The sequence below is a fragment of the Anomaloglossus baeobatrachus genome, chromosome 3 (assembly GCF_048569485.1).
Source record: "Anomaloglossus baeobatrachus isolate aAnoBae1 chromosome 3, aAnoBae1.hap1, whole genome shotgun sequence".
Lineage (NCBI taxonomy): Eukaryota > Metazoa > Chordata > Amphibia > Anura > Aromobatidae > Anomaloglossus > Anomaloglossus baeobatrachus.
In genome coordinates this window covers 23570057-23631004 of record NC_134355.1, presented here as the reverse complement: position 1 = coordinate 23631004, position 60948 = coordinate 23570057, and the positions used below count along the sequence as shown (strand labels likewise).

General features: G+C 49.8%; 1 protein-coding gene across 1 annotated transcript; it reads right to left on the bottom strand.

Annotated features, from left to right (window-relative positions):
• Positions 1 to 1931: 1931 nt before the first annotated feature.
• LOC142294884 (carbohydrate sulfotransferase 11-like) lies at positions 1932 to 33683 on the bottom strand. Its single transcript, XM_075337946.1, has 2 exons — positions 33534 to 33683; positions 1932 to 2728 (listed from the first exon to the last, which is right to left on the bottom strand). Exons 1-2 carry the CDS (start codon positions 33643 to 33645, stop codon positions 1932 to 1934), a joined length of 909 nt encoding a protein of 302 aa, XP_075194061.1. The 5' UTR covers positions 33646 to 33683.
• Between the last annotated feature and the right edge of the window lie 27265 nt (positions 33684 to 60948).

Genomic DNA, 60948 nt, shown 5'->3' with positions numbered 1-60948 from the left:
TTGTCAGTGCTGACGCCAACCTATCGTGAGTGCCAGTGGTGCCTCTGTATCAGCAATGGACTGAAGAAGGGCAGATTGTGCACTGACACTGACTGTCCAATCTTGAGTGACAGCTCGAGCATTACATCATGGCATTACATCTAGGCTTGACAAAGAACGCAGGCAGCGTTCGAAACGCGTAGCCTTATGCCACATATGGGCTCCCTATTTTTGTCATTGTGTCATTTATCACGTCCTAAATAAAATTGCAGCAGTTTTACTATTATTCTGGAAGCTGGATATTTTTTCTTCTTTTTCATTACATCATGGCTGCATCTATCTGCAGTCACCACAAGGGGGAGCTCACTGCATATGGATTTATTAGTGCATTCACCATTGCACCAGAAACCATTGTTTTATTGCAACAATGTATCCGTAATATTCAAAAAGTGATGCAATTTTGCAAATAGTATAGATTAGGAATTATTTTTACCGATTTGTGTATACAGCTCCTATACACACCCATGTGTTTCAGTGGTTACAGACTAAAAACCAATTACAAACTGTGTGTAGTCCGATACTGAAGCCAAATGTTACTCAGGCACCTCTGTAACTAATCTATACACTAGCAGAGGAGATAAGGGACCACAGCGACACATAGGTCTGCACAAAAGCTGTGTACACAAGACGAGAGAGGTTTTATTAAAAAACAGAAAAATTCCTATTTGCAAGATGCAGTCATTTTTCATTTGAGACACAATGGAGCAATAAAAATGGGTTGCAAAAGTAAACGCACCCCTAGTGATATCAATAAGTATTAAAGAACGCATGTGTGACGAACTACCACTACGTGTTACCAGAAGCAACTAATGAAAGGTAAGTCAAACAAACCGGAGGTCAGGAGCCAGGAGGTAACATATGGAACACAGGGATGAAGCAAAGCCGAAATCAGCGCACAAGCCGGAGGTCAGAAGCCAGGAAGTCATATAAAGGTACATAGGGGGGAAGTGGAGGTGAGGTCAGGGTACAAGTCGGAGGTCAGAAGCCAGGAAGTCACGTAAGGTATACTGGGCAAAAGCGGACCTGAGGTTAGGGTACAAGTCGGAGGTCAGAAGCAAGGAAGTCACGTAAGGTATACTGGGCAAAAGCGGACCTGAGGTTAGGGTACAAGTCGGAGGTCAGAAGCAAGGAAGTCACGTAAGGTATACTGGGGAAAAGCGGACCTGAGGTTAGGGTACAAGTCGGAGGTCAGAAGCAAGGAAGTCACGTAAGGTACACTGGGGAAAAGCGGAGCAAAGGTCGGGGTAAAAGACGGAGGTCAGGAGCCGTGGAAACAACGTCAGAGTCAAGGACACGGAAGGAGAGGGGGTAACAAAAGGTCCAGGGTAGGAGGACAAGATCAAATCAAAAACGGGAGCCAGAGCACTTACTGAAGGCAGAAACTACGACTGGCGGCGTTTCGGGTGAGGTGGCTCCCTAATGAAGCAGAACAAGGCCCCTCCCAACACCAGCACAGGAACTGAGGACGGAAAATCATCCGTCCACCAACGCAAAATACAAAACAGAACACCGACTTTGATGGAGAGCAGAGTACCACGGATCAGAACCATGACACCATGGTTGTCTTCTTTGGATGTCAATGGACAATTTTTGTTGGTTGAGTTAGAAATTACTTGTGAAAGTCTAAAAGGTAATTAAAGCGGTTATCCAGGATTAGAAAAATATGGTTGCTTTCATTCAGAAACAGCGCCACCCCTGACCATGGGTTGTGCCTGGTATTGCAGTATACGTCAATGAGGCTGAGTTGCAATACCAGACACAACTCATGGTCAGAGGTGGTGCGGTTTTTTAAATAAAGCCGAGTTTTTCAAATCCCTTTTAAAGAAAATAAATGGTTAAAATTTAACATAAAATTTAATCTGAAAAAAAAAAAAAAATAATCCAGATTACGATCAGGACACATTTTTGGCCAATGTCCTTTTTCCAAGTAAGCTGTTGTGCAATGGGAAAGCGGCAAAGTCCCAAGAGAAGAGACGAGAAAGCTGCAGAGACTGCTGCCTGCCGAGCCGACGGAACAAGTTATTGGAGAGCCACCGTGAAGTCACCCTGATCTGCCGATCTATGGACGGCGGTGGCTCCACCAGATCTGGTAAACCGATTCTTCTGAGTAGATGAGGGAGTTCGGCACGAAGGAAGTCGACCATCACTATGTAGTCATAATGGACAAAACACGGGTAACACAAAGTGATGACGGAGCTGGATGAGACACCGCCCTCTCCGGTCTCCATCAGGAGAATGTCCTCAATGAACTCTTCGAAGGAGATCTCCCCGGCGTTGCCCTGCATGTACATAGACACCAACCTTTCAAATGGATCCCCAACAAACAGAACCTTGGAGTAAGTCCGCAGCACTTGGGTGAACATTGTCGGGTTGAACTTGGACAAGTCATCAGGAACGGAGTCATCCACAGGTAGAGGGTTCCTTAGTGTAACATCAGATCTTCTTTCCATGGCTTGTACCAGCTCTTCCCACCCATCAATGGTCACATCTGCTGGTTTACAGTAAAGCGTCATGAGCTTGTGGCTCAAGGTCATACTGGACAGAAGATGTTCTGCGGAGCCCGATGTGTTCATGCTGCGCAATTGTGGAAATCTGTTACAGAAATGTTTCAGTTGCTTTTTCCGAAGTTGTTGGACGTGAAGGAAGGAGTCTAAGGTGATGGACGTCCTCCTCGGTTCTTCTCTGGTTCCTGATGAAAGCGAAGAGGATAAAACCCAGTAATAATAAAGGATTTTTTCAGTGTTTGGGTTAATTTACTTTCACTTACAGATTAGTAATGGGGAGGATTTCATAGATGTCTCCATTACTAATGTAGGGCTTAGTGGCACCGCACCAGGACAATCGAGAAGAGCCAGGTAAAGTTCCGGGACTGTCGCAACTATTGGATGTGACAATCTTGGCCGGTTGCAGTTTGCTATTTTTAGGCTGGGGGCGGCCCAAAAACCATGGGTTTCCCCAGCCTGAGAATACCAGCCCCCAGCTATCAGCTTTATCTTGGCTAGGTATCAAAATTGGGGGGGGGGGGGGGGGGGGGGATACCGCACGCTTGTCTTTTAAATCATTTATTGACATGACTAAAATAAAAAACAAAAAAAAACAGCCACATGCAGTTCCTCCTATTTTGATGCACAGTTGGTGGCTGCAGCCTGTAGCCATGGCTTTATCTGTGCTGGGTATCATAATATGGGGGGACCACACTCCAATTTTTTTTTTTACTTATTTATATTTACTGTACGCTATAGAAACGCAGACCGGGTTTGTGATTGGAAGCTTCAGACAGGCAGCACACGGGCTGGGGGCGCTGTCTGACTGCAACCAATCACAGACGCCGGTGGGCAGGGAAAGCCGTGCATATGCAATGATGGTAAATGAACGGCCCCGGAAGTGAATGAGAGGCCGCGGGAGCAGTGTCACAGACATGCCACAGCCTGGGTAAGTATAGTGTACCTGCTCCTATCTCTTCTACCACCATTTTTAATCACCAGATTCTGGTCCCCTTAGACTTATATGGGGACCGGCGTCCGGCCAGATAACCAGGATCAATTACGAACCAGAACCGAATTTTTTTTTACGGGATCAAACCATACATATATCTGAAAATACTACCAAGAAAAACTATGACTCGTTCTGCATCTAGCTATGTCAGATGTGGCGATATCACCGAGCGGAGTGCAGTGACGTTACCGGAGTACAGTGATGTTACAGAGCTGACTGCAGTGATGTCACCAGAGTGCAGTGATGTTACAGAGCTGACAGCAGTAATGTCACCAGAGTGCAGTGATGTTATAGAGCTGACTGTTGTGATGTCACCAGAGTGCAGTGATGTTACAGAGCGGAGTGCAGGGATGTCACCAGAGTGCAGTGATGTTACAGAGCTGACTGCAGTGACGTTACCGGAGTACAGTGATGTTACAGAGCTGACTGTTGTGATGTCACCAGAGTGCAGTGATGTTACAGAGCTGACAGCAGTGATGTCACCTGAGTGCAGTGATGTTACAGAGCTGACAGCAGTGATGTCACCAGAGTGCAGTGATGTTACAGAGCTGACTGCAGTGATGTCACCAGAGTGCAGTGATGTTACAGAGCTGACTGCAGTGATGTCACCAGAGTGCAGTGATGTACAGAGCTGACTGCAGTGATGTCACCAGAGTGCAGTGATGTTACAGAGCGGAGTGCAGTGATGTCACCAGAGTGCAGTGATGTTACAGGGCTGACTGCAGTGATGTCACCAGAGTGCAGTGATGTTACAGAGCTGACTGCAGTGATGTCACCGGAGTGCAGTGATGTTACAGAGCTGACTGCAGTGATGTCACCAGAGTGCAGTGATGTTACAGAGCTGACTGCAGTGATGTCACCAGAGTGCAGTGATGTTACAGAGCTGACTGCAGTGCTGTCACCAGAGTGCAGTGATGTTACAGAGCTGACTGCAGTGATGTCACCAGAGTGCAGTGATGTTACAGAGCTGACTGCAGTGATGTCACCGGAGTGCAGTGATGTTACAGAGCTGACTGCAGTGATGTCACCAGAGTGCAGTGATGTTACAGAGCTGACTGCAGTGATGTCACCGGAGTGCAGTGATGTTCAGAGCTGACTGCAGTGATGTCACCAGAGTGCAGTGATGTTACAGAGCTGACGGCAGTGATGTCACTGGAGTGCAGTGATATTACAGAGCTGACTGCAGTGATGTCACCTGAGTGCAGTGATGTTACAGAGCTGACTGCAGTGATGTCACCGGAGTGCAGTGATGTTACAGAGCTGACTGCAGTGATGTCACCAGAGTGCAGTGATGTTACAGAGCTGACTGCAGTGATGTCACCTGAGTGCAGTGATGTTGCAGAGCTGACTGCAGTGATGTCACCAGAGTGCAGTGATGTTACAGAGCTGACTACAGTGATGTCATTGGAGTGCATAGATGTTACAGAGCGGAGTGCAGGGATGTCACCAGAGTGCAGTGATGTTACAGAGCTGACTGCAGTGATGTCACCAGAGTGCAGTGATGTTACAGAGCTGAGTGCAGTGATGTCACCGGAGTGCAGTGATGTTACAGAGCTGACTGCAGTGATGTCACCAGAGTGCAGTGATGTTACAGAGCTGACTGCAGTGATGTCACCTGAGTGCAGTGATATTACAGAGCTGACTGCAGTGATGTCACCAGAGTGCAGTGATGTTACAGAGCTGACTACAGTGATGTCATTGGAGTGCATAGATGTTACAGAGCGGAGTGCAGGGATGTCACCAGAGTGCAGTGATGTTACAGAGCTGACTGCAGTGATGTCACCAGAGTGCAGTGATGTTACAGAGCTGACTGTGGTGATGTCACCAGAGTGCAGTGATGTTCAGAGCTGACTGTAGTGATGTCACCAGAGTGCAGTGATGTTCAGAGCTGACAGCAGTGATGTCACCAGAGTGCAGTGATGTTCAGAGCTGACTGCAATGATGTCACCAGAGTGCAGTGATGTTCAGAGCTGACTGCAATGATGTCACCAGAGTGCAGTGATGTTCAGAGCTGACTGTAGTGATGTCACCAGAGTGCAGTGATGTTCAGAGCTGACTGCAGTGATGTCACCAGAGTGCAGTGATGTTACAGAGCTGACTGTAGTGATGTCACCAGAGTGCAGTGATGTTACAGAGCTGACTGCAGTGATGTCACCGGAGTGCAGTGATGTTACATAGCTGACAGCAGTGATGTCACCAGAGTGCAGTGATGTTACAGAGCTGACTGTAGTGATGTCACCAGAGTACAGTGATGTTACAGAGCTGACTGCAGTGATGTCACGAGAGTGCAGTGATGTTACAGAGCTGACTGCAGTGATGTCACCAGAGTGCAGTGATGTTACAGAGCTGACTGTAGTGATGTCACCGGAGTGCAGTGATGTTACACAGCTGACAGCAGTGATGTCACCAGAGTGCAGTGATATTACAGAGCTGACTGCAGTGATGTCACCGGAGTGCAGTGATGTTACAGAGCTGACTGCAGTGATGCCACCAGAGTGCAGTGATGTTACAGAGCTGACTGCAGTGATGTCACCAGAGTGCAGTGATGTTACAGAGCCGAGTGCAGTGATGTCATTGGAGTGCAGTGATGTTACAGAGTGGAGTGCAGTGAGGTCACCAGAGTGCAGTGATGTTACAGAGCTGACAGCAGTGATGTCACCAGAGTGCAGTGATGTTACAGAGCTGACTGCAGTGATGTCAGAGTGCAGTGATGTTACAGAGCTGACTGCAGTGATGTTACAGAGCTGACTGCAGTGATGTCACCAGAGTGCAGTGATGTTACAGAGCTGACTGCAGTGATGTCACCGGAGTGCAGTGATGTTACAGAGCTGACTGCAGTGATGTCACCGGAGTGCAGTGATGTTACAGAGCTGACTGCAGTGATGTCACCGGAGTGCAGTGATGTTACCAGAGTGCAGTGATGTTACAGAGCTGACTGCAGTGATGTCACCTGAGTGCAGTGATGTTACAGAGCTGACTGCAGTGATGTCACCAGAGTGCAGTGATGTTACAGAGCGGAGTGCAGGGATGTCACCAGAGTGCAGTGATGTTACAGAGCTGACTGCAGTGATGTCACCTGAGTGCAGTGATGTTACAGAGCTGACTGCAGTGATGTCACCAGAGTGCAGTGATGTTACAGAGCTGACTACAGTGATGTCATTGGAGTGCATAGATGTTACAGAGCGGAGTGCAGGGATGTCACCAGAGTGCAGTGATGTTACAGAGCTGACTGCAGTGATGTCACCAGAGTGCAGTGATGTTACAGAGCTGACTGTGGTGATGTCACCAGAGTGCAGTGATGTTCAGAGCTGACTGCAATGATGTCACCAGAGTGCAGTGATGTTCAGAGCTGACTGCAATGATGTCACCAGAGTGCAGTGATGTTCAGAGCTGACTGTAGTGATGTCACCAGAGTGCAGTGATGTTCAGAGCTGACTACAGTGATGTCACCAGAGTGCAGTGATGTTACAGAGCTGACTGTAGTGATGTCACCAGAGTGCAGTGATGTTACAGAGCTGACTGCAGTGATGTCACCGGAGTGCAGTGATGTTACATAGCTGACAGCAGTGATGTCACCAGAGTGCAGTGATGTTACAGAGCTGACTGTAGTGATGTCACCAGAGTACAGTGATGTTACAGAGCTGACTGCAGTGATGTCACCAGAGTGCAGTGATGTTACAGAGCTGACTGCAGTGATGTCACCAGAGTGCAGTGATGTTACAGAGCTGACTCTAGTGATGTCACCGGAGTGCAGTGATGTTACACAGCTGACAGCAGTGATGTCACCAGAGTGCAGTGATGTTACAGAGCTGACTGCAGTGATGTCACCGGAGTGCAGTGATGTTACAGAGCTGACTGCAGTGATGTCACCAGAGTGCAGTGATGTTACAGAGCTGACTACAGTGATGTCATTGGAGTGCATAGATGTTACAGAGCGGAGTGCAGGGATGTCACCAGAGTGCAGTGATGTTACAGAGCTGACTGCAGTGATGTCACCAGAGTGCAGTGATGTTACAGAGCTGACTGCAGTGATGTCACCAGAGTGCAGTGATGTTACAGAGCTGACTACAGTGATGTCATTGGAGTGCATAGATGTTACAGAGCGGAGTGCAGGGATGTCACCAGAGTGCAGTGATGTTACAGAGCTGACTGCAGTGATGTCACCAGAGTGCAGTGATGTTACAGAGCTGAGTGCAGTGATGTCACCGGAGTGCAGTGATGTTACAGAGCTGACTGCAGTGATGTCACCAGAGTGCAGTGATGTTACAGAGCTGACTGCAGTGATGTCACCTGAGTGCAGTGATATTACAGAGCTGACTGCAGTGATGTCACCAGAGTGCAGTGATGTTACAGAGCTGACTACAGTGATGTCATTGGAGTGCATAGATGTTACAGAGCGGAGTGCAGGGATGTCACCAGAGTGCAGTGATGTTACAGAGCTGACTGCAGTGATGTCACCAGAGTGCAGTGATGTTACAGAGCTGACTGTGGTGATGTCACCAGAGTGCAGTGATGTTCAGAGCTGACTGTAGTGATGTCACCAGAGTGCAGTGATGTTCAGAGCTGACAGCAGTGATGTCACCAGAGTGCAGTGATGTTCAGAGCTGACTGCAATGATGTCACCAGAGTGCAGTGATGTTCAGAGCTGACTGCAATGATGTCACCAGAGTGCAGTGATGTTCAGAGCTGACTGTAGTGATGTCACCAGAGTGCAGTGATGTTCAGAGCTGACTGCAGTGATGTCACCAGAGTGCAGTGATGTTACAGAGCTGACTGTAGTGATGTCACCAGAGTGCAGTGATGTTACAGAGCTGACTGCAGTGATGTCACCGGAGTGCAGTGATGTTACATAGCTGACAGCAGTGATGTCACCAGAGTGCAGTGATGTTACAGAGCTGACTGTAGTGATGTCACCAGAGTACAGTGATGTTACAGAGCTGACTGCAGTGATGTCACGAGAGTGCAGTGATGTTACAGAGCTGACTGCAGTGATGTCACCAGAGTGCAGTGATGTTACAGAGCTGACTGTAGTGATGTCACCGGAGTGCAGTGATGTTACACAGCTGACAGCAGTGATGTCACCAGAGTGCAGTGATATTACAGAGCTGACTGCAGTGATGTCACCGGAGTGCAGTGATGTTACAGAGCTGACTGCAGTGATGCCACCAGAGTGCAGTGATGTTACAGAGCTGACTGCAGTGATGTCACCAGAGTGCAGTGATGTTACAGAGCCGAGTGCAGTGATGTCATTGGAGTGCAGTGATGTTACAGAGTGGAGTGCAGTGAGGTCACCAGAGTGCAGTGATGTTACAGAGCTGACAGCAGTGATGTCACCAGAGTGCAGTGATGTTACAGAGCTGACTGCAGTGATGTCACCAGAGTGCAGTGATGTTACAGAGCTGACTGCAGTGATGTTACAGAGCTGACTGCAGTGATGTCACCAGAGTGCAGTGATGTTACAGAGCTGACTGCAGTGATGTCACCGGAGTGCAGTGATGTTACAGAGCTGACTGCAGTGATGTCACCGGAGTGCAGTGATGTTACAGAGCTGACTGCAGTGATGTCACCGGAGTGCAGTGATGTTACCAGAGTGCAGTGATGTTACAGAGCTGACTGCAGTGATGTCACCTGAGTGCAGTGATGTTACAGAGCTGACTGCAGTGATGTCACCAGAGTGCAGTGATGTTACAGAGCGGAGTGCAGGGATGTCACCAGAGTGCAGTGATGTTACAGAGCTGACTGCAGTGATGTCACCTGAGTGCAGTGATGTTACAGAGCTGACTGCAGTGATGTCACCAGAGTGCAGTGATGTTACAGAGCTGACTACAGTGATGTCATTGGAGTGCATAGATGTTACAGAGCGGAGTGCAGGGATGTCACCAGAGTGCAGTGATGTTACAGAGCTGACTGCAGTGATGTCACCAGAGTGCAGTGATGTTACAGAGCTGACTGTGGTGATGTCACCAGAGTGCAGTGATGTTCAGAGCTGACAGCAGTGATGTCACCAGAGTGCAGTGATGTTCAGAGCTGACTGCAATGATGTCACCAGAGTGCAGTGATGTTCAGAGCTGACTGCAATGATGTCACCAGAGTGCAGTGATGTTCAGAGCTGACTGTAGTGATGTCACCAGAGTGCAGTGATGTTCAGAGCTGACTACAGTGATGTCACCAGAGTGCAGTGATGTTACAGAGCTGACTGTAGTGATGTCACCAGAGTGCAGTGATGTTACAGAGCTGACTGCAGTGATGTCACCGGAGTGCAGTGATGTTACATAGCTGACAGCAGTGATGTCACCAGAGTGCAGTGATGTTACAGAGCTGACTGTAGTGATGTCACCAGAGTACAGTGATGTTACAGAGCTGACTGCAGTGATGTCACCAGAGTGCAGTGATGTTACAGAGCTGACTGCAGTGATGTCACCAGAGTGCAGTGATGTTACAGAGCTGACTCTAGTGATGTCACCGGAGTGCAGTGATGTTACACAGCTGACAGCAGTGATGTCACCAGAGTGCAGTGATGTTACAGAGCTGACTGCAGTGATGTCACCGGAGTGCAGTGATGTTACAGAGCTGACTGCAGTGATGTCACCAGAGTGCAGTGATGTTACAGAGCTGACTACAGTGATGTCATTGGAGTGCATAGATGTTACAGAGCGGAGTGCAGGGATGTCACCAGAGTGCAGTGATGTTACAGAGCTGACTGCAGTGATGTCACCAGAGTGCAGTGATGTTACAGAGCTGACTGCAGTGATGTCACCAGAGTGCAGTGATGTTACAGAGCTGACTACAGTGATGTCATTGGAGTGCATAGATGTTACAGAGCGGAGTGCAGGGATGTCACCAGAGTGCAGTGATGTTACAGAGCTGACTGCAGTGATGTCACCAGAGTGCAGTGATGTTACAGAGCTGACTGCAGTGATGTCACCAGAGTGCAGTGATGCTACAGAGCTGACTGCAGTGATGTCACCGGAGTGCAGTGATGTTACAGAGCTGACTGCAGTGATGTCACCGGAGTGCAGTGATGTTACCAGAGTGCAGTGATGTTACAGAGCTGACTGCAGTGATGTCACCTGAGTGCAGTGATGTTACAGAGCTGACTACAGTGATGTCACCAGAGTGCAGTGATGTTACAGAGCGGAGTGCAGGGATGTCACCAGAGTGCAGTGATGTTACAGAGCTGACTGCAGTGATGTCACCTGAGTGCAGTGATGTTACAGAGCTGACTGCAGTGATGTCACCAGAGTGTAGTGATGTTACAGAGCGGAATGCAGGGATGTCACCAGAGTGCAGTGATGTTACAGAGCTGACTGCAGTGATGTCACCAGAGTGCAGTGATATTACAGAGCTGACTGCAGTGATGTCACCGAACTGCAGTGATGTTACACAGCTGACAGCAGTGATGTCACCAGAGTGCAGTGATGTTACAGAGCTGACTGCAGTGATGTCACCGAAGTGCAGTGATGTTACACAGCTGACAGCAGTGATGTCACCAGAGTGCAGTGATGTTACAGAGCTGACTGTAGTGATGTCACCAGAGTGCAGTGATGTTACAGAGCTGACTGCAGTGATGTCACCGGAGTGCAGTGATGTTATAGAGCTGACTGCAGTGACGTCACCAGAGTGCAGTGATGTTACAGAGCTGACTATAGTGATGTCACCAGAGTGCAGTGATGTTACAGAGCTGACTGCAGTGATGTCACCGGAGTGCAGTGATGTTACACAGCTGACAGCAGTGATGTCACCAGAGTGCAGTGATGTTACAGAGCTGACTGCAGTGATGTCACCGGAGTGCAGTGATGTTACAGAGCTGACTGCAGTGATGTCACCAGAGTGCAGTGGTGTTACAGAGCTGACTACAGTGATGTCATTGGAGTGCATAGATGTTACAGAGCGGAGTGCATGGATGTCACCAGAGTGCAGTGATGTTACAGAGCTGACTGCAGTGATGTCACCAGAGTGCAGTGATGTTACAGAGCTGACTGCAGTGATGTCACCAGAGTGCAGTGATGCTACAGAGCTGACTGCAGTGATGTCACCGGAGTGCAGTGATGTTACAGAGCTGACTGCAGTGATGTCACCGGAGTGCAGTGATGTTACCAGAGTGCAGTGATGTTACAGAGCTGACTGCAGTGATGTCACCTGAGTGCAGTGATGTTACAGAGCTGACTACAGTGATGTCACCAGAGTGCAGTGATGTTACAGAGCTGACTGCAGTGATGTCACCAGAGTGCAGTGATGTTACAGAGCTGACTGCAGTGATGTCACCTGAGTGCAGTGATGTTACAGAGCTGACTGCAGTGATGTCACCAGAGTGTAGTGATGTTACAGAGCGGAATGCAGGGATGTCACCAGAGTGCAGTGATGTTACAGAGCTGACTGCAGTGATGTCACCGGAGTGCAGTGATGTTATAGAGCTGACTGCAGTGACGTCACCAGAGTGCAGTGATGTTACAGAGCTGACTGTAGTGATGTCACCAGAGTGCAGTTATGTTACAGAGCTGACTGCAGTGATGTCACCGGAGTGCAGTGATGTTATAGAGCTGACTGCAGTGATGTCACCGGAGTGCAGTGATGTTCAGAGCTGACTGCAGTGATGTCACCAGAGTGCAGTGATGTTACAGAGCTGACTGTAGTGATGTCACCAGAGTGCAGTGATGTTACAGAGCTGACTGCAGTGATGTCACCGGAGTGCAGTGATGTTACATAGCTGACAGCAGTGATGTCACCAGAGTGCAGTGATGTTACAGAGCTGACTGTAGTGATGTCACCAGAGTACAGTGATGTTACAGAGCTGACTGCAGTGATGTCACCAGAGTGCAGTGATGTTACAGAGCTGACTGCAGTGATGTCACCAGAGTGCAGTGATGTTACAGAGCTGACTCTAGTGATGTCACCGGAGTGCAGTGATGTTACACAGCTGACAGCAGTGATGTCACCAGAGTGCAGTGATGTTACAGAGCTGACTGCAGTGATGTCACCGGAGTGCAGTGATGTTACAGAGCTGACTGCAGTGATGTCACCAGAGTGCAGTGATGTTACAGAGCTGACTACAGTGATGTCATTGGAGTGCATAGATGTTACAGAGTGGAGTGCAGGGATGTCACCAGAGTGCAGTGATGTTACAGAGCTGACTGCAGTGATGTCACCAGAGTGCAGTGATGTTACAGAGCTGACTGCAGTGATGTCACCAGAGTGCAGTGATGTTACAGAGCTGACTACAGTGATGTCATTGGAGTGCATAGATGTTACAGAGCGGAGTGCAGGGATGTCACCAGAGTGCAGTGATGTTACAGAGCTGACTGCAGTGATGTCACCAGAGTGCAGTGATGTTACAGAGCTGACTGCAGTGATGTCACCAGAGTGCAGTGATGCTACAGAGCTGACTGCAGTGATGTCACCGGAGTGCAGTGATGTTACAGAGCTGACTGCAGTGATGTCACCGGAGTGCAGTGATGTTACCAGAGTGCAGTGATGTTACAGAGCTGACTGCAGTGATGTCACCTGAGTGCAGTGATGTTACAGAGCTGACTACAGTGATGTCACCAGAGTGCAGTGATGTTACAGAGCGGAGTGCAGGGATGTCACCAGAGTGCAGTGATGTTACAGAGCTGACTGCAGTGATGTCACCTGAGTGCAGTGATGTTACAGAGCTGACTGCAGTGATGTCACCAGAGTGTAGTGATGTTACAGAGCGGAATGCAGGGATGTCACCAGAGTGCAGTGATGTTACAGAGCTGACTGCAGTGATGTCACCAGAGTGCAGTGATATTACAGAGCTGACTGCAGTGATGTCACCGAACTGCAGTGATGTTACACAGCTGACAGCAGTGATGTCACCAGAGTGCAGTGATGTTACAGAGCTGACTGCAGTGATGTCACCGAAGTGCAGTGATGTTACACAGCTGACAGCAGTGATGTCACCAGAGTGCAGTGATGTTACAGAGCTGACTGTAGTGATGTCACCAGAGTGCAGTGATGTTACAGAGCTGACTGCAGTGATGTCACCGGAGTGCAGTGATGTTATAGAGCTGACTGCAGTGACATCACCAGAGTGCAGTGATGTTACAGAGCTGACTGTAGTGATGTCACCAGAGTGCAGTGATGTTACAGAGCTGACTGCAGTGATGTCACCGGAGTGCAGTGATGTTACACAGCTGACAGCAGTGATGTCACCAGAGTGCAGTGATGTTACAGAGCTGACTGCAGTGATGTCACCGGAGTGCAGTGATGTTACAGAGCTGACTTCAGTGATGACACCAGAGTGCAGTGATGTTACAGAGCTGACTACAGTGATGTCATTGGAGTGCATAGATGTTACAGAGCGGAGTGCAGGGATGTCACCAGAGTGCAGTGATGTTACAGAGCTGACTGCAGTGATGTCACCAGAGTGCAGTGATGTTACAGAGCTGACTGCAGTGATGTCACCAGAGTGCAGTGATGTTACAGAGCTGACTACAGTGATGTCATTGGAGTGCATAGATGTTACAGAGCGGAGTGCAGGGATGTCACCAGAGTGCAGTGATGTTACAGAGCTGACTGCAGTGATGTCACCAGAGTGCAGTGATGTTACAGAGCTGACTGCAGTGATGTCACCAGAGTGCAGTGATGCTACAGAGCTGACTGCAGTGATGTCACCGGAGTGCAGTGATGTTACAGAGCTGACTGTAGTGATGTCACCGGAGTGCAGTGATGTTACCAGAGTGCAGTGATGTTACAGAGCTGACTGCAGTGATGTCACCTGAGTGCAGTGATGTTACAGAGCTGACTACAGTGATGTCACCAGAGTGCAGTGATGTTACAGAGCGGAGTGCAGGGATGTCACCAGAGTGCAGTGATGTTACAGAGCTGACTGCAGTGATGTCACCTGAGTGCAGTGATGTTACAGAGCTGACTGCAGTGATGTCACCAGAGTGTAGTGATGTTACAGAGCGGAATGCAGGGATGTCACCAGAGTGCAGTGATGTTACAGAGCTGACTGCAGTGATGTCACCAGAGTGCAGTGATATTACAGAGCTGACTGCAGTGATGTCACCGAACTGCAGTGATGTTACACAGCTGACAGCAGTGATGTCACCAGAGTGCAGTGATGTTAGAGCTGACTGCAGTGATGTCACCGAAGTGCAGTGATGTTACACAGCTGACAGCAGTGATGTCACCAGAGTGCAGTGATGTTACAGAGCTGACTGTAGTGATGTCACCAGAGTGCAGTGATGTTACAGAGCTGACTGCAGTGATGTCACCGGAGTGCAGTGATGTTATAGAGCTGACTGCAGTGACGTCACCAGAGTGCAGTGATGTTACAGAGCTGACTGTAGTGATGTCACCAGAGTGCAGTGATGTTACAGAGCTGACTGCAGTGATGTCACCGGAGTGCAGTGATGTTATAGAGCTGACTGCAGTGATGTCACCGGAGTGCAGTGATGTTCAGAGCTGACTGCAGTGATGTCACCAGAGTGCAGTGATGTTACAGAGCTGACTGCAGTGATGTCACCGAAGTGCAGTGATGTTACACAGCTGACAGCAGTGATATCACCAGAGTGCAGTGATGTTACAGAGCTGACTGCAGTGATGTCACCGGAGTGCAGTGATGTTCAAAGCTGACTGCAGTGATGTCACCAGAGTGCAGTGATGTTACAGAGCTGACTACAGTGATGTCATTGGAGTGCATAGATGTTACAGAGCGGAGTGCAGGGATGTCACCAGAGTGCAGTGATGTTACAGAGCTGACTGCAGTGATGTCACCAGAGTGCAGTGATGTTACAGAGCTGACTGTGGTGATGTCACCAGAGTGCAGTGATGTTCAGAGCTGACTGTAGTGATGTCACCAGAGTGCAGTGATGTTCAGAGCTGACTGCAGTGATGTCACCAGAGTGCAGTGATGTTACAGAGCTGACTGCAGTGATGTCACCGAAGTGCAGTGATGTTACACAGCTGACAGCAGTGATATCACCAGAGTGCAGTGATGTTACAGAGCTGACTGCAGTGATGTCACCGGAGTGCAGTGATGTTACAGAGCTGACTGCAGTGATGTCACCAGAGTGTAGTGATGTTACAGAGCGGAATGCAGGGATGTCACCAGAGTGCAGTGATGTTACAGAGCTGACTGCAGTGATGTCACCAGAGTGCAGTGATATTACAGAGCTGACTGCAGTGATGTCACCGAACTGCAGTGATGTTACACAGCTGACAGCAGTGATGTCACCAGAGTGCAGTGATGTTACAGAGCTGACTGTAGTGATGTCACCAGAGTGCAGTGATATTACAGAGCTGACTGCAGTGATGTCACCGAACTGCAGTGATGTTACACAGCTGACAGCAGTGATGTCACCAGAGTGCAGTGATGTTACAGAGCTGACTGCAGTGATGTCACCAGAGTGCAGTGATGTTACAGAGCTGACTACAGTGATGTCATTGGAGTGCATAGATGTTACAGAGCGGAGTGCAGGGATGTCACCAGAGTGCAGTGATGTTACAGAGCTGACTGCAGTGATGTCACCAGAGTGCAGTGATGTTACAGAGCTGACTGTGGTGATGTCACCAGAGTGCAGTGATGTTCAGAGCTGACTGTAGTGATGTCACCAGAGTGCAGTGATGTTCAGAGCTGACTGCAATGATGTCACCAGAGTGCAGTGATGTTCAGAGCTGACTGTAGTGATGTCACCAGAGTGCAGTGATGTTCAGAGCTGACTGCAGTGATGTCACCAGAGTGCAGTGATGTTCAGAGCTGACTGTAGTGATGTCACCAGAGCGCAGTGATGTTCAGAGCTGACTGCAGTGATGTCACCGGAGTGCAGTGATGTTACACAGCTGACAGCAGTGATGTCACCAGAGTGCAGTGATGTTACAGAGCTGACTGCAGTGATGTCACCAGAGTACAGTGATGTTACAGAGCTGACTACAGTGATGTCACCAGAGTGCAGTGATGTTACAGAGCTGACTGTAGTGATGTCACCAGAGTGCAGTGATGTTACAGAGCTGAATGCAGTGATGTCACCTGAGTGCAGTGATGTTATAGAGCTGACTGCAGTGATGTCACCAGAGTGCAGTGATGTTCAGAGCTGACTGCAGTGATGTCACCAGAGTGCAGTGATGTTACAGAGCTGACTGTAGTGATGTCACCAGAGTGCAGTGATGTTACAGAGCTGACTGCAGTGATGTCACCAGAGTGCAGTGATGTTACAGAGCGGAGTGCAGGGATGTCACCAGAGTGCAGTGATGTTACAGAGCTGACTGCAGTGATGTCACCAGAGTGCAGTGATATTACAGAGCTGACTGCAGTGATGTCACCGGAGTGCAGTGATGTTACAGAGCTGACTGCAGTGATGTCACCAGAGTGCAGTGGTGTTACAGAGCTGACTACAGTGATGTCATTGGAGTGCATAGATGTTACAGAGCGGAGTGCATGGATGTCACCAGAGTGCAGTGATGTTACAGAGCTGACTGCAGTGATGTCACCAGAGTGCAGTGATGTTACAGAGCTGACTGCAGTGATGTCACCAGAGTGCAGTGATGCTACAGAGCTGACTGCAGTGATGTCACCGGAGTGCAGTGATGTTACAGAGCTGACTGCAGTGATGTCACCGGAGTGCAGTGATGTTACCAGAGTGCAGTGATGTTACAGAGCTGACTGCAGTGATGTCACCTGAGTGCAGTGATGTTACAGAGCTGACTACAGTGATGTCACCAGAGTGCAGTGATGTTACAGAGCTGACTGCAGTGATGTCACCAGAGTGCAGTGATGTTACAGAGCTGACTGCAGTGATGTCACCTGAGTGCAGTGATGTTACAGAGCTGACTGCAGTGATGTCACCAGAGTGTAGTGATGTTACAGAGCGGAATGCAGGGATGTCACCAGAGTGCAGTGATGTTACAGAGCTGACTGCAGTGATGTCACCGGAGTGCAGTGATGTTATAGAGCTGACTGCAGTGACGTCACCAGAGTGCAGTGATGTTACAGAGCTGACTGTAGTGATGTCACCAGAGTGCAGTGATGTTACAGAGCTGACTGCAGTGATGTCACCGGAGTGCAGTGATGTTATAGAGCTGACTGCAGTGATGTCACCGGAGTGCAGTGATGTTCAGAGCTGACTGCAGTGATGTCACCAGAGTGCAGTGATGTTACAGAGCTGACTGTAGTGATGTCACCAGAGTGCAGTGATGTTACAGAGCTGACTGCAGTGATGTCACCGGAGTGCAGTGATGTTACATAGCTGACAGCAGTGATGTCACCAGAGTGCAGTGATGTTACAGAGCTGACTGTAGTGATGTCACCAGAGTACAGTGATGTTACAGAGCTGACTGCAGTGATGTCACCAGAGTGCAGTGATGTTACAGAGCTGACTGCAGTGATGTCACCAGAGTGCAGTGATGTTACAGAGCTGACTCTAGTGATGTCACCGGAGTGCAGTGATGTTACACAGCTGACAGCAGTGATGTCACCAGAGTGCAGTGATGTTACAGAGCTGACTGCAGTGATGTCACCGGAGTGCAGTGATGTTACAGAGCTGACTGCAGTGATGTCACCAGAGTGCAGTGATGTTACAGAGCTGACTACAGTGATGTCATTGGAGTGCATAGATGTTACAGAGTGGAGTGCAGGGATGTCACCAGAGTGCAGTGATGTTACAGAGCTGACTGCAGTGATGTCACCAGAGTGCAGTGATGTTACAGAGCTGACTGCAGTGATGTCACCAGAGTGCAGTGATGTTACAGAGCTGACTACAGTGATGTCATTGGAGTGCATAGATGTTACAGAGCGGAGTGCAGGGATGTCACCAGAGTGCAGTGATGTTACAGAGCTGACTGCAGTGATGTCACCAGAGTGCAGTGATGTTACAGAGCTGACTGCAGTGATGTCACCAGAGTGCAGTGATGCTACAGAGCTGACTGCAGTGATGTCACCGGAGTGCAGTGATGTTACAGAGCTGACTGCAGTGATGTCACCGGAGTGCAGTGATGTTACCAGAGTGCAGTGATGTTACAGAGCTGACTGCAGTGATGTCACCTGAGTGCAGTGATGTTACAGAGCTGACTACAGTGATGTCACCAGAGTGCAGTGATGTTACAGAGCGGAGTGCAGGGATGTCACCAGAGTGCAGTGATGTTACAGAGCTGACTGCAGTGATGTCACCTGAGTGCAGTGATGTTACAGAGCTGACTGCAGTGATGTCACCAGAGTGTAGTGATGTTACAGAGCGGAATGCAGGGATGTCACCAGAGTGCAGTGATGTTACAGAGCTGACTGCAGTGATGTCACCAGAGTGCAGTGATATTACAGAGCTGACTGCAGTGATGTCACCGAACTGCAGTGATGTTACACAGCTGACAGCAGTGATGTCACCAGAGTGCAGTGATGTTACAGAGCTGACTGCAGTGATGTCACCGAAGTGCAGTGATGTTACACAGCTGACAGCAGTGATGTCACCAGAGTGCAGTGATGTTACAGAGCTGACTATAGTGATGTCACCAGAGTGCAGTGATGTTACAGAGCTGACTGCAGTGATGTCACCGGAGTGCAGTGATGTTATAGAGCTGACTGCAGTGACATCACCAGAGTGCAGTGATGTTACAGAGCTGACTGTAGTGATGTCACCAGAGTGCAGTGATGTTACAGAGCTGACTGCAGTGATGTCACCGGAGTGCAGTGATGTTACACAGCTGACAGCAGTGATGTCACCAGAGTGCAGTGATGTTACAGAGCTGACTGCAGTGATGTCACCGGAGTGCAGTGATGTTACAGAGCTGACTTCAGTGATGTCACCAGAGTGCAGTGATGTTACAGAGCTGACTACAGTGATGTCATTGGAGTGCATAGATGTTACAGAGCGGAGTGCAGGGATGTCACCAGAGTGCAGTGATGTTACAGAGCTGACTGCAGTGATGTCACCAGAGTGCAGTGATGTTACAGAGCTGACTGCAGTGATGTCACCAGAGTGCAGTGATGTTACAGAGCTGACTACAGTGATGTCATTGGAGTGCATAGATGTTACAGAGCGGAGTGCAGGGATGTCACCAGAGTGCAGTGATGTTACAGAGCTGACTGCAGTGATGTCACCAGAGTGCAGTGATGTTACAGAGCTGACTGCAGTGATGTCACCAGAGTGCAGTGATGCTACAGAGCTGACTGCAGTGATGTCACCGGAGTGCAGTGATGTTACAGAGCTGACTGTAGTGATGTCACCGGAGTGCAGTGATGTTACCAGAGTGCAGTGATGTTACAGAGCTGACTGCAGTGATGTCACCTGAGTGCAGTGATGTTACAGAGCTGACTACAGTGATGTCACCAGAGTGCAGTGATGTTACAGAGCGGAGTGCAGGGATGTCACCAGAGTGCAGTGATGTTACAGAGCTGACTGCAGTGATGTCACCTGAGTGCAGTGATGTTACAGAGCTGACTGCAGTGATGTCACCAGAGTGTAGTGATGTTACAGAGCGGAATGCAGGGATGTCACCAGAGTGCAGTGATGTTACAGAGCTGACTGCAGTGATGTCACCAGAGTGCAGTGATATTACAGAGCTGACTGCAGTGATGTCACCGAACTGCAGTGATGTTACACAGCTGACAGCAGTGATGTCACCAGAGTGCAGTGATGTTAGAGCTGACTGCAGTGATGTCACCGAAGTGCAGTGATGTTACACAGCTGACAGCAGTGATGTCACCAGAGTGCAGTGATGTTACAGAGCTGACTGTAGTGATGTCACCAGAGTGCAGTGATGTTACAGAGCTGACTGCAGTGATGTCACCGGAGTGCAGTGATGTTATAGAGCTGACTGCAGTGACGTCACCAGAGTGCAGTGATGTTACAGAGCTGACTGTAGTGATGTCACCAGAGTGCAGTGATGTTACAGAGCTGACTGCAGTGATGTCACCGGAGTGCAGTGATGTTATAGAGCTGACTGCAGTGATGTCACCGGAGTGCAGTGATGTTCAGAGCTGACTGCAGTGATGTCACCAGAGTGCAGTGATGTTACAGAGCTGACTGCAGTGATGTCACCGAAGTGCAGTGATGTTACACAGCTGACAGCAGTGATATCACCAGAGTGCAGTGATGTTACAGAGCTGACTGCAGTGATGTCACCGGAGTGCAGTGATGTTCAAAGCTGACTGCAGTGATGTCACCAGAGTGCAGTGATGTTACAGAGCTGACTACAGTGATGTCATTGGAGTGCATAGATGTTACAGAGCGGAGTGCAGGGATGTCACCAGAGTGCAGTGATGTTACAGAGCTGACTGCAGTGATGTCACCAGAGTGCAGTGATGTTACAGAGCTGACTGTGGTGATGTCACCAGAGTGCAGTGATGTTCAGAGCTGACTGTAGTGATGTCACCAGAGTGCAGTGATGTTCAGAGCTGACTGCAGTGATGTCACCAGAGTGCAGTGATGTTACAGAGCTGACTGCAGTGATGTCACCGAAGTGCAGTGATGTTACACAGCTGACAGCAGTGATATCACCAGAGTGCAGTGATGTTACAGAGCTGACTGCAGTGATGTCACCGGAGTGCAGTGATGTTACAGAGCTGACTGCAGTGATGTCACCAGAGTGTAGTGATGTTACAGAGCGGAATGCAGGGATGTCACCAGAGTGCAGTGATGTTACAGAGCTGACTGCAGTGATGTCACCAGAGTGCAGTGATATTACAGAGCTGACTGCAGTGATGTCACCGAACTGCAGTGATGTTACACAGCTGACAGCAGTGATGTCACCAGAGTGCAGTGATGTTACAGAGCTGACTGTAGTGATGTCACCAGAGTGCAGTGATATTACAGAGCTGACTGCAGTGATGTCACCGAACTGCAGTGATGTTACACAGCTGACAGCAGTGATGTCACCAGAGTGCAGTGATGTTACAGAGCTGACTGCAGTGATGTCACCAGAGTGCAGTGATGTTACAGAGCTGACTACAGTGATGTCATTGGAGTGCATAGATGTTACAGAGCGGAGTGCAGGGATGTCACCAGAGTGCAGTGATGTTACAGAGCTGACTGCAGTGATGTCACCAGAGTGCAGTGATGTTACAGAGCTGACTGTGGTGATGTCACCAGAGTGCAGTGATGTTCAGAGCTGACTGTAGTGATGTCACCAGAGTGCAGTGATGTTCAGAGCTGACTGCAATGATGTCACCAGAGTGCAGTGATGTTCAGAGCTGACTGTAGTGATGTCACCAGAGTGCAGTGATGTTCAGAGCTGACTGCAGTGATGTCACCAGAGTGCAGTGATGTTCAGAGCTGACTGTAGTGATGTCACCAGAGCGCAGTGATGTTCAGAGCTGACTGCAGTGATGTCACCGGAGTGCAGTGATGTTACACAGCTGACAGCAGTGATGTCACCAGAGTGCAGTGATGTTACAGAGCTGACTGCAGTGATGTCACCAGAGTACAGTGATGTTACAGAGCTGACTACAGTGATGTCACCAGAGTGCAGTGATGTTACAGAGCTGACTGTAGTGATGTCACCAGAGTGCAGTGATGTTACAGAGCTGAATGCAGTGATGTCACCTGAGTGCAGTGATGTTATAGAGCTGACTGCAGTGATGTCACCAGAGTGCAGTGATGTTCAGAGCTGACTGCAGTGATGTCACCAGAGTGCAGTGATGTTACAGAGCTGACTGTAGTGATGTCACCAGAGTGCAGTGATGTTACAGAGCTGACTGCAGTGATGTCACCAGAGTGCAGTGATGTTACAGAGCGGAGTGCAGGGATGTCACCAGAGTGCAGTGATGTTACAGAGCTGACTGCAGTGATGTCACCAGAGTGCAGTGATATTACAGAGCTGACTGCAGTGATGTCACCGAACTGCAGTGATGTTACACAGCTGACAGCAGTGATGTCACCAGAGTGCAGTGATGTTACAGAGCTGACTGCAGTGATGTCACCGAAGTGCAGTGATGTTACACAGCTGACAGCAGTGATGTCACCAGAGTGCAGTGATGTTACAGAGCTGACTGTAGTGATGTCACCAGAGTGCAGTGATGTTACAGAGCTGACTGCAGTGATGTCACCGGAGTGCAGTGATGTTATAGAGCTGACTGCAGTGACGTCACCAGAGTGCAGTGATGTTACAGAGCTGACTGCAGTGATGTCACCGGAGTGCAGTGATGTTATAGAGCTGACTGCAGTGATGTCACCGGAGTGCAGTGATGTTCAGAGCTGACTGCAGTGATGTCACCAGAGTGCAGTGATGTTACAGAGCTGACTGCAGTGATGTCACCGAAGTGCAGTGATGTTACACAGCTGACAGCAGTGATATCACCAGAGTGCAGTGATGTTACAGAGCTGACTGCAGTGATGTCACCGGAGTGCAGTGATGTTCAGAGCTGACTGCAGTGATGTCACCAGAGTGCAGTGATGTTACAGAGCTGACTACAGTGATGTCATTGGAGTGCATAGATGTTACAGAGCGGAGTGCAGGGATGTCACCAGAGTGCAGTGATGTTACAGAGCTGACTGCAGTGATGTCACCAGAGTGCAGTGATGTTACAGAGCTGACTGTGGTGATGTCACCAGAGTACAGTGATGTTCAGAGCTGACTGTAGTGATGTCACCAGAGTGCAGTGATGTTCAGAGCTGACTGCAATGATGTCACCAGAGTGCAGTGATGTTCAGAGCTGACTGTAGTGATGTCACCAGAGTGCAGTGATGTTCAGAGCTGACTGCAATGATGTCACCAGAGTGCAGTGATGTTCAGAGCTGACGGTAGTGATGTCACCAGAGTGCAGTGATGTTCAGAGCTGACTGCAGTGATGTCACCGGAGTGCAGTGATGTTACACAGCTGACAGCAGTGATGTCACCAGCGTGCAGTGATGTTACAGAGCTGACTGCAGTGATTTCACCAGAGTGCAGTGATGTTCAGAGCTGACTGCAGTGATGTCACCGGAGTGCAGTGATGTTACACAGCTGACAGCAGTGATGTCACCAGAGTGCAGTGATGTTATAGAGCTGACTGCAGTGATGTCACCGGAGTGCAGTGATGTTACACAGCTGACAGCAGTGATGTCACCAGAGTGCAGTGATGTTACAGAGCTGACTGTAGTGATGTCACCAGAGTGCAGTGATGTTACAGAGCTGACTGCAGTGATGTCACCTGAGTGCAGTGATGTTATAGAGCTGACTGCAGTGATGTCACCGGAGTGCAGTGATGTTACACAGCTGACAGCAGTGATGTCACCAGAGTGCAGTGATGTTACAGAGCTGACTGTAGTGATGTCACCAGAGTGCAGTGATGTTACAGAGCTGACTGCAGTGATGTCACCTGAGTGCAGTGATGTTATAGAGCTGACTGCAGTGATGTCACCGGAGTGCAGTGATGTTCAGAGCTGACTGCAGTGATGTCACCAGAGTGCAGTGATGTTACAGAGCTGACTGTAGTGATGTCACCAGAGTGCAGTGATGTTACAGAGCTGACTGCAGTGATGTCACCTGAGTGCAGTGATGTTATAGAGCTGACTGCAGTGATGTCACCAGAATGCAGTGATGTTACAGAGCTGACTGCAGTGATGTCACCGGAATGCAGTGATGTTATAGAGCTGACTGCAGTGATGTCACCGGAGTGCAGTGATGTTCAGAGCTGACTGCAGTGATGTCACCAGAGTGCAGTGATGTTACAGAGCTGACTGTAGTGATGTCACCAGAGTGCAGTGATGTTACAGAGCTGACTGCAGTGATGTCACCTGAGTGCAGTGATGTTATAGAGCTGACTGCAGTGATGTCACCAGAATGCAGTGATGTTACAGAGCTGACTGCAGTGATGTCACCGGAATGCAGTGATGTTATAGAGCTGACTGCAGTGATGTCACCGGAGTGCAGTGATGTTCAGAGCTGACTGTAGTGATGTCACCAGAGTGCAGTGATGTTCAGAGCTGACTGCAGTGATGTCACCGGAGTGCAGTGATGTTACACAGCTGACAGCAGTGATGTCACCAGAGTGCAGTGATGTTATAGAGCTGACTGCAGTGATGTCACCGGAGTGCAGTGATGTTACACAGCTGACAGCAGTGATGTCACCAGAGTGCAGTGATGTTACAGAGCTGACTGTAGTGATGTCACCAGAGTGCAGTGATGTTACAGAGCTGACTGCAGTGATGTCACCTGAGTGCAGTGATGTTATAGAGCTGACTGCAGTGATGTCACCGGAGTGCAGTGATGTTCAGAGCTGACTGCAGTGATGTCACCAGAGTGCAGTGATGTTACAGAGCTGACTGTAGTGATGTCACCAGAGTGCAGTGATGTTACAGAGCTGACTGCAGTGATGTCACCTGAGTGCAGTGATGTTATAGAGCTGACTGCAGTGATGTCACCAGAATGCAGTGATGTTACAGAGCTGACTGCAGTGATGTCACCTGAGTGCAGTGATGTTACACAGCTGACAGCAGTGATGTCACCAGAGTGCAGTGATGTTATAGAGCTGACTGCAGTGATGTCACCAGAGTGCAGTGATGTTACAGAGCTGACTGCAGTGATGTCACCTGAGTGCAGTGATGTTATAGAGCTGACTGCAGTGATGTCACCAGAATGCAGTGATGTTACAGAGCTGACTGCAGTGATGTCACCGGAATGCAGTGATGTTATAGAGCTGACTGCAGTGATGTCACCGGAGTGCAGTGATGTTCAGAGCTGACTGCAGTGATGTCACCAGAGTGCAGTGATGTTACAGAGCTGACTACAGTGATGTCATTGGAGTGCATAGATGTTACAGAGCGGAGTGCAGGGATGTCACCAGAGTGCAGTGATGTTACAGAGCTGACTGCAGTGATGTCACCAGAGTGCAGTGATGTTACAGAGCTGACTGTGGTGATGTCACCAGAGTACAGTGATGTTCAGAGCTGACTGTAGTGATGTCACCAGAGTGCAGTGATGTTCAGAGCTGACTGCAATGATGTCACCAGAGTGCAGTGATGTTCAGAGCTGACTGTAGTGATGTCACCAGAGTGCAGTGATGTTCAGAGCTGACTGCAATGATGTCACCAGAGTGCAGTGATGTTCAGAGCTGACTGTAGTGATGTCACCAGAGTGCAGTGATGTTCAGAGCTGACTGCAGTGATGTCACCGGAGTGCAGTGATGTTACACAGCTGACAGCAGTGATGTCACCAGCGTGCAGTGATGTTACAGAGCTGACTGTAGTGATGTCACCAGAGTACAGTGATGTTACAGAGCTGACTGCAGTGATTTCACCAGAGTGCAGTGATGTTACAGAGCTGACTGTAGTGATGTCACCAGAGTGCAGTGATGTTCAGAGCTGACTGTAGTGATGTCACCAGAGCGCAGTGATGTTCAGAGCTGACTGCAGTGATGTCACCGGAGTGCAGTGATGTTACACAGCTGACAGCAGTGATGTCACCAGAGTACAGTGATGTTACAGAGCTGACTACAGTGATGTCACCGGAGTGCAGTGATGTTACACAGCTGACTGTAGTGATGTCACCAGAGTGCAGTGATGTTACAGAGCTGACTGCAGTGATGTCACCTGAGTGCAGTGATGTTATAGAGCTGACTGCAGTGATGTCACCGGAGTGCAGTGATGTTCAGAGCTGACTGCAGTGATGTCACCAGAGTGCAGTGATGTTACAGAGCTGACTGTAGTGATGTCACCAGAGTGCAGTGATGTTACAGAGCTGACTGCAGTGATGTCACCTGAGTGCAGTGATGTTATAGAGCTGACTGCAGTGATGTCACCAGAGTGCAGTGATGTTACAGAGCTGACTGTGGTGATGTCACCAGAGTGCAGTGATGTTCAGAGCTGACTGTAGTGATGTCACCAGAGTGCAGTGATGTTCAGAGCTGACTGCAATGATGTCACCAGAGTGCAGTGATGTTCAGAGCTGACTGTAGTGATGTCACCAGAGTGCAGTGATGTTCAGAGCTGACTGCAGTGATGTCACCAGAGTGCAGTGATGTTACAGAGCTGACTGTAGTGATGTCACCAGAGTGCAGTGATGATCAGAGCTGACTGCAGTGATGTCACCGGAGTGCAGTGATGTTACACAGCTGACAGCAGTGATGTCACCAGCGTGCAGTGATGTTACAGAGCTGACTGTAGTGATGTCACCAGAGTACAGTGATGTTACAGAGCTGACTGCAGTGATGTCACCAGAGTGCAGTGATGTTACAGAGCTGACTGTAGTGATGTCACCAGAGTGCAGTGATGTTCAGAGCTGACTGTAGTGATGTCACCAGAGTGCAGTGATGTTCAGAGCTGACTGCAGTGATGTCACCGGAGTGCAGTGATGTTACAGAGCTGACTGTAGTGATGTCACCAGAGTGCAGTGATGTTACAGAGCTGACTGTAGTGATGTCACCAGAGTGCAGTGATGTTACAGAGCTGACTGCAGTGATGTCACCTGAGTGCAGTGATGTTATAGAGCTGACTGCAGTGATGTCACCAGAATGCAGTGATGTTACAGAGCTGACTGCAGTGATGTCACCGGAATGCAGTGATGTTATAGAGCTGACTGCAGTGATGTCACCGGAGTGCAGTGATGTTCAGAGCTGACTGCAGTGATGTCACCGGAGTGCAGTGATGTTACACAGCTGACAGCAGTGATGTCACCGGAGTGCAGTGATGTTACAGAGCTGACTGTAGTGATGTCACCAGAGTGCAGTGATGTTACAGAGCTGACTGCAGTGATGTCACCTGAGTGCAGTGATGTTATAGAGCTGACTGCAGTGATGTCACCGGAGTGCAGTGATGTTCAGAGCTGACTGCAGTGATGTCACCAGAGTGCAGTGATGTTACAGAGCTGACTGTAGTGATGTCACCAGAGTGCAGTGATGTTACAGAGCTGACTGCAGTGATGTCACCAGAGTGCAGTGATGTTACAGAGCTGACTGCAGTGATGTCACCTGAGTGCAGTGATGTTATAGAGCTGACTGCAGTGATGTCACCAGAATGCAGTGATGTTACAGAGCTGACTGCAGTGATGTCACCGGAATGCAGTGATGTTATAGAGCTGACTGCAGTGATGTCACCGGAGTGCAGTGATGTTCAGAGCTGACTGCAGTGATGTCACCAGAGTGCAGTAATGTTACAGAGCTGACTGTAGTGATGTCACCAGAGTGCAGTGATGTTACAGAGCTGACTGCAGTGATGTCACCTGAGTGCAGTGATGTTATAGAGCTGACTGCAGTGATGTCACCAGAATGCAGTGATGTTACAGAGCTGACTGCAGTGATGTCACCTGAGTGCAGTGATGTTACACAGCTGACAGCAGTGATGTCACCAGAGTGCAGTGATGTTATAGAGCTGACTGCAGTGATGTCACCAGAGTGCAGTGATGTTACAGAGCTGACTGCAGTGATGTCACCTGAGTGCAGTGATGTTATAGAGCTGACTGCAGTGATGTCACCAGAATGCAGTGATGTTACAGAGCTGACTGCAGTGATGTCACCGGAATGCAGTGATGTTACAGAGCTGACTACAGTGATGTCATTGGAGTGCATAGATGTTACAGAGCGGAGTGCAGGGATGTCACCAGAGTGCAGTGATGTTACAGAGCTGACTGCAGTGATGTCACCAGAGTGCAGTGATGTTACAGAGCTGACTGTGGTGATGTCACCAGAGTACAGTGATGTTCAGAGCTGACTGTAGTGATGTCACCAGAGTGCAGTGATGTTCAGAGCTGACTGCAATGATGTCACCAGAGTGCAGTGATGTTCAGAGCTGACTGTAGTGATGTCACCAGAGTGCAGTGATGTTCAGAGCTGACTGCAATGATGTCACCAGAGTGCAGTGATGTTCAGAGCTGACTGTAGTGATGTCACCAGAGTGCAGTGATGTTCAGAGCTGACTGCAGTGATGTCACCGGAGTGCAGTGATGTTACACAGCTGACAGCAGTGATGTCACCAGCGTGCAGTGATGTTACAGAGCTGACTGTAGTGATGTCACCAGAGTACAGTGATGTTACAGAGCTGACTGCAGTGATTTCACCAGAGTGCAGTGATGTTACAGAGCTGACTGTAGTGATGTCACCAGAGTGCAGTGATGTTACAGAGCTGACTGTGGTGATGTCACCAGAGTGCAGTGATGTTCAGAGCTGACTGTAGTGATGTCACCAGAGTGCAGTGATGTTCAGAGCTGACTGCAATGATGTCACCAGAGTGCAGTGATGTTCAGAGCTGACTGTAGTGATGTCACCAGAGTGCAGTGATGTTCAGAGCTGACTGCAGTGATGTCACCAGAGTGCAGTGATGTTACAGAGCTGACTGTAGTGATGTCACCAGAGTGCAGTGATGATCAGAGCTGACTGCAGTGATGTCACCGGAGTGCAGTGATGTTACACAGCTGACAGCAGTGATGTCACCGGAGTGCAGTGATGTTACAGAGCTGACTGTAGTGATGTCACCAGAGTGCAGTGATGTTACAGAGCTGACTGCAGTGATGTCACCTGAGTGCAGTGATGTTATAGAGCTGACTGCAGTGATGTCACCGGAGTGCAGTGATGTTCAGAGCTGACTGCAGTGATGTCACCAGAGTGCAGTGATGTTACAGAGCTGACTGTAGTGATGTCACCAGAGTGCAGTGATGTTACAGAGCTGACTGCAGTGATGTCACCAGAGTGCAGTGATGTTACAGAGCTGACTGCAGTGATGTCACCTGAGTGCAGTGATGTTATAGAGCTGACTGCAGTGATGTCACCAGAATGCAGTGATGTTACAGAGCTGACTGCAGTGATGTCACCGGAATGCAGTGATGTTATAGAGCTGACTGCAGTGATGTCACCGGAGTGCAGTGATGTTCAGAGCTGACTGCAGTGATGTCACCAGAGTGCAGTAATGTTACAGAGCTGACTGTAGTGATGTCACCAGAGTGCAGTGATGTTACAGAGCTGACTGCAGTGATGTCACCTGAGTGCAGTGATGTTATAGAGCTGACTGCAGTGATGTCACCAGAATGCAGTGATGTTACAGAGCTGACTGCAGTGATGTCACCTGAGTGCAGTGATGTTACACAGCTGACAGCAGTGATGTCACCAGAGTGCAGTGATGTTATAGAGCTGACTGCAGTGATGTCACCAGAGTGCAGTGATGTTACAGAGCTGACTGCAGTGATGTCACCTGAGTGCAGTGATGTTATAGAGCTGACTGCAGTGATGTCACCAGAATGCAGTGATGTTACAGAGCTGACTGCAGTGATGTCACCGGAATGCAGTGATGTTACAGAGCTGACTACAGTGATGTCATTGGAGTGCATAGATGTTACAGAGCGGAGTGCAGGGATGTCACCAGAGTGCAGTGATGTTACAGAGCTGACTGCAGTGATGTCACCAGAGTGCAGTGATGTTACAGAGCTGACTGTGGTGATGTCACCAGAGTACAGTGATGTTCAGAGCTGACTGTAGTGATGTCACCAGAGTGCAGTGATGTTCAGAGCTGACTGCAATGATGTCACCAGAGTGCAGTGATGTTCAGAGCTGACTGTAGTGATGTCACCAGAGTGCAGTGATGTTCAGAGCTGACTGCAATGATGTCACCAGAGTGCAGTGATGTTCAGAGCTGACTGTAGTGATGTCACCAGAGTGCAGTGATGTTCAGAGCTGACTGCAGTGATGTCACCGGAGTGCAGTGATGTTACACAGCTGACAGCAGTGATGTCACCAGCGTGCAGTGATGTTACAGAGCTGACTGTAGTGATGTCACCAGAGTACAGTGATGTTACAGAGCTGACTGCAGTGATTTCACCAGAGTGCAGTGATGTTACAGAGCTGACTGTAGTGATGTCACCAGAGTGCAGTGATGTTACAGAGCTGACTGTGGTGATGTCACCAGAGTGCAGTGATGTTCAGAGCTGACTGTAGTGATGTCACCAGAGTGCAGTGATGTTCAGAGCTGACTGCAATGATGTCACCAGAGTGCAGTGATGTTCAGAGCTGACTGTAGTGATGTCACCAGAGTGCAGTGATGTTCAGAGCTGACTGCAGTGATGTCACCAGAGTGCAGTGATGTTACAGAGCTGACTGTAGTGATGTCACCAGAGTGCAGTGATGATCAGAGCTGACTGCAGTGATGTCACCGGAGTGCAGTGATGTTACACAGCTGACAGCAGTGATGTCACCAGCGTGCAGTGATGTTACAGAGCTGACTGTAGTGATGTCACCAGAGTACAGTGATGTTACAGAGCTGACTGCAGTGATGTCACCAGAGTGCAGTGATGTTACAGAGCTGACTGTAGTGATGTCACCAGAGTGCAGTGATGTTCAGAGCTGACTGTAGTGATGTCACCAGAGTGCAGTGATGTTCAGAGCTGACTGCAGTGATGTCACCGGAGTGCAGTGATGTTACAGAGCTGACTGTAGTGATGTCACCAGAGTGCAGTGATGTTACAGAGCTGACTGCAGTGATGTCACCTGAGTGCAGTGATGTTATAGAGCTGACTGCAGTGATGTCACCAGAATGCAGTGATGTTACAGAGCTGACTGCAGTGATGTCACCGGAATGCAGTGATGTTATAGAGCTGACTGCAGTGATGTCACCGGAGTGCAGTGATGTTCAGAGCTGACTGCAGTGATGTCACCAGAGTGCAGTGATGTTACAGAGCTGACTGTAGTGATGTCACCAGAGTGCAGTGATGTTACAGAGCTGACTGCAGTGATGTCACCTGAGTGCAGTGATGTTATAGAGCTGACTGCAGTGATGTCACCAGAATGCAGTGATGTTACAGAGCTGACTGCAGTGATGTCACCGGAATGCAGTGATGTTATAGAGCTGACTGCAGTGATGTCACCGGAGTGCAGTGATGTTCAGAGCTGACTGTAGTGATGTCACCAGAGTGCAGTGATGTTCAGAGCTGACTGCAGTGATGTCACCGGAGTGCAGTGATGTTACACAGCTGACAGCAGTGATGTCACCAGAGTGCAGTGATGTTATAGAGCTGACTGCAGTGATGTCACCGGAGTGCAGTGATGTTACACAGCTGACAGCAGTGATGTCACCAGAGTGCAGTGATGTTACAGAGCTGACTGTAGTGATGTCACCAGAGTGCAGTGATGTTACAGAGCTGACTGCAGTGATGTCACCTGAGTGCAGTGATGTTACACAGCTGACTGCAGTGATGTCACCGGAGTGCAGTGATGTTACACAGCTGACAGCAGTGATGTCACCAGAGTGCAGTGATGTTACAGAGCTGACTGTAGTGATGTCACCAGAGTGCAGTGATGTTACAGAGCTGACTGCAGTGATGTCACCTGAGTGCAGTGATGTTATAGAGCTGACTGCAGTGATGTCACCGGAGTGCAGTGATGTTCAGAGCTGACTGCAGTGATGTCACCAGAGTGCAGTGATGTTACAGAGCTGACTGTAGTGATGTCACCAGAGTGCAGTGATGTTACAGAGCTGACTGCAGTGATGTCACCTGAGTGCAGTGATGTTATAGAGCTGACTGCAGTGATGTCACCAGAATGCAGTGATGTTACAGAGCTGACTGCAGTGATGTCACCGGAATGCAGTGATGTTATAGAGCTGACTGCAGTGATGTCACCGGAGTGCAGTGATGTTCAGAGCTGACTGCAGTGATGTCACCAGAGTGCAGTGATGTTACAGAGCTGACTGTAGTGATGTCACCAGAGTGCAGTGATGTTACAGAGCTGACTGCAGTGATGTCACCTGAGTGCAGTGATGTTATAGAGCTGACTGCAGTGATGTCACCAGAATGCAGTGATGTTACAGAGCTGACTGCAGTGATGTCACCGGAATGCAGTGATGTTATAGAGCTGACTGCAGTGATGTCACCGGAGTGCAGTGATGTTCAGAGCTGACTGTAGTGATGTCACCAGAGTGCAGTGATGTTCAGAGCTGACTGCAGTGATGTCACCGGAGTGCAGTGATGTTACACAGCTGACAGCAGTGATGTCACCAGAGTGCAGTGATGTTATAGAGCTGACTGCAGTGATGTCACCGGAGTGCAGTGATGTTACACAGCTGACAGCAGTGATGTCACCAGAGTGCAGTGATGTTACAGAGCTGACTGTAGTGATGTCACCAGAGTGCAGTGATGTTACAGAGCTGACTGCAGTGATGTCACCTGAGTGCAGTGATGTTATAGAGCTGACTGCAGTGATGTCACCGGAGTGCAGTGATGTTCAGAGCTGACTGCAGTGATGTCACCAGAGTGCAGTGATGTTACAGAGCTGACTGTAGTGATGTCACCAGAGTGCAGTGATGTTACAGAGCTGACTGCAGTGATGTCATCTGAGTGCAGTGATGTTATAGAGCTGACTGCAGTGATGTCACCAGAATGCAGTGATGTTACAGAGCTGACTGCAGTGATGTCACCGGAATGCAGTGATGTTATAGAGCTGACTGCAGTGATGTCACCGGAGTGCAGTGATGTTCAGAGCTGACTGTAGTGATGTCACCAGAGTGCAGTGATGTTCAGAGCTGACTGCAGTGATGTCACCGGAGTGCAGTGATGTTACACAGCTGACAGCAGTGATGTCACCAGAGTGCAGTGATGTTATAGAGCTGACTGCAGTGATGTCACCGGAGTGCAGTGATGTTACACAGCTGACAGCAGTGATGTCACCAGAGTGCAGTGATGTTACAGAGCTGACTGTAGTGATGTCACCAGAGTGCAGTGATGTTACAGAGCTGACTGCAGTGATGTCACCTGAGTGCAGTGATGTTATAGAGCTGACTGCAGTGATGTCACCGGAGTGCAGTGATGTTCAGAGCTGACTGCAGTGATGTCACCAGAGTGCAGTGATGTTACAGAGCTGACTGTAGTGATGTCACCAGAGTGCAGTGATGTTACAGAGCTGACTGCAGTGATGTCATCTGAGTGCAGTGATGTTATAGAGCTGACTGCAGTGATGTCACCAGAATGCAGTGATGTTACAGAGCTGACTGCAGTGATGTCACCGGAGTGCAGTGATGTTATAGAGCTGACTGCAGTGATGTCACCGGAGTGCAGTGATGTTCAGAGCTGACTGCAGTGATGTCACCAGAATGCAGTGATGTCACTGATATATCTGTTATATTTAGCAACGTACGAAGCACTAGAATCCTCACCTGTCTGCTCAGTCATTCTTTTCCGGTGCGGCGCCATTGTCACCACCTTCATCCACCAGTAAATAATTCCCAACACAACCAGTAAAATTGAGAATCTGATCACAAACTTCATTGTCCGGTTCCGGAAGGGAAGAAACGTCAGTCTCACCTCCCCCTGTGCCCATCAGTCATGGGGGCAAAGTGCAGTTTGCTGAAACGTATCCGGCAGAGATACCTAGCGGACGTCCAACCTGTCACATGTCATGGAGGGTCTGCGGCTCATGGTCTGCTAGGGTCGAGGGCACCTGGAGCCTAGAAGGAGCACAGAGGAGTGTACTGCTATTATGGGGGGCAGTAGTGAGGTCAGGACAAGGGCAGTGATATCAGAGGGGGGTGATCTCATTAAAGTTTTAAAAAGTTTGGAAACCATAAGGAAATTAAATATAAACTATACTGGACAGTTGCATGGGAGCTGAGTACACAAAACGGCAGGGGATGTTTAATCAAGACCACAAGCAATGTTTCTGTTATTTCTTAAGGTCACAAGCAATGAAAGGGACGGTCCAATGGTGTCAATCTGACAACCCCTTTAATTGTCATTTCATAGTGTGTGAAGAACATTTGACCAGCAGATGGCGCCACATAGCAAAGCTTTAATAGGGGGTCACATACAGCATGTGCTATTGATGGGATAAAAAGGGTAACAGCGACTTGGAAATTATACCTCACCCTGCTGTATTCCCCCCACAAAACGACAGAATTGTGAATGCAGCTCTGGAGTATAATGCAGTCTCCTGATTTACCTGTTTGACTTAGAGCAGCAGTATGTGCTCCAGAGCTGCACTTCTGTAGTAATTATCGTCTGACCCGCAGTCTCCCAGCCTCAGTGATGAGGGCACTGCGAGCACTAAATTGACTATTTTCTATCCTCTAAGACTAAGGTTTGCGCTGTCAGCAAGCAGAGGTCTTGCAAAAGGTAAAAAAATAACTTAACACACAAAAATCCCCACATATTAGACGGCTGCAAAACATTTCATAGACCTAATACGGCAGCCTGACTGATTGCAGTGTGGCAAGTCCAGGCTTCATGCTACACCAGAAATTACCAAAATTTAATATGGGGGAACCCCAACTTTTATGGGTATAATCATGGGATCATTTTTACTTTTTACCACTATGTAGTTGCAGTGATAATTAAGATGTGCCCAATGTTTTTCTGCATCTCTAACTAATGCCCCCACTGTGCCCCCTAAATACGTCAAGTCTCCCCATTTAAAAAAAAAAATGCCCCCACTGTGCCCCATGAATTAAAGTATGTGCCCATTTACGCTGATGCATCACGCTATACTCCCTGCATACAAATATGCCACCTGGCTACAAAATGTTGCCCAAACCATGCCCCCTGATTAAATGTATACTGCACCCCCTAGAAAATAATTCACTCCCATCCTGCACCCCCTAATTAAAAATACCCAAATGCCTAAACTATGGACAGTTTGCCCTCCAGTTTGTCCTCCACTTTGCCCCCCAGTTTTCCCTTTACTTTGCCCCCCAGTTTGCTCTTTACTTTGCCCCCCAGTTTGCTCTCCACTCCCCCCCAGTTTTCCCTCCACTTTTCACCCTCAGTTTGCGCTCCACTTCCCCCCCTCCCTAGTTTGCCTTCCATCCCCCCCCCCAGTTTGCCCTCCATTTCCCCCCCCAGTTTGCCCTCCACTTTGCCCCTCCAATTTGCCCTCCACTTTGCCTCCCCAGTTTGCCCTCCACTTTGCCCCCCCAGTTTGCCCTCCACTTTGCCCCCCCAGTTTGCCCTCCACTTTGCCTCCCCAGTTTGCCCTCCACTTTGCCCCCCCAGTTTGCCCTCCACTTTTCCCCCCCAGTTTGCCCTCCTCTTTGCTCTCCACTTTTCCCCCCCAGTTTGCCCTCCACTTTTCCCCCCCAGTTTGCCCTCCACGTTTCCCCCCCCCAGTTTGCCCTCCACTTTTCCCCCCCAGTTTGCCCTCCACTTTGCTCTCCACTTTTCCCCCCCAGTTTGCCCTCCACTTTTCCCCCCCAGTTTGCCCTCCACTTTGCTCTCCACTTTTCCCCCCCAGTTTGCCCTCCACTTTTCCCCCCCAGTTTACCCTCCACGTTTCCCCCCCCCAGTTTGCCCTCCACTTTTCACCCTCAGTTTGCCCTCCACTTTTCACCCTCAGTTTGCCCTCCACTTTTCCCCCCCAGTTTACCCTCCACGTTCCCCCCCCCAGTTTGCCCTCCACTTTTCACCCTCAGTTTGCCCTCCACTTTGCCCCCCAGTTTGCCCCCCACTTTTCTCTTCACTTTGTCACCCAATTTCTTACCCAGTTTGCCCTTTAGTTTACTCTCCAGTTTTCCCCCAGTATTTCCTCCAGTTTGCCTCTCCGTTTATCCTCCAGTTTGCTCCCTAGGTTGCCCCCCAGTTTTCCTTCCAGTTTTCCCCCCAGCATTCCCCCTGTCAGTGATACATTTCTTGCAGATTTCCTCTCAGGAGTCTAGTAAAGTTTGGTGACAACCTCTGTACACAATATAGGTGCACATATTGGTTGTCACCCACTTATTTTTCATTTTGGGGCTCTCTGCTCTGAGTCTTCTCTCTGATGAGCCCCCACGGACGGCTGAGACCCCCTTTATCCTGTTTTCTCCTGATTAAGTCTTTTATTATTGAATTTCTCATCCTGGCAGGAAAATAATATAATAATATTACGCCTTACGGGGGCATCAGGATGCGGAGCTCCATACACAAAGAATCCAGGCCAAGTCCGAGAAGACATCCCGCAGCCAAAAATATCCTCACTCCTGTTTTATTTCTATTCTATTTCTTATTTTTAGACTCTTAAGTCAATGACCATGTGCTCGGGTAATTCTGGATGAATGACCCCAAAAAAACAAATAATTTCTGCGTTCACACTCAGTACACAGGATCACTCCCCGGCAGCAGGTCTATACAATATCCTATAGTCTATATATCTCGTATATGGATTTCCTATAGAAGAGCACAAGAACTCCCAATCTGCGAAGTCACAGAATAAAACGGAAACATTTGTGCTGCTTGCAGCCACCACTAGGGGGAGCTCACTGCAGACTGTCATTGCCTCCAATGAACACACTGCGGAATGGGGCGACTCTCCAGAAATGTAATACCTTACAATACATAGAATCTGAATTTATGGGAAAAATTCATAGCAAAATTGATTAAGTTAGAATTTTTCCGCTTAATGCTGATCGCTCACAGCAGCCGGTTGCTGGGTGATCAGCTGATCGCTCACAGCAGCCGGCCGCCGGGTGATCAGCTGATCGCTCACAGCAGCCAGCCACCGGGTGATCAGCTGATCGCTCACAGCAGCCGGCCACCGGGTGATCAGCTGATCGCTCACAGCAGCCGGCCGCCGGGTTATCAGCTGATCGCTCACAGCAGCCGGCCGCCGGGTTATCAGCTGATCGCTCACAGCAGCCGGCCGCCGGGTGATTAGCTGATCGCTCACAGCAGCCGGCCGCCGGGTGATCAGCTGATCGCTCACAGCAGCCGGCCGCCGGGTGATCAGCTGATCGCTCACAGCAGCCGGCCACCGGGTGATCAGCTGATCGCTCACAGCAGCCGGCCGCCGGGTGATCAGCTGATCGCTCACAGCAGCCGGCCGCCGGGTGATCAGCTGATCGCTCACAGCAGCCGGCCGCCGGGTTATCAGCTGATCGCTCACAGCAGCCGGCCGCCGGGTGATTAGCTGATCGCTCACAGCAGCCGGTCGCCGGGTGATCAGCTGATCGTTCGGCCACCGAGAATGTGTGCGGAGTGTGGGGGGCGGAGTGCGGAGTGGGTGGAGCCGAGCGAGGCCATGGCGCTGGGGCATCAGTGCCGAGGGGACTGCATCACTGGGGACAGGTGAGTGTGACTGTGTGTGTGTGTGTGCGTGTGTACATGCGGAGTGGAGTGCAGGAGGGGGCGGAGACGAGCGGGGAAGTGTCGGGCTCCCTGCACACGTAGGTAGGGTAAATATCAGGTAACTAAGCAAAGCACTTTGCTTGGTTACCCAATATTTACACTGGTTACCAGCGTACACCGCTTAGCGCTGGCTCCTTGCACACGTATCCAGGGTAAATATTGGTTTATTAAGCAAAGCGCTTTTTCTTAGTAACCCGATGTGTACCCTGGTTACGTGTGCAGGGAGCCAGAGAGAGCATGTGCAGTGAAATCCTAAGGATACTGCTGCTCAAAAAACGTTACATGCTGCGTTCCTTCCGCCCGGCGGAAGCAACGCAGCGTCGGCCAGCGGAAGCAACGCAGGCACAATCCATCATCCATACAAGTCTATGGGAAACAATGGAATCCGTTAAAGGATTCCGCTGTTTTCCAAAAGGGCGCATTGTGACGGAAGGAAATTAACGCAAGTGTGAAAGTAGCCTAAGGGCCACAGCTCATTATATACTTGGAGGCCGACAAAGTAAAAGAAAGGAAAGAAGATTCTTCATGTGCAGAGATATCAGGTCGTGTGAGGACACTTCCTCCACCGAGGAAATCATTCTTAATTATCCCAACACGTTACCCTTCCAGATCACAGACGAGTCTATAATGTGCAAGAGCCGCGATAAATCATCCGAGACACCACAGCCCTCCTGGACAGGAAAAGTCAAGATCAATACAATAATTACTGCTATTGTGAACAGTTAAGCAAGTTGAAAATGAAATGATCTGTTACATTTTAAAATGAAAAAAAAAGAAACATGGGCCCATGCAAAAGTTTGGGCACCCTGCAAGCGCCCACTGTGGAAAGTATCACAGCTTGTAAACACTTTTTGTGGCAGCTAATAAGTCTTTCATTTCTTGTTTGAGGGATTTTCCTCAATTCTTTCTTGGACAGGTCTTTCAATTCTGTGAGATTCCTGGCTCATCTTCCAGTTTTGTGAGATTCCTGGCTCATCTTGCATGCATTGCTCTGCCTTGGAGACGTCTTCCAGTTCTGTGAGATTCCTGGCTCATCTTGCATGCATTGCTCTGCCTTGGAGATGTCTTCCAGTTCTGTGAGATTCCTGGCTCATCTTGCATGCATTGCTCTGCCTTGGAGATGTCTTCCAGTTCTGTGAGATACCTGGCTCATCTTGCATGCATTGCTCTGCCTTGGAGATGTCTTCCAGTTCTGTGAGATTCCTGGCTCATCTTGCATGCATTGCTCTGCCTTGGAGATGTCTTCCAGTTCTGTGAGATTCCTGGCTCATCTTGCATTCATTGCTCTGCCTTGGAGACGTCTTCCAGTTCTGTGAGATTCCTGGCTCTTCTTCCAGTTCTGTGAGATTCCTGGGTCATCTTCCAGTTCTGTGAGATTCCTGGCTCATCTTGCATGCATTGCTCTGCCTTGGAGACGTCTTCCAGTTCTGTGAGATTCCTGGCTCTTCTTCCAGTTCTGTGAGATTCCTGGCTCATCTTGCATGCATTGCTCAGCCTTGGAGACGTCTTCCAGTTTTGTGAGATTCCTGGCTCTTCTTCCATGCATTGCTCAGCCTTAGAGACGTCTTCCAGTTCTGTGAGATTCCTGGCTCTTCTTCCATGCACTGCTCTGCCTTGGAGATGTCTTCCATTTCTGTAAGATTCCTGGCTCATCTTGCATGCATTGCTCAGCCTTGGAGACGTCTTCCAGTTCTGTGAGATTCCTGGCTCTTCTTCCATGCACTGCTCTGCCTTGGAGATGTCTTCCATTTCTGTAAGATTCCTGGCTCATCTTGCATGCACTGCTCTGCCTTGGAGAAGTCTTCCAGTTCTGTGAGATTCCTGGCTCGTCTTGCATACACTGCTCTTCCTTGGAGAAGTCTTCCAGTTCTGTGAGATCCTGGCTCGTCTTGCATGCACTGCTCTTCCTTGGAGACGTCTTCCAGTTCTGTGAGATCCTGGCTTGTCTTGCATGCACTGCTCTTCCTTGGAGACGTCTTCCCATTCTGTGAGATTCCTGGCTCGTCTTGCATGCTCTGCTCTTTTGAGGTCTAGCCACAGATTTTCAATGATGTTCAGATCAGGGGACTATTAGGGCCATTATAAAACCTTTGGCTTGCACTTTTTGAGGTTGTCTATTGTGGATTTTGATGTGTGTTTAGGATCATTATCCATATATAGAACCCATCCTCTTTTCTCCTTCAGCTTTTTTACAGATGGTCTTATGTGTGCATCAAGAATTTGCTGAAATGTCATTCTTCCCTCTCCCGTGAAATGTTCTCTGTGGCATTGGCTGCAACACAGCTCCAAAGCATGACAGATCCACCCCCATGCTTAATGGTTAGCAAGAAATTATTTTATTGAAATTCTGTGCTTTTTTTTTCTCCACACATAGCTTTGATCATTGTGGACAAGGAGTTCTACTGTATGTTAACCTCATCCGTCCTCAGGACTTGTTTCCAAAATGCATCAGGCTTGTTTTGTGGAGAGGTCACAGGAGAGGTTTTCTTCTGATGACTCTTCCATGAAGGCCATATCTGTGCAAGTGTCTCTGAACAGTAGAACAATGTACCACAACTCCAGAGTCTGCTAACACTTCCTGAAGGTCTTTTGCAGTCAGACAGGGGCTCTGATTTACCTCTCTAGCAATCCTACCAGCAGCTCTCACAGAAATTTTGCTTGGTCTTCCAGACCTGATCTTGACCTCCCCTGTTCCTGGTAACTGATATTTCAATTACATTTCAAACTGAGGAAAGGACAACTTGAAAACGCTTTGCTATCTTAATATAGCCTTCTCCTGCTTTGTGGGCCTCCACCATTTTCATTTTCAGAGTGCTAGGCAGCTGCTTAGAAGCACGTCTGAACAGAATAAAGTAACTGTGAACAGACACAAGTTGCTGTGTCTACATGATATACAATCAGAAGACTCCAGTTAGTTGCCTCCATAAGTGCTGAGATGTGGAAACATTGAATATATGAAATATATTTGGATGTCATTACTGCTACACAGAATAGCATAGTTTTATAGTTTTTAAGGTTGAAAGTAGACATAAGTCCATTGAGTTCAGCCTACAGCGTGTCCACCCATATCCTGTCCACCGCCATTAACTTGAGAACGGCGGCAGCTATAGGCATAGAAGTGGTGTCTAGGTATAGTAAAGTATCCATGCGCTACGCAATGAAACCACCTATAGCGCCACCTGGTGGAAAACAACGGAGTTAGCATTTTTATCTCGAAAACGGAGCGAGATAGATAAAAAAAGTGAATTACAAAGTTGTAGGGCATCATCAATTCAATACGAATCGACACCTTGCATACAGAAATGCTGTGATTAGAACGTGTAAAACTCACAAGGCTGCGGACGTGAAGTGATACCTCATGGAGACCTTGCTACAAGTCATTGGGTATGGTGGCTGTGTGGAGTGGCCTCCACGCTCACCTGACCTGACCCCATCAGACTTCTGTCTGTGAGGTCACATCAAACAGCAGGTGTATGCGACCCCTCCACCAACATTGCAGGACCTACGATGACGTATCACAGATGCTTGTGCAAACGTGTCACCTACCATATTGCACACCGTGCAGCAAGATACAGTATGCTGTGCAGAGTCCAGATGTGCATTGCAGCTGACGGGGGACACTAATGAGTGCCATATGCGTGACCAGCATGCAATGTTTGGGGGGGTCATGAGTTTCATATCATAGCATTTCTGTATGCACGGTGTCGATTCGTATTGAATTGATGATGCCCTACAACTTTGTAATTCACTTTTTTTCTCTATCTCGTTCCGTTTTCGAGATAAAAATGCTAACTCCGTTGTTTTCCACCAGGTGGCGCTATAGGTGGTTTCATTGCGTAGCGCATGGATACTTTACAATAGCTAGACACCACTTCTATGGCTATAGCTGCTACCGTTCTCAAGTTAATGGCGACGAGTTCCCTGGATCAACGTCCAATCCCAGAATGACTGCCCATGACCTACAGTACAGACCAAAAGTTTGGACACACCTTCTCATCTCTAGAACAACTGTTAAGAGGAGACTTTGTGCAGCAACCTTCATGGTAAAATAGCTGCTAGGAAACCCCTGCTAAGGACAGGCAACAAGCAGAAGAGACTTGTTTGGGCTAAAGAACACAAGGAATGGACATTAGACCAGTAGAAATCTGTGCTTTGGTCTGATGAGTCCAAATTTGAGATCTTTTGATCCAACCACCGTGTCTTTGTAGAAAAGGTGATTGGATGGACTCTACATGGCTGGTTCCCACCGTGAAGCATGGAGGAGGAGGTGTGATGGTGTGGGGGGGCTTTGCTGGTGACACTGTTGGGGATTTATTCAAAATTGAAGGCATACAGAACCAGCCTGGCTACCACAGCATCTTGCAGCGGCGTGCTATTCCATCCGGTTTGCGTTTAGTTGGACCATCATTTATTTTTCAACAGGACAATGACCCCAAACACACCTCCAGGCTGTGTAAGGGCTATTTGACTAAGAAGGAGAGTGATGGGGTGCTACGCCAGATGACCTGGCCTCCACAGTCACCAGACCTGAACCCAATCGAGATGGATTGGGGTGAGCTGGACCGCAGAGTGAAGGCAAAAGGGCCAACAAGTGCTAAGCATCTCTGGGAACTCCTTCAAGACTGTTGGAAAACCATTTCCGGTGACTACCTCTTGAAGCTCATCAAGAGAATGCCAAGAGTGTGCAAAGCAGTAATCAAAGCAAAAGGGGGCGACTGTGAAGAACCTAGAATATAAGACATATTTTCAGATGTTTCACACTTTTTTGTTAAGTATTTCATTCCACATGTGTTAATTCATAGTATTGATGCCTTCAATGTGAATCTACAATTTTCAGATTACTGAAAATAAAAGAAAACTCTTTGAATGAGAAGGTGTGTCCAAAGCTTTGGTCTGTACTGTATAATATTATATTTAACAAGAAAGGCATCGATTCCGCCTTGAACTTTTGGAGTGAATCAACCATTAATATATCATGTGCCAGAGAGTTCCATAATCTCTGCTCTTACAGTAAAGAATCCATAGTCTCACTGCTATTACAGCAAAAAAAATCCAGTCTCACTGCTGTTACCGTAAAGAATCCAGTATCACTGCTGTTACAGTAAATAATAGTTTCAATGCTGTTACAGTAAAGTATCCATAGTCTCACTACTGTTACAGTAAATTGTCCATTATCACTGCTGTTACAGTAAATAGTCTCACTGCTCTTACAGTAAAGAATCCATAGTCTCATTGCTATTACAGTAAATAATCCATAGTTTCACTACTGTTACAGTAAATAATCCATAGTCTCACTACTGTTACAGTAAATAGTCCAGTCTCAATGCTCTTACAGTAAAGAATACCCATTTGTGATTGTGGTTAAACCGTATTCCTCTAGATGTAGAGGATTGCCTTTGTCATCATTGCCTAGGTATAGTAAGATCATTATTCACATCTCTGTACTGTCCCTTCATATATTTTGTAGATTGTAATAAGATCACCCCTAATCCTTTGTTTGTTTTTCCGTGTTATAACCCTTTTTCTGCAGTTTACACCCCCCCCCCCTTAACCCTGATCGCTCTTCTCTGCACCCCCAGTAGTTCAGTGTCCTTATATACAGGAGCGCTGTACTGTACACAGCATTCTACCCCTGACCGCTCTCCTGACTTGTTTGGAGACATCTTTGCTATCTCTGCCTCTTTTAATGCATCCTATGATTTTATCAGCCTTGGCAGCAGCTGCCTGGCACTGAGCACTAGAGAGGAATTTATGGTACTGTCTGCTCATACACCCAAGCCTTTCACTGGCAGACTTAGGCCCTGTGCGCACTAGGCGTTTTTACCCACGGATTTACCCGCGGTTTTGCTGTGGAAATTTCTTGAGAAATGTCTGCAATCTTTGTGCAGACATTTCCCAGCAAAACCTATGGGGAAAACAAAATAGCTGTGCGCACGCTGCGGATTTTTCTCAAGAAAATTCTTTGCGAAGATTTTCTTGAGAAAATGTGCATGTCACTTCTTTTCCGCAGGTAGCTGCGGTATACCCCCGGAATTTCACTACATTCACTGTAATGTAGTCGCGAAATTCCGGGGGTATACCGCAGGTAGCAAATGATGTGCGATATACCCCCGGTATAGCCGCGATTTACCTACGGTAATGCTCATCGCTGCCTGCGGTTTTGCAGGGAGTGATGTCATTATGACAGGAAGAGGAAGCGGAACAGAGTAAACAAACACGTCACACTCCCTGGACGCCGCACAGAAGCGCTTCCGTGTGACCTCCAGGTGCCCGTGCAGTCTGTGTCCCGCTCCAGCCCCGCCGCTGCACGCACGGATGCCGAGCGCTGCTGTCAGGAGGTAAGATGAGATCACTACCTGCTGTGACGATCTCCTGTCTCCTGACGTCACCGCGGTCACTGCCGTCTATACCCGCGGCCCGAGACTGTCACTAGCGGTGACGTCACGGGCTCTCGCGATACTGCTGACAACGCGGCGGGCATAGAAGTCAGTGACAGCGCTGATGGCAGGACTCCAGGAGATCGTCACAGCAGGTAATGATCTCATCTATCCTCCTGACAGCAGCGCTCGTCATCCCCTGCAGTGACCTGAGCTATTGATGTTAGCTCAGGTCAATGCATTACTCTCCTAGCCAATGGGGAACCTTCTGTTCTTCACTTCCTGGGACAGTGACTATGGTATGGATCTTCGTTCTTCGTGGGACACCCCCCCCCCCTTATTGGATTACGCCGGACAAGGATTTGATTGTTCTTGTCAATAAATTGGTGAAAGAGGGAATGTTTTGGGCAGTGTTTTTTCAAATAAAACTTTTTTTGTTGTCTATTTTTTTATTTCTTACTGACTGGGTTGGTGATGTCGGGTATCTGATAGACGCGTGACATCACTAACTCCAGGGCTTGATGCCAGGTGGCATTACACATCTGGCATCAACCCCATATATTACCCCGTTTGCCACCGCACCAGGGCAACGGGATGAGTTGGGGCGAAGCGCCAGGATTGGCACGTCTAATGGATGCCCCACTTGTGGGGCGGCTGTAGCCTGCTATTTGTAGGCTGGGGAGTGTCCAATAACAGTGGACCTCCCTAGTCTGAGAATATCAGAACCCAGCTGTCCGCTTTACCTCGGCTGGTGGTCCAATTTGGGGAGGACCCCACGTTTTTTGTTTTAAATTATTTATTTAATGTAAAATTACAGAGTGGGGTGCCCTCTGTTTTGGATTACCAGCCAAGGTGAAGCTGCCAGCTGTGGTCTGTAGGCTCCAGCCATCTGCTTTACCCTAGCTGGCTACAAAAGATAGGGGGAACTCACGTCATTTTTTTTTTTTAATTATTTATTTTTTTGGCTAAATACAAGGCTAAACACCCTTTAGTGCCACATGAAAGTCACTAAAGGGTGCCAGCTTAGAAAATGCAAGGGGGTGGGACATTATATATGTCTTTCTCATCTATCTATTCATCTATCCATCTTTCCCTCTATCCATTATCTGTCTATCGATTATCTATCTATTATCTATATTATTTACTGCAGTTCAGCATAAAAAAACCGCAGGGACCAACCTGCGGAAAAACCGCGGCAAAACCGTGGCAAAATCGCGGCAAAAACGCATGCGTTTTCCCCGCGGTTTTGGTGCGTTTTTTTACCGCAGGTGCGGTAATCTTCAACTCCCAGTAGTTTCTCAAGAAATTTTCTTGAGAAAAATCACTTTTCTAGTGCGCACATAACAGTGTTTTACAGTTTAGTGCACAATTCTACATGTATAAACACCTTGCATATATCTACATTACACTTCAATTGCCATTTTTCAGCCCGAACCTCCAGTTTACATAAATCCCTCTGTGTTGATTACTCTGTAAAGTTTTGTAAATATTTGCAAATATTGAAATTCTACTCTGTATATCATCTACAAGGTCAGTCACACATTGTGTTTTTGCTGTTTGTTTTCTTGCAAATTTTAACCAGTACTGCAAAAAAAAAAAAACGCATGCAGGCAAAGTCTATGAGAATGGATACTTGCTGCGCACACGCTGCAGATTTTTTTCCTTGCCGATTTTGGTGCAGAAAAAATCTGCAGCGTGTCAATTCTTTCTGCGTTTTGTCCTGCGGATATACGGTAATCCACTGCAGTGCTTGATCAATGCAATGGAGATGCATTCGCAGCCCTGACACTTCACCTCAAGCATCATGCATCTGGCATGGTTCACGAGGTTCTCTGTAGCTCAGTAACCTTGGGTCGTCCTGGTGATGACCCAGGATTGCCATGGCAGCGTTCAGCTCTCTGTGATCGCATTACAGGGACCCATTCACCAGGGAGAGTTAAGCGATCTCTCTCCCTACCTCCTGAATGCTGTAATCATGATTGATCACATCATTTTGGGGGTTAAACTGCTGTAAGCGGACCGGGCACCACTCCTGGCAGTGACAGCCGGGTCTCGGCTGTAACATCAACAGGAGACCCAGCGGCGATGACAAAGGTACAGTGTTTTTCCTGCCAAAACATGCAGTTTTATGGTAGAAAATCTGCACACAAATCTGCCACATGGGCACATACCCCAAATATGTTAAGAAGAAGAGGGCCCAATACTAACACCTGTGGCACCCCAATATGATCTGCTGTGCAGAAGAAATCTGCAGCATGTCAATTCTATGTTCTTTTCTGCATCTGATATAATCCACTCGATTACTACAATGGATTAGATCCGCCAGTGCTGCACTTGCAGCTCTGACATTTTGCCTCACACTCCATGCATACAGCATGGCTTGTGAGGCTCTCCGTAGCCCTGTAACCTGGTGTCGGCATGTTGACAACCCAGGGTTGCCAAAGCAGCGATAGGGTCCCTGTGATCGCATTACAGTGAATTCTGAATGAGTGAATGATTTAGTGAATCCTGCTTTGAGCAGGGGGTTGGACTAGATGACTCAGGAGGTCCATTCCAACTCTAATATTCTATGATTCTATGATCGCCAGGGAGAGGTAAGCAATTGACTGATCACAACATTTAGGGAGTTGAACTCCTGGAAGCAGCGCGGGCACTGCTCCTGTGAGAGCAGAGTCTCAGCTGAAACATCAGCCGGAAACCCAGTGGCAATCACGGGGTACAGCACAGGAACCCCCGTGATCGCCATGACATATGTATGAAAAAACACATACAAAAAACTCAAAAACGCAATAAGAAACGTGATTTTTTTTCTGATGTTTTTCCAGCCAAAAGATGCACACAATCTGCAAACAAATCTGCTACATTGGCAGATACCCCAAATATGTTAAAAAGAAGAGGGCCCAGTACTAACCCCTGTGGTACCCCAATGATAACTGTGACCCAATAAATATGGCTTTCCATTAATAACTACCCTTCCTATCACTGAGCCACTTGTTAACTAGTTGCACCTATTTTCCCAGCCCTATTTCTCTCATTTTATATACCAACCTTTTATGTGGCACCATATATATACCTATAACGAAGGTATTTTGATCACAAATTGGCCAATTTATGAGAGCAAACAAGCTGCAACAAGACGGACCCTAAACCTAATATTTATCAGACATTTTTTGGTCACAGTGTACATCGTTGCAAGTGCATTGTCAGGGCGGGGGTGCAGGAAGCTCCATCGTATGTACAGACCTTCAGATACAATACAGATTATCTTAGGTCTGATTTCCAGAAACCTTGAGACGGTTTCTGTCCAAAGAAAATAAACGACTCTATAAATGTCCGCAGGTTTACACAGAGATATCCATCCTGGAAGGAGAAGAATTTGCCCCAATATAAATCCCTCCGACATCCATCAATGTGAGCGACGCTGGGACTGCAGAAACCATAACAGGAATATGTCCCCCGCACACAGGAAATTCTATTTATACAGAAAATTCCATCAAAATACACAGAATTCCTTCTATAATTAAGTGCGCGGATCGTCCCTTCAGGTCTCAGGGATCAGGGCGGCTAATTTTAGTCTGTATATAAAAGGGATGTGGGATTTCAGGCGCATTGTACATGTAACACGTATATGAATCGTGCTGCTGACCCCACAAATGTGACACCTCTCATTGTATCACAGGAATAATGTAATGTCACTCAATAATAGTGCCAACTGCAGCGCTCTCACATCAGATCCATTCCCACTATAACAGGGCCACCATAGCAGAGCCAGTCACACTATAACAGTGCCACCATAGCAGATCCATTCACACTATAACAGTGCCACCATAGCAGAGCATTCACACTATAACAGGGCCACCATAACAGAACAATCACACTATAACAGTGCCACCATAGCAGAACAATCACACTATAACAGTGCCACCATAGCAGAGCCAATCACACTATAACAGTGCCACCATAGCAGATCCATTCACACTATAACAGTGCCACCATAGCAGAGCATTCACACTATAACAGGGCCACCATAGCAAAGCCATTCACACTATAACAGTGCCACCATAGCAGATTTATTCACACTATAACGGTGCCACCATAGCAGAGCATTCACACTATAACAGTGCCACCATAACAGAACAATCACACTATAACAGGGCCACCATAGCAGAGCATTCACACTATAACAGTGCCACCATAGCAGAGCATTCACACTATAACAGTGCCACCATAGCAGAGCCAATCACACTATAACAGTGCCACCATAGCAGAGCCAATCACACTATAACAGTGCCACCATAGCAGATCCATTCACACTATAACAGTGCCACCATAGCAAAGCCATTCACACTATAACAGTGCCACCATAGCAGATTTATTCACACTATAACGGTGCCACCATAGCAGAGCCATTCACACTATAACAGTGCCACCATAGCAGAGCCAATCACACTATAACAGTGCCACCATAGCAGATCCATTCACACTATACCAGTGCCACCATAGCAAAGCCATTCACACTATAACAGTGCCACCATAGCAGATTTATTCACACTATAACGGTGCCACCATAGCAGATCCATTCACACTATAACAGTGCCACCATAGCAGAGCCATTCACACTATAACAGTGTCACCATAGCAAAGCCATTCACACTATAACAGTGCCACCATAGCAGATTTATTCACACTATAACGGTGCCACCATAGCAGATCCATTCACACTATAACAGTGCCACCATAGCAGAGCCATTCACACTATAACAGTGCCACCATAGCAGAGCCAATGACAATATAACAGTGCCACCATAGCAGAACAATCACACTATAACAGGGCCACCATAGCAGAACAATCACACTATACCAGTGCCACAGTAGCAGATCCAATGACACTATAACAGTGCCACCATAGCAGATCCATTCCCACTATAACAGGGCCACCATAGCAGAGCCAATCACACTATACCAGTGCCACCATAGCAGAGCCAATGACACTATAACAGTGCCACTATAGCAGATCTATTCCCACTATAACAGTGCCACCAGAACAGAGCCAATCACACTATAACAGTGCCACCATAGCAGAACCAATCACACTATAACAGTGCCACCATAGCAGAACCAATCACACTATAACAGTGCCACCATAGCAGAACCAATCACACTATAACAGTGCCACCATAGCAGAGCAAATCACACTATAACAGTGTTACCATAGCAGAACAATCACACTATAATTAACAGGGCCACCATAGCAGATCCATTCACACTGTAACAGTGCCACCATAGCAGAGCCAATCACACTATAACAGTGCCACCATAGCAGAGCCAATCACACTATAACAGTGCCACCATAGCAGATCCAATCACACTATAACAGTGCCACCATAGGAGATCCATTCACACTATAACAGTGCCACCATAGCAGATCCACTCACACTAGAACAGTGCCCCCATAGCAGAGCCAATCACACTATAACAGTGCCACCATAGCAGACCATTCAGGCAATAACAATGCCATCATAGCAGGACATTCAGGCAATAACACTGCCACCATAGCAGATCCATTCAGCCTATAACAGTGCCACCATAGCACGACATTCACACTATAACAGTGCCACCATAGCAGAGCTATTCACACTATAACAGTGCCGCCATAGAAGAACATTCACACTATAACAGTGCCGCCATAGCAGATCCAATCACACTATAACAGTGCCCCCATGGCAGAACATTCACACTAAAATAGTGCCACCATAGCAGAACAATCACACTATAATTAACAGGGCCACCATAGCAGATCCATTCCCACTATATCAGTGCCACCATAGCAGAACATTCAGACAATAACAATGCCACCATAGCAGAACCATTTACACTATATCAGTGCCACCATAGCAGAGCATTCACACTATAACAGTGCCACCATAGCAGGTCATTCAGGCAATAAAAATGCCACCATAGCAGATCCATTCACACTATAACAGTGCCACCATAGCAGAATATTCACACTATAATTAACAAGGCCACCATGGCAGATCCATTAACACTATATCAGTGCCCCCATAGCAGAACATTCAGACAATTACAATGCCACCATACCAGAGCCATTTACACTATATCAGTGCCGCCATAGCAGAACATTCAGGCAATAACACTGCCACCATAGCAGAACATTCACCTGGTTTGTATGATAATGTCCTCTGGACAGTGCCAGCTACAGTGCCTCCACAACAGAACCATTTTCAGGATCTGTATAATAATGCCCTCCTGGACAGTGCCAGACAAAGTACCATATAGTGGAGCCAATAACAGTGCCTTATTGAGACTCCAGTAACAGTACCAACCACACTGCCCTCATTAGTGTCAGCCTCTCCTCCTCAATAACAGTTGGACCCTTAGTATCTGTGTGAAGCCCCGGGGACGCTGTGTCGGTGCATTACCTTCAGGGACTCCACTCGGCTGGATCTGTCACAGGTAGGAGATCTTCTTCTTGTCGTGACGCCACTCTCAGTATTGCGGCCAGTAGGGACCGCCACTGCAGGTTGAGGGACGCCTGGGGCTGATGGTGAGTGCAGTTAGTTGGAATAGCCCCCTGAGAGTGAGGCAAGCCCCAGGGCCCTGTGTAGATGTGTAGAACTACAAGGCGCAGAATGACTCAACACAGGCAGGATGTCTTTCAGGGTTTTTACTCACAGTTGATGGCAGGGTGAGTGACCCGGGTGTAGCTGGGATGAACCAAGTGGGAACCAGGTGTCCTTCAGGCTGACTTCTGATGGTGACTACTAACTCGCCTTCCTTAGCCCTTGGTGGTTTGGGGTAACCCCGACTTTGAGTCCCTATGGGGGTCACCCAGGGAAGATGCTGCAGCCTCTCTCCCCTTCGTTTGCCGTTTGCTTGTCGCCTGGACCAGGCCACTCCAGCTGCTTGCCTCCTGTGACCTATGGGCCCTAACTGTGGCTACGTGGCTGCGGCTTTTGTGGTGTTGTGGCGTGGGCTTTGAGAGCCCCACACCGGCAGGTTTAGCAAAAGAAAGCTGGATCTATCTCCGCTTCGGGATCTGCCGCCCGTTTGGGCCTGGTACTCTCTAGCAGTCTCCTTACTTCCCACTCCGTGCTCTCTCTTTAGCTGAAGATGGATTTCGGGTAGCCCTCCTAGTTGACCGTTCTCCCCCGTCAGTAGCCACTGCGCGGGCGCTGTCAGACTGCACAGCCCCAGGGATCTGCTCCTCACTCGAGCTCCCTGGACTCTACACTGCTCTGGCTCACTGCCCCTCCTCTCCTGTTCTTGCCTACGCCACCTAGCAACCAGACTCTCTTACCACACCCCTTGAGAGGAGATGGAGGCTTTTGGCCCCCTCCACTATTCCAGTGAAGGTGAAGGCTTTTCCCCCTCCTGGGATCCCCAGGGGTCCTCTCATGGGTACATGTGTGAGACCTGATCACTATGCGCCTGTGTTCCACACCCCGGTCAGCCTTCTGGATTACCTGTATGGTACTGTCCCCAGCATGGGTGCAGTACTCAGTGGTGCCTGACCAGGTCAGGGGCGCCACATTCCCCCTTAGTTATCACCAGCACGTCCTCGGGCTGCAAGACAACATTTTAAAATGCATAAAACATTAAAACATGTAAAACATTTTTAAAAGCACCAGGTACCATACATCACCACCCTCCACCCACAAGTCCGTTAACCCACCCAAAACCCTCTCACGTCGGCCGCGCCTTCAGCCACTTCTGGCAGGATGTCGAGGCGGCTTTCATGGGCTGGTGGTTTCAGGGTATACCTGGCCTGGTGGATCCGCGCCTTCAGCCTCTTCTGGCAGGATGTAGAGGCGGCCTCCACAGTTGGTGCTGACCAGGTACCCTCTTTGTGGTGGAGAGCCAGGCCCCATAAACAGGCATGCTCTCTGGTCGCAGGCGAGCCAAGGCCCTATATACGGACGGGCTCCTCCTGGTTGCAGACGAGCCAAGCCCCTAAACAGGCTGACTCTGGTGGTGGTGGTGCCCTTTTGGTGTAACTATTTACACTGCGAGAGTTTGTGGCTATAGCCAGTTCATAGCCTTAAGGTTTATTTCTCACAATAGTTTATGTGGGCACATTCTTGAACTTTAAAACGTTGCAAAACAAACTTTCCAAACTGGTCAAAACTTGCTGTACTTTACTTAAACTTATGCAGACTCCTCTTCACCAGGGCTTGGGCCTGTAGGGCTGCGGCACCTGTTGCTTTCTTGACCTTTTTCCTCATCTGTAGTTGTCTCGTCAGTAGGTCCTTTGTCTTTTCTTTCTTCTTCTTTGGGACATGGCACTACATCTAGCGCATACCACCCTCTTTCTCCTTGGTGCATGGTGAACTGTACGGAGTCTCCCATCTTTAAGTTTCTGCCAGGGTGTCCTCTGGGCAGATTAGCTCTGACGTCTCTCCTATTGACAAAAATGCCTTCTTTGATACCAGGTGCTACGATGAACCCGTATCCTGACTTGAGGCTGAAGTCCTCCACTACTCCTCTGCAAAGGGGTCCTCGGACCTGTGCTTTGGCTCTTCTCAGGAACCTTTTTTCTTGTAGGTCTCTGGCCGTGATGTCATCTCTCTGCTCTGGGGATGGCGGTGCAGGGAAAGACTGGGTTCTACTGCGGCGCTGTGTCTTGCGGGCTGGATTCTGCGAAGTGCAGCTTACAAGCTCCCAGGTAGGGCGGTTGGGCAGGTCTTCTTCGTCAGCAGGAGGTGTCAGGTCTTCCTCGTCCCAGCGGGAATATGGCAGCATCTCCGGCTCTGGGACTAGCACTGCTGCTGGCTCCGGGGGCAACTCCTCAGCTTCTTGCCCTCCTCTCCCCCTTAGTTCTTCGCTGCACTCTGGTCGTAGCAGCGCTAGGGATGAGTGTTCCTCAGCTGGCCCAGGCGGTGGACTCTTCGGCGTGGTTGCCGCAGGGGTTGCCTTAGGGGTGTGCGGAGGGAGCATGTACTGGTCCACCATCTCCTGTGGGAACTTGGCCTCCAGGTCAGCCTTCAGCTGCCAGTATGCGGGGTCCTCACCTACCAGGGATTTCCTAGTAGGGACTTCCTTAGACTGGGGAGCGGTGTCTGCTCTGGCCTTGCAGGCCGGGGTAAATGGTGATGCAATCTCTTGGCGGGCCGCGCCCTGTATGGCGGCGGCCTGGTCTTGGCGGGCCGCGCCCGGCATGGCGGCGGCCTGGTCTTGGCGGGCCGAGCCTGGCGTGGCGGCGGCCTGGATCTGCGTCGCTGTTGCGGCCAGTTCTTGGCGGGCCGGACTGGGCATTGCAGCCGCGGTCTGAATTGGCGTCGCATCCTCGATGGGGTCCGTGCAGGTGGAGCTGGGCATCGCTGCAGTGATCGGGGCTTGACGGGCCGCACCTGGCGGGGCTGCGGCCTGGTTCAGCATCTCACTTGCGGCTCGGACGAGCGTCGCTGCTGCGGTGGGGTCTTGGCGGACTGGGCTCAGCAGGGTGGCAGCCTGGGTCAGCGTCACACCTGCGGCACGGATGAGTATCGCCGTGGCAGTCGGACCTTTGCGGGCCAGGCGGGGTGTCGCTGCGGCGGCCTGGATTTGGCGGGCCGCACCTAGCGTGGCTGCGGCCTCGCTCAGCGTCGCCGCGCCAGGCGCCTCTTCTGGGACCGCGGTCGTAGCAGCAGGGATCGGAGCACTTGCGCTGGCCGGGGCAACTCTGGACTCACCCATCGGTGGCACCATCGGGATCTGAGTCGTCGCCGCTCGATCTGGCAGGCGTCGCGCGGCTCCCTCCTCGTAGGTCCGAACCGCCGCAGCCATCTCCAGAAGCTCCATGCGTTCCTCTCTGAGCTGTCGCATAATCCTGGCCTCCAGCTGATCGCAGAAGATAGCAAGCTCCCGGCACCACCAGGCAGCAGAGCCTGGTTCTGGGTATCCACGTCCGGACTCCATTTCTTCTCTCTGCAGCAGCAGGCTTGTGGCTCTCTTTCCTTCCCGCCGTCTCTGGACGCTTCCGCTTTCTTCACAAGCGAGGTCAGAACTCTGCAGGGGATCTCTGGGTAGCCACACCTCTTCGTGGGCGGTAACTTCTTCCAGCGCGGGCTGCTGTTGTTTTTCAGCGCGCTTTTCATGGTGGCAATATGGCGGCGCTTCCAATTTTTCAAGCGGACCGCCCAGGCACATGGTCACCTGTCTGGACAGGTCTAGTCCTTATCCTGTTCGTGACGCCAGATGTGAAGCCCCGGGGACGCTGTGTCGGTGCATTACCTTCAGGGACTCCACTCGGCTGGATCTGTCACAGGTAGGAGATCTTCTTCTTGTCGTGACGCCACTCTCAGTATTGCGGTCAGTGGGGGGGGGACCGCCACTGCAGGTTGAGGGACGCCTGGGGCTGATGGTGAGTGCAGTTAGTTGGAATAGCCCCCTGAGAGTGAGGCAAGCCCCAGGGCCCTGTGTAGATGTGTAGAACTACAAGGCGCAGAATGACTCAACACAGGCAGGATGTCTTTCAGGGTTTTTACTCACAGTTGATGGCAGGGTGAGTGACCCGGGTGTAGCTGGGATGAACCAAGTGGGAACCAGGTGTCCTTCAGGCTGACTTCTGATGGTGACTACTAACTCGCCTTCCTTAGCCCTTGGTGGTTTGGGGTAACCCCGACTTTGAGTCCCTATGGGGGTCACCCAGGGAAGATGCTGCAGCCTCTCTCCCCTTCGTTTGCCGTTTGCTTGTCGCCTGGACCAGGCCACTCCAACTGCTTGCCTCCTGTGACCTATGGGCCCTAACTGTGGCTACGTGGCTGCGGCTTTTGTGGTGTTGTGGCGTGGGCTTTGAGAGCCCCACACCGGCAGGTTTAGCAAAAGAAAGCTGGATCTATCTCCGCTTCGGGATCTGCCGCCCGGTTGGGCCTGGTGCTCTCTAGCAGTCTCCTTACTTCCCACTCCGTGCTCTCTCTTTAGCTGAAGATGGATTTCGGGTAGCACTCCTAGTTGACCGTTCTCCCCCGTCAGTAGCCACTGCGCGGGCGCTGTCAGACTGCACAGCCCCAGGGATCTGCTCCTCACTCGAGCTCCCTGGACTCTACACTGCCTGGCTCACTGCCCCTCCTCTCCTGTTCTTGCCTACGCCACCTAGCAACCAGACTCTCTTACCACACCCCTTGAGAGGAGATGGAGGCTTTTGGCCCCCTCCACTATTCCAGTGAAGGTGAAGGCTTTTCCCCCTCCTGGGATCCCCAGGGGTCCTCTCATGGGTACATGTGTGAGACCTGATCACTATGCGCCTGTGTACCACACCCCTGTCAGCCTTCTGGATTACCTGTATTGTACTGTCCCCAGCATGGGTGCAGTACTCAGTGGTGCCTGACCAGGTCAGGGGCGCCACATCTGTATATCACAGCCTGCCATAGTGCCTCCATGACAGTTTCAGCCACAATCTCCTCAGGGCTGGTTTTAGGAGGGGGCAGAATGGACAGGACCCCATAGATATTCATCCAGTGTTATATATCTATGTAAAGTTATAGTTGTAAAGTGAATCACAACATTCTGTGGACTGTGAGGGAGGTGCATTTATAGGCTGCATATGGTTTGGCACTATATGGCGGTATATTGTGTGCTGTGCATGGTATCGTGACACAATATGGAGATATCATGAGGACTGCAGTTAGCAGTATTTAGTTGCCTTCATATGGCGGTATATAGTGGGCTCTATACAGTATGTCACAATTATATTGGTCCGTCACTGCAGTTCCTGCCTCCAGCACATACAGGGTCCGAATGGCCTGGTGGCCCCCGTGCTGTGTATAGAGGGGCCCGCCGCTGGTTACCGCAGTTGATAGGATGGGCGGTGAGTGACCAAACGTCACTGCTGTGCGCCCCGCGCTGACGTCACCATGCGGCGCATAGTAGTGACGTTTTATGGCAACTGGCCTATCAAAGGCCGTGAGCAGTGTGTGATAGGCGCCAGCTATGGAACGTCACTGCTATGTGTCTGTGTCTGGCGGTGACGTCAGCGCGCGGCGCACAGCAGTGACGGTTAATAACTGTGTCGTCACTGGTTACCACATCACGCTGTTCCTCGGAGGCGACAATGACGACTGGAGGGAGACACGGCACAGTATTTAGAAGTGAAGGAACAGTATGAACTTTAAGGGTCAGTGTAATAAGTGGGAGCATAGGGGGGACAGTATGGATAAGTGGGAGCATAGGGTCAATATTGATAAGTGGGAGCATAGGGTCAATATGGATAAGTGGGAGCATAGGGGGGACAGTATGGATAAGTGGGAGCATAGGGTCAATATTGATAAGTGGCAGCATAGGGGGGACAGTATGGATAAGTGGGAGCATAGGGGGGACAGTATGGATAAGTGGGAGCATAGGGTCAATATTGATAAGTGGGAGCATAGGGGGGACAGTATGGATAAGTGGGAGCATAGGGTCAATATTGATAAGTGGGAGCATAGGGGGGACAGTATGGATAAGTGGGAGCATAGGGGGCAATATGGATAAGTGGGAGCATAGGGGGGACAGTATGGATAAGTGGGAGCATAGGGGGCAATATGGATAAGTGGGAGCATAGGGGGGACAGTATGGATAAGTGGGAGCATAGGGGGCAATATGGATAAGTGGGAGCCTAGGGGGCAATACGGATAAGTGGGAGCATAGGGTCAATACGGATAAGTGGGAGCATAGGGTCAATATGGATAAGTGGGAGCATAGGGTCAATATGGATAAGTGGGAGCATAGGGTCAATATGGATAAGTGGGAGCATAGGGTCAATATGGATAAGTGGGAGCATAGGGGTCAATATGGATAAGTGGGAGCATAGGGTCAATATGGATAAGTGGGAGCATAGGGGTCAATATGGATAAGTGGGAGCATAGGGTCAATATGGATAAGTGGGAGCATAGGGGTCAATATGGATAAGTGGGAGCATAGGGTCAATATGGATAAGTGGGAGCATAGGGTCAATATGGATAAGTGAGAGCATAAGGGGCAATATGGATAAGTGAGAGCATAAGGGGCAATATGGATAAGTAGAAGCATATGGGGGACTGTATTGATAAATGGGAGCATACAGGGCAATATGGATAAGTGGGAGCATAGAGTGTGCAGTGTGGATACGTGGGAGCATAGGGGGGACAGTATGGATAAGTGGGAGCATGGGAGAGGGCAATATGGATAAGTGAGAGCATAAAGGGGACAGTATGGATAAATGGGAGCATACAGGGCAATATGGATAAGTGGGAGCATAGCGTGTGCAGTGTGGATACGTGGGAGCATGGGAGAGGGCAATATGGATAAGTGGGAGCATAATGGAGACAGTATGGCTAATTGGGAGTATAGTGGGCAGTTTGGATAAATAAGAGTGTAGGGGGTCAGTATGGATAAGTGAGAGCATAGGGGGACAGTATGGAGATGTGAGAGCATAGGGGGACAGTATGGAGATGTGAGAGCATAGGGGGACAGTATGGAGATGTGAGAGCATAGGGTGGACCGTATGGATTAGTGGGAGCATAGAGGGGACAGTATAGAGATGTGAGAGCATGGGAGTACAATATGGATAAGTGGGAGTGTATGGGGGACAGTATGGAGAGTTACATCTGACTATAGATAATTGGGAGCATACAGGGGGGGGACAGTATGGATAATGGAGAAGTGGGAGCTGAGGGGATCAGTATGGAGAGTTACATCTGACGTTTTATGGTAACAACCTTACCATGGAAAAGAAGCCTCTCATTACATTTTGTATTCATTAAATGTGTGAATGTGATGTAGTATGGGTGATAGTATACTCACCTACCGCTGCTTTCTCCGGTGTCCGGCGCCGGCCTCCTCTTCTTAGTGACGTCACCCCTCTCCAGACTCTCTGGTGTCTGGCACCGGCCTCCTCTTCTTAGTGACGTCACCCCTCTCCAGACTCTCCAGTGTCCGGCACCGGCCTCCTCTTCATAGTGACGTCACCCCTCTCCAGACTCTCCAGTGTCTCGCACTGGCCTCCTTTTCTTAGTGACGTCACCCCTCTCCAGACTCTCCGGTGTCTGGCGCCGGCCTCCTCTTCTTTGTGACGTCACCCCTCTCCAGACTCTCCGGTGTCTGGTGCCGGCCTCTTCTTCTTAGTGACATCACCCCTCTCCAGACTCTCCAGTGTCCGGCGCCGGCCTCCTCTTCTTTGTGACATCACCCCTCTCCAGACTCTCCAGTGTCCGGCACCGGCCTCCTCTTCTTAGTGACGTCACCCCTCTCCAGACTCTCCGGTGTCTGGCACCGGCCTCCTCTTCTTAGTGACGTCACCCCTCTCCAGACTCTCCAGTGTCCGGCACCGGCCTCCTCTTCTTAGTGACGTCACCCCTCTCCAGACTCTCCAGTGTCCGGCACCGGCCTCCTCTTCTTAGTGACGTCACCCCTCTCCAGACTCTCCGGTGTCTTGCGCCGGCCTCCTCTTCATAGTGACGTCACCCCTCTCCAGACTCTCCGGTGTCTGGCACCGGCCTCCTCTTCATAGTGACGTCACCCCTCTCCAGATTCTCCAGTGTCTGGCGCCGGCCTCCTCTTCTTAGTGACGTCACCCCTCTCCAGACTCTCCGGTGTCTGGCACCGGCCTCCTCTTCTTAGTGACGTCACCCCTCTCCAGACTCTCCAGTGTCCGGCACCGGCCTCCTCTTCTTAGTGACGTCACCCCTCTCCAGACTCTCCAGTGTCCGGCACCGGCCTCCTCTTCATAGTGACGTCACCCCTCTCCAGACTCTCCGGTGTCTTGCGCCGGCCTCCTCTTCTTAGTGACGTCACCCCTCTCCAGACTCTCCAGTGTCCGGCACCGGCCTCCTCTTCTTAGTGACGTCACCCCTCTCCAGACTCTCCAGTGTCCGGCACCGGCCTCCTCTTCTTTGTGACATCACCCCTCTCCAGACTCTCCAGTGTCCGGCACCGGCCTCCTCTTCTTAGTGACGTCACCCCTCTCCAGACTCTCCAGTGTCCGGCACCGGCCTCCTCTTCTTAGTGACGTCACCCCTCTCCAGACTCTCCGGTGTCTTGCGCCGGCCTCCTCTTCATAGTGACGTCACCCCTCTCCAGACTCTCCGGTGTCTGGCACCGGCCTCCTCTTCATAGTGACGTCACCCCTCTCCAGATTCTCCAGTGTCTGGCGCCGGCCTCCTCTTCATAGTGACGTCACCCCTCTCCAGACTCTCCGGTGTCTGGCACCGGCCTCCTCTTCATAGTGACATCACCCCTCTCCAGATTCTCCAGTGTCTGGCGCCGGCCTCCTCTTCTTAGTGACGTCACCCCTCTCCAGACTCTCCGGTGTCTGGCACCGGCCTCCTCTTCTTAGTGACGTCACCCCTCTCCAGACTCTCCAGTGTCCGGCACCGGCCTCCTCTTCTTAGTGACGTCACCCCTCTCCAGACTCTCCAGTGTCCGGCACCGGCCTCCTCTTCTTAGTGACGTCACCCCTCTCCAGACTCTCCAGTGTCCGGCACCGGCCTCCTCTTCTTAGTGACGTCACCCCTCTCCAGACTCTCTGGTGTCTGGCGCCGGCCTCCTCTTCTTAGTGACGTCACCCCTCTCCAGACTCTCTGGTGTCTGGCGCCGGCCTCCTCTTCTTAGTGACGTCACCCCTCTCCAGATTCTCCAGTGTCTGGCGCCGGCCTCCTCTTCATAGTGACGTCACCCCTCTCCAGACTCTCCAGTGTCTGGCGCCAGCCTCCTCTTCTTAGTGACGTCACCCCTCTCCAGATTCTCCAGTGTCTGGCGCCGGCCTCCTCTTCATAGTGACGTCACCCCTCTCCAGACTCTCCAGTGTCCGGCACCGGCCTCCTCTTCTTAGTGACGTCACCCCTCTCCAGACTCTCCAGTGTCCGGCACCGGCCTCCTCTTCTTAGTGACGTCACCCCTCTCCAGACTCTCTGGTGTCTGGCGCCGGCCTCCTCTTCTTAGTGACGTCACCCCTCTCCAGACTCTCTGGTGTCTGGCGCCGGCCTCCTCTTCTTAGTGACGTCACCCCTCTCCAGATTCTCCAGTGTCTGGCGCCGGCCTCCTCTTCATAGTGACGTCACCCCTCTCCAGACTCTCCAGTGTCTGGCGCCAGCCTCCTCTTCTTAGTGACGTCACCCCTCTCCAGATTCTCCAGTGTCTGGCGCCGGCCTCCTCTTCATAGTGACGTCACCCCTCTCCAGACTCTCTGGTGTCTGGCGCCGGCCTCCTCTTCTTAGTGACGTCACCCCTCTCCAGACTCTCTGGTGTCTGGCGCCGGCCTCCTCTTCATAGTGACGTCACCCCTCTCCAGACTCTCTGGTGTCTGGCACCGGCCTCCTCTTCTTAGTGACGTCACCCCTCTCCAGACTCTCTGGTGTCTGGCGCCAGCCTCCTCTTCATAGTGACGTCACCCCTCTCCAGACTCTCTGGTGTCTGGCGCCAGCCTCCTCTTCATAGTGACGTCACCCCTCTCCAGACTATCTGGTGTCTGGCGCCAGCCTCCTCTTCTTAGTGACGTCACCCCTCTCCAGACTCTCTGGTGTCTGGCGCCGGCCTCCTCTTCATAGTGACGTCACCCCTCTCCAGACTCTCTGGTGTCTGGCACCGGCCTCCTCTTCTTAGTGACGTCACCCCTCTCCAGACTCTCTGGTGTCTGGCACCGGCCTCCTCTTCATAGTGACGTCACCCCTCTCCAGACTCTCTGGTGTCTGGCGCCAGCCTCCTCTTCTTAGTGACGTCACCCCTCTCCAGACTCTCTGGTGTCTGGCGCCGGCCTCCTCTTCATAGTGACGTCACCCCTCTCCAGACTCTCTGGTGTCTGGCACCGGCCTCCTCTTCTTAGTGACGTCACCCCTCTCCAGACTCTCCAGTGTCCGGCACCGGCCTCCTCTTCTTAGTGACGTCACCCCTCTCCAGACTCTCCAGTGTCTGGCGCCGGCCTCCTCTTCTTAGTGACGTCACCCCTCTCCAGACTCTCCAGTGTCTGGCGCCAGCCTCCTCTTCTTAGTTACGTCACCCCTCTCCAGATTCTCCAGTGTCTGGCGCCGGCCTCCTCTTCATAGTGACGTCACCCCTCTCCAGACTCTCTGGTGTCTGGCGCCGGCCTCCTCTTCTTAGTGACGTCACCCCTCTCCAGACTCTCTGGTGTCTGGCACCGGCCTCCTCTTCATAG

What these genes read in the sequence shown, in the direction of transcription:
- LOC142294884 (XM_075337946.1), bottom strand. Translation starts at nt 33,645, where the DNA reads ATGAAGTTTGTGATCAGATTCTCAATTTTACTGGTTGTGTTGGGAATT. An exon ending in AAGAATGACTGAGCAGACAG is followed by an intron (nt 2,729 to 33,533) that starts GTGAGGATTCTA and finishes CGCTTTCATCAG; the next exon opens with GAACCAGAGAAGAACCGAGG.